We start from the raw sequence: 72,089 nt of genomic DNA, 5'->3' as shown, positions 1-72,089 counted from the left end.
CAACCACCATCAGTCTTTGAAAAATCTATACGGTACAGTGTGTGGCGGTTGATGGTGTCAGAATGTGATAATCTGGTGACTGTCTCTCCCTCAAAACAGACTTCGAACCTCCTAAAGACTAGGATGAGTGCCATACCATAAGGCAGGTGAGCCTTAGACCTATTTAGAGTCTCTCTCATAGCCTCAATCATCAAAGTAGGAAAATTCAAGGGGGTCTCGGTGATCACATGGTACATGATGCATATATCCCTACCAGATAAGAGGTCATACTTGCCACTCCTAGGGATAAAAAATTTGATCACCATGTGATACAAAAGTCTCATCTCTATTGAAAGTATCCTTGCTTCTAATTTATTTAAATTTTCAGTAAATGCTCTCCCTAAAATAACACTCAGTCCCTCTTCTTTGATTAGAAGCTCCATATGAGTATAACCTTCGCAAGGCAAGTGCAAGATTTGTCCCAAATGTAATGGATCAAGAACAATGTTAACACCTTTCACTAAAGACTTTACTGTTCCATTGTTGTAACTTAAATTTAAATAGAACTCCTGACCAAATCAACATAAGTATTTTCCTTCAATAGACAGTAAAACTCCCATCCTTGACTTTTAATTTTTGATTCAATTGAGAACCCCTCTTTTTCAAAAAATTTAAAATCTATATTCTTCTCAGATTCTACTTTTCGATTGGAGAGTGGTACCTTGCTTGGACTAAATGGGGGCTGTGAAGAAGCTGGGGTAGGACCTGGAACTGGGGTTGGAGCAGGAGAGGACTCGGCTGCCATTCTTTTTCTGTGCACTTCCTCCTCTAACCCATGAGCAAACATTCTTCTTTGTGGTAGCTTCATTTTGGGAGCTATTTCGGACAAGAGAGACTTGCAAACAGCTTAGGAGACCTAATGAGAGGTAGAGTGGAAAGGATTTTAGAGAAAAAATAAAGATTTTCGGGAGATAGACCGCCAGTTTGGAGAAGAGGGTTTTAGTTTCTAAAAAAATGATTTGAAGGGGGAAACCCAATAGGAAGAGGGATTTTAAGAGAATTTTTGCGGTTGAGAGAGTGGAGAGGGAGGAGAATTTTGTTCGATGGGATAAGGAAGATGAAAGGCAAAGGGTCGGCCTGCTTAACTAACGGAGATTTCTTAATAAAACAAAGCGTCCGATGGATTTTAATGAAAATTACAGGTTTATCCTAGGATTGACTCTGGGGCTAAAAAAATTAAAAAAAATGATGAAAAAATTTCAAAAAAATTTAAAATTGAGAGAATGGTGTCTATTTAATAGATTGATCATATGAAGGATAGTTTTGAGCTTTTAAGAATAGAGAAATGAGAATTGAGCTCAAAAATTTGATTCAATAAATTTTTGACAAAAAGAACTTGAAATCAGAAAGATACTTAGGCTAACGGATCAAGAATTTATAGTTCTCTCCTAATTTCACAAAATCTATCTTCACTTAAGGCCTTGATAAAGATGTCAGCCAATTATTTTTCAGTACATACATAATCAAGAATTATATCATTATTTTGGATATGTTCTCTTATGAAATGATGTCTAATTTTAATATATTTTGATCTAGAGTACTGAATTGAATTTTTAGTTAGATTAATAGTACTAGTGTTATCACATCTTATGGGAGTTTCATTGAGTTTGATGCCAAAGTCTTTAAGTTGTTGCTTAATCCATAAAATTTGAGCACAGCAACTTTCGGCTGCAATGTATTCAGCCTCGATCGTAAATATTGCCATCGAATTTTACTTCTTGCTAAACTAAGAGATTAAGTTAACTCTTAGAAATTGACAAGTTCCACTAGTACTTTTTCTATCTAATCTACATCTAACAAAATCAGTATCTGAATTTCTATTAAATCAATTGATGAGTCCTTAGAATATCATAATCCTAGAGTTTATGTACCTTTTAAATATTTAAAAAAAATTTAACTGTATTTAAATGTAATTCTTTTGGATTTGATTGAAAGCGAGTACATAGACAAACACTAAACATAATATCTATCTACTAGCAGTTAAATACAATAAGGAACCAATCATGCCTTTATAAAATTTTGAGTCTACATTTTTACCTCCTTCATCCTTGTCAAGCTTACATGATGGGCTCATGGGGGTACCAATTGCTTTGGAGCCCTCCATTCCAAATCTTTTGAGTAGTTCTCTTGTGTACTTACTTTGGGTGATGGAGATCCCTTCCTTTGTTTGATTGATTTGGAGTCCGAAGAAGAATGTAAGTTCTCCCATCATGCTCATCTCGAACTCTCCCTGCATGAGCTTAGCAAAATCTTGACAAAGAGTTTCATTAGTAGACCCAAATATAATGTCATCAACGTATATTTGTATAACTAAGATATCATCATGATTTTTTTTAATGAAAATGGTTGTATCTATATTTTCTCTTGAAAAATCATTATTAAGCAAAAATTTACTTAACCTTTCATACCAAGCCCTAGGTGCTTGTTTTAAATCATATAATACTTTGTTTAATTTGAAAATATGATTAGAAAATGCATGATTTTCAAAATTGAGGAGTTATTTTACATATACTTCTTCAGCAATATAATCATTTAGAAAAATACTTTTGACATTCATTTAGAATTACTTAAAATTCATAAAGCATGCATATGCAAGTAAAAGCCTAATTGCTTTTAATCTAGCAATAGGTGCAAAAGTCTCATCAAAATCAATTCTCTCTTCTTGATTATAACCCTTTACAACCAATCTTGCTTTATTCCTAATTATATTTTCATGTTCATCCAATTTATTCCTATATATCCATTTTGTGCCAATTACTGGATAATTTTTAGATCTTGATACTAAAGTTCATACATTATTTCTTTCGAATTGATTAAGTTCTTCTTGCATTGTATTTATCTAATTATAATCTTTTTCAGCTTTATCTATGGTTTTAGGTTCAAAATGAGAAATAAATGTAAAATGATTATATGCATCTCTAAGTGAAGAACGAGTTCTTACTCCATATGTAGGATCACCAATGATTAATTCTTTGAGATAATTGTGATCATACTTCCATTCTTTGGGTAGAACATTTACACCTTGAGGTCATTCTTGTTGTTCTTCACCTTCATCCTCTTATTTGTTTTCATGTTCTTCTTCATTTTGAATTATTGAGTCTTTTAGGGTGAGCTCCTTCATCCCTTCTATAAGAGGATCTGCATCATCAATACCTTCATTCTTCCTTGAAAGAAGATCATTAGTCTCATCAAAAATAACATGTATTGACTCTTCTACCACTAAAGTTCTTTTGTTGAAAACTCTAAAAGCTTTGCTAGAAGAGGAGTAACTAAGAAAAATAGCTTCATCAGATTTTGTATCAAATTTTTCTAATCTCTCTTTACCATTGTTCAAAATAAAACATCGGCAACCAAAAATATGAAAAAATATAATGTTTGGTTTTCTTCCTTTTCAAAGCTCATAAGATGTTTTCTTTAGAATTAGTCTAATTAAAGTACGATTTAAAATATAACATACCTTGTTAATTACTTCCGTCCAAAAGTATCTTGGGAGATTGCTTTCACATAGCATGGTACGGGCCATTTCTTCAAGGGTTCTATTTTTTCTTTCTACCACCCCATTTTGTTGGGGTATCCTAGGTACTAAAAAGTTGTGGTCAATGTCTTTTTCATCATAAAACTTTTCAAAATCTTGATTTTTAATTTCGGTTTCATGATCACTTCGAATATTTTGAATTAAAAAATCTTTTTCACTAGTAACTTTTTGATAAAATTTTAAGAACACATGAAAGTTTCATCCTTATGTGTCAAAAAAAAAATCCATGTAAAATGAGAGAAATCATCAAAATTATAAAGCCATATCATTTTCCATCTAAACTAGTAGTTCTAGTGGGTCCAAATAAATTCATGTGCAATAATTCTAATGGCCTAGAAGTTGAAACAATATTTTTAGATTTGAATGAGACTTTTGTTTGTTTATCTAGTTGGCATGCATCACAAATTCTATCCTTTTCAAAATTTAATTTAGATAAACCGATAACCAATTTCCTTTTAATAAGTTTTGAAAGTGAATGCATGCTAATATGTGCAAGCCTACGGTGCCAAAGCCAACTAGTCTCATTAATTTTGGCATTCAAGGTTACTAGGCATTACCATGTCTTGTATGTTTATCTTGAAAAATCATTCAAATCTACCATATAAACATTACCATGTCTATGCCTAACAAATTTAATACCTTCATCAATGGGACTAGTTACTATGTATAATAAAAATTCAAAAATAACTTTGTACTCTTTGTTACAAAATTAACTAATGCTTAATAGATTATATTTCAAACCATCTATTAATAAAATATTTTCAATATACTTGAAGGGAATGATACCAATGTTACCTATACTGATGATCTTTCCTTTGCTATTGTCTCTAAAGGTGACCATCCCTCCATCTTTTGCATCAAGTGTGATGAATTGAAATTCATCACCGGTCATGTATCTTAAGCACCCGCTATCAAGATATCATTTTCGATTTGTTCTTTGGGATGCAAGATACACCTACATACAAAAATCAAGTTTTGACTTTAAGTATCCAAGTTTTCTTGGATCCTTTTTGGTTAGTCACAATGGTTCCTTTTGGAACCCATATTTTCTTCACATTAGAATTTTCAGATTTGTTAGAGAAACATGTATAGGATTTGTGTCTTACGTTACCACATTTAAAACAAGTAATATTTGAAAACTTGTTGCTTGATAAGTTCACAAAGATATTTTTCAAAATTTTTTGTTTCTTTAAAGGGTTGTAGCCAAGACCGACTTTATCATAAACGGTCTTTTGATTATCAAGTATCATTTGAAGTTTATTTATACTTTGAGTGAACTTTTCTACCATAGGTTTTAACTTAGCAATTTCATTTTTCAAGTTCAGATTTTCTTGTGTTAAGATCAATTTTTTATTTATAATAATCTCATTTTCTTTTAGTAAAGATTGATTTTTTGATTTCAATTCTTTATTCTTTACCTCTAATTTCTTTTAATCATCAACTAGATCATAAAATACTTCTTGAAGTTCTTCAAAAGTAAAGTCATTAGGAGTTTCAGTGTTTACCTTATTTTCATGTGCCATAAGGCACAAGTTGGCTTGTTCATATGAATCTTCTTCTTCGAAGCTTGACTCATCACTATCACTCCATGTAGCCACCATAGCCTTTTTTTTGTACTTCTTGGGGCCCTTCTTAAGTTATGGACATTCGGACCTAAAGTGCCCCGGCTTCTTACATTCATAACAAATAAAGGACTGCTCCTTATCCTTCTTCTTGCTATGCTCTCCTTTTGTAGGTGGCCTCTTCCTCATCTTTTATTTTCTTTTCTTCAAAAATCTTTTAAACTTTCTAGTGATAAGGGCTATTTCTTCATCTTGCTCTTCATTTTTTATTTCATCGGATTCCTCATCGAGTTAAGCAATAGATTTGAGGGCGATTGTCCTCTTCTTCTTGACATCTTCTTCTTGATGTTGTTTCATGCTTAGCTCGTGTGTCATTAGCGATCCTAGAAGCTCCTCCAAGGGTAAAACATTCAGATCTTTGACTTCTTGGATTGTGGTCACTTTGGCCTCCTAAGTCCTTGATAAAGACCTAAGAATCTTTCTCACAAAATCGCTATTAGAATAAGACTAAGACTTTTTAGATCATTAATAATATTCATAAAATGAGTAAATATTTCAGTTATTGATTCATCATACTCCATTTTAAAGAGTTCATATTATGCACAAGCATGTTAATTTTTGATTCCTTAACTTGATTAGTGCCTTCATGTGTTACTTCTAACATATCTCATATTTTCTTAACCGACATGCATATTGAAATACGATTAAATTTATTAGCATCTAAAGTACAATATAAAATATTTATGGCTTTAGCATTGAGTTGAGCCATTTTTTTGTCAACCTCATCTCATTCTCTTTCGGATTTGGTTGATTCTACACCATCAATTATCTTAGTGGGTGTTTGTGGTCCATTAACTATGATACTCTACATATCATAGTCAAGTGCTTGAATAAAAATTTTCATTCAAACTTTTCAATAGGTATGGTTTGACCCATTAAAAAGTGGATGTTGGTTTGTAGACTGCCCCTCGGCTAGTGAAGCACCAACTTGAGTTACCATAGATCTTTAGCTCTTTGATGGTTAAATCAAAATAGGACTAGAGCACCAAGCTCTGATACCACTTGTTGCCCAGCTATGCAACCCAAGAGGGAGGGTGAATTGGGTTTTTAAAATTTTAAAGTTAATTTAGAACCACAAGGATTAAGTAATAATAAGTAAGTTATATGTAGTAAGTGATTTAAGCAAAGTGTAGAAATGAGATGCAAGAATGTAAGAAAATAAAAAAATTTAGATAGAGAGCAAGTAAGCACACCACAAACAATCAAGGTTTATAGTGGTTCGGTACCAATCTTGCACATACATCCACTCTCCAAGCTCGTACTTGAGAATTTAAATATACTAAAACATATTCAACAAGAATATAACATCGGTACCTCCGACTCTAGCTATCCCAAGCTAGAACACTTATTTTTCGAGTACAAGCCAATCCAATACAATCCGATTCAAGTTCGGATCAACCTATCCAAGTTTTGAAACCCTTCCAAAACTAAAGATCAAGACAGAAACAGAGTATAAGAGTTAATCACAAAGAAATACAAGTTTAGCTCCTTTAATGAGCAAATAAAACTTTAAGTACACTTTACATAATAAAGAAGAAGCTTTTCTGATTTTTTTCAAAGTTGTTGAAGACTTGAATGGGCTCTTAAGGGGTTGGTAAACTTAAAATAAAAGCTTCTTTTACTTGAAGAGGATTTTTTGCTTAGGGTTGAAATGAATGCTTGAATCTCTCATGTTTTTCCCTCCTTTAAGTGGCTTTATATCTTCAATAAATGCTAGAGAGAAATCTGAACAGGATTAAAGCCGTTGGAGAGCTTTAAATGAGCATCAAATATGATCAAAATGGACTGAAAACTAGTCGTTATGGAGATTTTTCATCACAGGGGTTGACCCTAGGATCGTCCCCTGCACAAGAGTCGACCTTAGGGGTCGACCTCTGTAGCGCAGAACAGAAAATGACTATTCTGTATCTTTAGCTTGCACAGACAATAGAGGTCGACCTCCTGTGCTCCTAGGATCATCCTCTTTGGATGTGCCATCCAAAAATAGCGTGCCGTTCAGCCCCTTTTGACAGGGATCGACCTAGGGGTCGATCATTTTCTTTAAACTTGATTTTTTCTCAAAATAAATATCCAAAAAATATGAAATTATCTCTAATAGATCACAAATCTTCTGTTCTTGCTCTTGAGGTTTTCGAATCAGAATTTGGTAAAATTATGATTTTGTCCCTGAAATACAATAAATCTTTTTTCAAGCCAAAATCATTAGTAATCCCTTCAAATATTTTGTAATCATTAAAATCAATTCATGGAGCAATATATGCAGACTAGCATATCATGTGATTTCAAAATTATCATGCCGCTTAATTGCTTGAAGTATCCATTGACATCCTGACTCCCTGTTCTCACATTTAATAACCCAAAGTTCTAGCTGCGACTTAACAATCGTGAATTCATGATGTGTATCAATTGAATATTATTTTACCACAGTTTATAATTCTATTTTATTCATAAAACAGAGCCCCTTGCATAACTCTTCACCTCTTTTCCATATATTACACTATGGTTGCAAAGCAGAACACACTGTTACATTAGCAGCAACCCAATCAAACTAACTAATTGTTCCGAAAGGAGGTTCAAACATAGAAAAATTTGGAACTCCTATTTCATGTGATCTTCCAATATCATATGGACTTCTGGGATGTGCCAGTTGGCTGAGCATCCTCTTCCATTTCATCTTTGCTTGGCAAATCATCTTCTTGAAAAAGTCGATTATCCGCATAAATTGTATCATCAATAATTGTATATAGTAATTCTTGTCTAATGATATTTTGTATCACATCACCGTCTACTATACCAACCTACTCCTTGGTATGTCTAGAACCTGCTGGGACATTATCTATAATGTACGGACTAGAGCAAACAATCTGCTCCTTGATCTGCATTGTCACTCCGAAATCTCGATCACCTATTCCAAAACTATCCTGATCACAAATATCTCTGGCATCTTCTATCGGTTGCATGTTTATGTATAGCTTTGCACTGGATAAACATGGATGGGAACTTATTGTCGAAAAGATTATCTTCAAATCATCGTTATTGATAATCGGAATAGCTTCATACTTGATCAGCGATGGTTGCATGATTCGTGGATATCTATATATTATTAATATTTTATGTTGTCTTCTATCAATATGAAAGATTTTGCAAAATTTATCCTCCAACTTCTCATATTTCATTCCAAATTTAATTCTAATGGTATTTTGAGGTCACTCAATGTACTCAATTCCATACGTTCCGTTAACTATTGAGCCATTAATGTAACAAAAGGTTGTGATAGTTTCCACCATGTTTCACTGTATATACAATAAAAAGGATAAATTTAGCAATGCTATCAAAAAAAAACACAAATAAACTTGCATCAACTTACATGTATATATACATACATACATATGAATTTAGTTGGAATATATCCGATAATAATCTAAATGTGATTATGAGCATTGTATTGATTTATGCAAGAAATTAAATAAATATATTAAGCATGTTTCTAAATTAACATAACACCAAAGAAAAAATCATTAGAAATTTTAAAATTTTATTTTAATACTTTAAGCATTAAAAGATAAATAAAATATTTAATAAATTTATCAAGTAGAGGAGATGGGTCGGAGAGCACTGGAAGAGGAGGGCCAGTCAAAGTGGGGGGACACTATTCGAGAGGAGGAGGGGGCCATGGTGGTTGGTCTTTTTGGTGGGAGGGTGTGGATGGTAGGACAAGAGGGAGAGGAATGGGGCCAATCAAGGAGGGGGAGCAAGCCGATCAAGGAGGGGAAGCAAGAGGGAGAGGAATGGAGCCAGTCGAGGAGGGGGAGCAGGCCGATCGGAGAGTAATGGGAGGGCCAGGGCAAGAGGGAGAGGATCCCGCTCGATCGGCAAGGGTGAGCAGCCTGATTAGGGAGAGGCGGAGCCCAAGCCGATCATTGGAGTAGGCCGGTCGGGGAGGGGGAGGGGGAGTAGGAAGGGCGAACGCCGATCATAGAAAGGGGATGGACGTCGATCGAGGGGGCAGACGTCGGTCGAGGGGGCGGCCGCTGGTCGCTTCAAGGTGGGATCAAAAAATGTCAGGTGGGAGGAGGTCGATCGTAGGGGGGACCACGAAAGGTGCCTATCGGGTGGGGTGATGCAGATCACAGAGGACCACGAGAAGGTTTGAAGAATCGAGGACGTAAATTACATATGGGGCATACAATTTCGTGTTTGAAATCGCATGTCAGACATGTGATTTCGATTTAAATTCAAACAGCTCTTAGCTGACATGGATGGCCACGTCAGCATGAAATTGCATGTTGGACATGCGATTTCAAATATAAACCGCATTTCCAACATGCGATTTCAACATGTGCCATCCTAGTCAACCAAACTAGGATAGATTGGAAAATAAGTTCGACCTAAGGGTAGATTGAAAAATAATTTTTTTAAAAAATATTTAATAAAAATTCCAACAAAAGATGAAACAAGATAAAAGTATTTTTTTTGGTAAAACAAAATAAAAGTATTAGCAGATAAAAGTATAACTATCCTTTTTTCTATTCTCCTTTCACATTGGTCAAATGCGTCCTTTTTTTTCTTCACTTTCTTGGCCTGATTGCCAGCATGTTGTTAGGTCTTGTTTTCAAAAATAATTTTTTTTCTATTCATTTACTAGTTTTTAAAAAATAAATATATTTTATAAAATCAATTATTCTTAAAACAAATTTGATAAAGATGGACAAAAACAATACTATAAGTAATAAGGATAGTGGAGATGGCAATAGTGACAAGGCTAACAGCAATATTGTGAAGGTGTATAATGATAGTGATGGTAGGGCTAACAAAATATGATTTGATCTATTAGTCTGGTTTATATTCATGTATAATAAGCAAGTTTGGATTTAAGCTAAATATATTCGGATCAACTTATTTAATCTATTTAATAATCAATTTGGATTTAGGTTACAACCTGTTGATCTATTTAACCTATTTAATAATTAGATTGGATTGGGTAAAACAAGTTGTATATTTACTAAACAGATTAATAAGTTAAGAAATTATACATATTAATATATTAAGCAGGTTACCTATTTATTAAACAAAGTAAGCAAATTGGGTTTAGTCCCTTGCTTATTAAACATGTCAAATTCAGGTTTGAAATCCTTATCTATTTAATAAATATATTAGGATCAAATTTAAAATTTTCTAATCTAACCTACATCTGATCTAACCTATATATAACCCAACTTGACCCAATTATCGTATCTATGCAGTGAAAGTGACAACAATGATGATAGTATTGATAATGAAAATGATAATGATGAGACACTAACGATATAACTAAAGAGACAACAATAATAATAATAGTTCGGAAAAAAAAAAGTGCTAATAGATGGTATTAATTATGGTGATAATGGAGGCACCGGCAATTAATATAACAAAAATAACTACCACAGGATGGTGGCATGGCGACAATCGAAGTGATAGTGAGGGTGACAACCGTGATAGAGTTGTTGTTGGCACTAGTAATAAAAAATAATAAATTTTTATTTTTAAAATATTAAAAATAAAAAATTATTGTATTTATTTTTAAAAATAAAAAGTAAAAAATAATCAAATATTTTTATATAAATTTTTATGATTTATAAAAATTATAAATCATAAAAATTTGTGAAATTTGTAACGTGTTCTACAGATTCATCATTAGTTTTACATAATGATAGACCAGAAATGCAAATGTTAGTTGCGGAACCGATCAAATATTGTGAGAACACATTATAACTATGAACGTAGGAGAAAAGCTAGGCTTGTTTCACACAATTTTGGATAGCATGCCATGAATGGATCAGGAGATTTTAGAGTTGGCAACCTCCAAAAGAAATGCTTCCTTAGCAGGCCTTCCATAGCTTTAAAGCGAGAGCTCACTGAGAGCTAGCTAGCTTCTGCTATATTATAATATGTTATCCTGGTGGCTACCCGGCCGACCCTATCTCTCTCCACCAGCCACTCCTAACCACACGTCAAAAGCACAAACAGGGATATATATACTACCATCCTGAAACGTAAGTACTGCTAGAAGATGAAACACATGGTAGGAAATGCCAACGTACCTAGCATTGCTCCACCATATCGGACACCAAACTGTTGTTCGGATACCGTATCCAAGGTATAAGTTCCCTGTCCACTAGCGGTTTTGTAGCCAATGCGTTAGGCAGATCTTATAAGAAATCAAAGAAGGCTGTGGATAAGATTAGCTTGATAAAGACATGAGAAGCCCAGACAAAAACTGTATAAAAATCAAAAGAATTTAACAAGAGAAATCATGTGCCCATACTAAAAAAAGGCGTGTAATCTGCATAGCAACCAGTGGATGTAGTGTACCAGAAGCAAAGATCTACTTCTTCTCTCTACAAAAAAAAAAAAAAGACTTTCTGCTCTACAAATCCATCTCTCTCTCTCTCTCTCATTCACTATTCCCCTCAGCTGCTCCTCCTTGCTCTTCTGTTGTTTTCTGTCAGGTTCTGAGCTCTCCGTACCTGCAACGGCTGCCATCTCCTACCCACCTGCATGTAAGGCCACACCTCTGTGTCTCTCTCTCCTCCTCTTCTCCTTCTGCTACTACTAATCTCGAGACCTTTTTTCTGTGGACTTATTGTAATGCAGGAGGGGAAAGGAGAGGAGAGGAGGACAAATTATCTCAGGAGCCGAGGGCTGTGCCTAGTCCCAGTGTCATGCACGGAACACGTGGCAAACAGCAACGGCGCTGATCTGCAGTCCCCAGCCATGGGATGCTCCAACTCTTCCTCTTCCTGTTCCTCTACCAGGCGTTAGGCCACTCTCGCTTTTCTCCCAAGCGTTTCTCCTTGGGTTCAGCGGCTGTTTCTTGTGTTCATGTCTTTCCTTTTCTGTGTTACCCATTTGGTTTCAACCCCCGGCCTTGGGATGCTGCTTCCTTTTTTTTTTGTGTCAGGGAACAGGTACAGAAGAAAAGAAAGTTCATCCACGAGGAAAGAGACAACAAAAAGAAGGAAAGAAAGCTTAAGAGGAGAATAGAACGGAATACGGAGGGCTGATGGCCAAAACTTCGAAGAAAAAATAGACAAGGTACAGTACCATCCCTGAACAATATATATATATATATATTATGATTCTGCTGTAAAGGACATGTTGGTACTCAGAAGAAGCGATGCATTACTGTTTTTGTGGGGTTTGCTCCATCGTCAGTGCATATACTTTAATGCACGCTTTGGAATTAAATGGATTTTGATTACAATAAGTACACGCATTATTGGCTCCCCTCTCTCCCCTCTCCTTTTGATCAAAGTTATAAAATAAGGCTGCTTGAGTTTATCAGCTCCTAGGGCTTGACTCTTGATTAATAGGTAAAGACACCGCACCATGTTTAATTGCATAACTTGTTAACACTTGGGCCCCACCCTGCCCCTATAAAAATCCTTGAATGGAAACTCGTGGGGTCAAGTGTAATCCTAGTCTTATATTGTCGTGACCCGGCCATCTGAGCTCCGGACCAAGTCCAAAACATCAAAAGCTCAATAAAAAATAAAAAATAAAAAAAAAATTTATTCTTCCGATCGGCTCCTAATCAGAATCGGAAAGCTCATCGGGGAGGAGTCAAACTCTTCCCCTCCGACTCTATTTAAGGGGAGACCCTTCTACCTTCCTCCCACCAAGAATCCTGAAGCCAAACGGCGGAGATCGTCGAAAAACCATCACGGAAGACCGACTCTGTGCCCTTCCAATTTTCTCACCGAAAAGCCTCGCCGACATCGAAGGTGAGCCTCCTCCCCTTCCTCTCTTCTCCTCCTTTTTTCCCGTACTGGTGTGCACGCTTGCCGACGATCGGAGTTACCGGATTTCTTTGAGAAAGGAATTTCGGTTTTGTTTGGATTTGAGCACTGGTGGTCGCCGCCGGCCACCAAATTCCTCCTGCCGATGGCCACCCCCATGCCGGCTGCGCCGTCGGTTGGCCAGCCAACGAAGGGATTTGAGATCCCCTGTTTTGGCCCAAGGCAAGACACGGGAAGAAGAAGGAAGAAAAAAAAAGAAAAAAAATAAAAAAAAAATATAGACTCTCTCTCTTCTCTCTCTCCCTCTTTTCTTCTCTCTAAAATTTTTCTTTCTCTCTCTAATCTCTCTCTACTTTTTCTCTCTAGATTATTTCTCTCCTAAGATTTCTAGAATTTTGAGAAGAATGATGATGAATTGAAATTGATCCTAATAATGAATTTTAATATGTGATCGTCGGACGGTAAACCGACACCCACTTTGATCAGATCAGATAATTTTAGATTTTATTTCTCATGATTTTATTGAATTATCCACATGATAATTTCAGCATGATTTGATCTGATCGATGAGATTTATTGAATCATATCGTCTGAAGAGTCCAAGATGAATTTCTCTCTAAAATTCTCTCTCTAAAATTTTTTCTCTCTAAATTTTTCTCTCTTTTGATTGATTTCTCTTTCTAAAAAGATTAATCAATGAAATTTTTTTTTTAATATTTTTGCTTTGATTCTAATGTAGAGTCCAAATCCATAATTGTCGGACAGCGTGCTGGCACTCATCTTGATCAGACCATAAACCATTAGATTTGTTCATCTATAATTTTATTTTGAATCATCTGAATACTGATTGAACCATGATTTGATTAGATCATTTTGATTTGGACCAATCACGATGTTGGATTGTGTCACCTGATCAATTTGGATTGTACCTTATAAATTCTCTCTGATTCTCTCTACTTGGTTGATGAATCCAATGAAGAAATCTCAATTCTATCACTCTAAAAATCTGATTTGACCCGATAGCCAAACTTTGAACCATCTATGTCCTAATTGAATTTTGATCATATGAAATTAGATGATCGAACCAATCTGGACGATGGGATACGGGTGTCCATCAATTCTTTCTTAATTATTCATGTCTTTCTAATTATTGAAATTAATCCTGTATAAGATTGTGGATGTTTGATCATGAGATATCACGATATGATCTATGAACAAAAAATTTTGGAAGAAAACTTCTAGAATTATGTAGATTTATTGGAATGCATTTGAGATAAGTAATGTTTTATATTTTTAGATTTATCGATAAATTATAAAATATTTTTCTCACATGATTTGTGAAACGATGCATGAATTGGATGAATAATATTTTATTATAAAAATATTATATTTTGATATATTATGATGAAGCATAATTGAACATATTTGTTGGTGCAGAATTTCATCGAAGTCGGAGAAGCTGGAGCTGGGATGACCGCGGCCGCCACCGGGACCTGCAAAGAAAGTCTAAACCAGAGTTGAGGTGTTCCGGCAAAATCCTCCGATGCTCAAGTCAGTACTCTGCTTCAACAGAAATGGAGTGCATGAGCAGAAATTTAGGCAGAGTTTCAAGATAGAGTTTTGAGCTTAGAGAAAAACGTATCTGGGAGTCCCCTTTTATAGGCGGAGAGCATAACTGATTGACAGCGATGTCTGTAACCGTCTGGTAGTGGGCCGTTCAGGGCTATGGAGAGTTTGTTACGGAGAGTAGAGGCGTCAGGGGCCGTTCAGAGCCACGTGGAGTCTGTTATAGAGAGTGGAGTGATGTCCATTGTCGTGACTTGCCAGAGAGTAGTGGAGCTGCGTAAAATCCGTTATAGGAAATAGAGCAGAGTTGTGGCCATCATCGTGGCCTGCCAGAGAGTTCGGGCCTGTCGGTTGAAGCTCGATCGGGGCTTCTGGTGGAGTGGGGTAGCTCTCTGTCTGAAAGGAGCTCGGATGTTTCTGAGGTTGCTGGCGAACTCATTGTCGTTGGGTGCCTTGGGTGCCAATGCTGCAGGCGGAGGTCATCTATCATAGGAGTTCGGATGGAGACTTTTCGTTGACGAAATTCAGCTTTATGAGGAATCCGGTAGGAGGTTGACTGACAGTGGACTCCGGATGGCGTCGGTGGGGTTCACCCGCTGGAGGAGTCTAGGGGATTCTATGAAAATTCGGTTGGCATTGTTGAAGTTCGACCGCTGGGGCCCGTCTGTTGTAGGAGTTCGTCCAAAATCTGTCCGCTACAGAAGTTCGGTCGAGTCTGGTTCTCGTAGAAGTCCAAATGGGGGGTCACTTTTTGAAGAAGCCCGACTGGAGTCTGTGGTAGAAGTTCGGTGCAGGCCGCTCGTAGTAGAAGTTTGAAGTAGACCACTTGTAGTAGGAGTTCGGAGTAGACAGTTTGTAGTAGAAGCTCGAAGTAGACCGTCTGTAGTGGAAGCTCGGAGTAGACCGTTTATAATGGAAGCTCGGAGTAGACCGTCTGTAGTGGAAGCTCAGAGTAGACCGTCTATAGTGGAAGCTCGGAGTAGAGATCCCACTAGCGGAGCCTGTTCGTTGTAGAAGTTCGGACGAAACCCATCTGCAATAAAAGTTTGGGGCAGAAACCCGACTCTCTCAGGAGCTCGGGCGAAATCCAGAAGGCGGTCGGCCGCTGTAGAAACGTAGATGAAGTTCGATCGCTGTAGGGATCTGCCATTGGGGAAGTTTGACCATTGACGAAGTCCGGAGGAAGTTCGGACTAGAGTCGATCGTGGTTGGAAGAAGTCTGAAGAGATTTGGAGATCAGTCGATCGCTGCGAGAGGTCGGATGATAATGGAGTTCGGAGGGCACTTGAAGCAGTCCGATGGATGGTCGACGGAGTTTGCCATTGGAGAAGTCTGGAAGGTTCAATAGGAGCTCGCCCGTTGGAGGAGTTCGGTCGACATTGTGGAAATTCGGCTGTCGGAGAAATCCGGAAAAGATGCCGCATAGAGTCGGAGGGATCTTGGGAGAGTTGGCCTTTATGAACTTCGGCTGGGGTTATTTTATACCCAACACCAGTCCCCCTACTTTCGAGTTCGAGTTTTGAATGAAAGAAGTATAGAGAAATTTTTACAGCCGAAGTTGCTCCCTCGATTTTCGTGCACGACCGTTCTCAGATATTTTGGCATTTTGCACGCGTGTGCTGGAGTCTTTTTGGATCGAAGTGATCCGAAGAGAATTTTCGAAATCCCCGTTGGCGCGTTGCCCTGGGCGTTCTGAAGACTTTTCGAAAACCTCCGTTGGAGCGCTGCCCTAGGCGATCCGAAGAGACTTTTCGAAATTCTCGCTGGAGGCTGCCCTATGTACCTCACAATAATGGCCCCGTCAGCAGTCAACCGCTCGCCATGGTGAGTGGGACACGTGGCGAGCGGTGGTCGGCCTGGGGACATCTGCCATCATTACTGCGTCGGGCCCTGTTGCCTATTTAAGCCCACTCCTCTCCTCCAGGGACTTCACTTCGCCTGAAAGTCCAGTTGGTGCTCTTCTTCTTCCTGAGAGCTCCGCTCCTCTCCATCATCCTTTTCGGTCTTAGGTGTTCTTTGAGTCAACTCCCACCGTCTTTGCCGCCTTCCTGCTTCCCTCGAGCCAATCCAGGTTGATTCCAAAACTTCATTGCTCTCTCATCATTTTGTTGTTCGTTCTTCTTCTTGCTCCGTCTGTGTAGCTTCCGAGAGTTTATCTGCAGTCTTCCCTCGATTTTTTGAGATTTTTCTTCTTCTTCTCTCTCTCTCTCCCCCCTTTTCTCTTTTTTTTTTTTTTGACCTCTCCCCCTTGTCTTTTTGTTGTAGGCATGGATGCGGAAGACGCGGAAGCCGTACAACTGCTGGCCAGGGGCCTCAAGGCCTACAAGAGAAAAGGCGCCGCAACCACCGGGCCGGCGAAGAAGATCAGAGTGGGAGAGGCGAGCTCAGCCATACCTGCCCAGACTGCCCTTGCTGCTGACATCCCTTTGGACGCCGAGCCTTCAGTTCCCCGAGTCTTTTCATGAATTCTCCCGCAGAGGTTCCCATTCTGGAAGTCCGTCCCGAGGGGGTGCCAGGGGTCGAAAGGAGGAGAAAGTTCAGCGGCCGTCGAGTTGCCATTGAAGACTCCTTCGGCTTCGAAGAGGACCCGAGGAAGAATTTCTTCAACAACAAGGATTTAATAAAGAAGCTGGTAGGCGTGCATCTCGCTCGAGGATCTTGAAGTAGCCGAACTGGGTGACACCGATCGAGGGAGCGGAGTTGTCGCCACGAGCAACGGCAGACTTCTTGACATCGTCGGGGATGAGGGGCCGGAGGCGGTCGACGTTGACGGTGAGACGGTAGAACTTGTTGCGGAGGTGGTGGAAGTAGCGCATGCCGACCTTACCAAAGTACTCGGGATGGTACTTGTCGGAGAGGATGCGGTGGTGGTGCATGCCTCCGGTGTTACCGCGGCCACCGGGGTGCTTCCGGTTCTTCTTGAAGCAGGTCGTCATCGCCGCCACTATCGTTCCTCGGGCTTTATCCTGCATTCTTCCTCTTAAGGTTAGGATTTTGGAAACGGAGCAGAACGGGGCGAAGAGCGAAAGTCGGCGGTTTCACTGGATGTACCGGGAGATGTTGCTAAGAAAGATGGAGCTAGAAGGGGAAGTCGAAGACTTGAAGCAGTCTCCAATAAGGACCTGCAACCGAGAGCTCGAAGTCGGAAGAAGCCGAGCTTCTTTAGAGCTCTTCTTAACTTTTGTCCTTCTATGTATTCTTTTTCCTTTCTTGTAGTTTTTCTTTTTTGGCCTCCGGGGCTTGATAATGTATACTTTGATAATGAAATGAAAAGGAGATTCTCCGTTACCTTGTTCATTTTTGTATTAAGTTGTCATTTACCAAATTCCTCTTGTCTTTTGTCTTATTCGATGCCGTCGTTGTTTAGTGGTTTCTGATTGTCGCCATGTCAATTTGCCCTTTTTGTTTGTCGCCTTAGGCTCGAGCTCGAAAGTCCAAACTTTCCGTTATCTCGAGGAGGCCGGTTTATCTTTGACTTGTGTTGATTTCCCTCTTAGAGACTGGGGGTTTTTGGTAGGAATCTCCTTCCTCGTTGGGACGAGGTTCCCTGTAGCTCGTTTTTCATTTATCGCTGGTGTAGTTCGTCGCTTTTTCTTTTCGCTTCCCCCTTTCTTCTATATTTGAGTGAGGGTCTTCCCTCTACTCTTGACGGAGTCGTGAGAGTGTAGAGGAGTCATTGGGGAAGCTTTCCTCCTTGTCGATCAACCAAATCTTTGCTTGCATCGGGACAAGGTCCTCCCCTTATTCTCGACAGTCGGTTTCAACTCGTGTTAGGATGAGGTTCTCCTCCTATTCCCAACAAGACTGTGGGGGCACATAAGGACTGTTGTAAGGGCCTCTCCCTCCATCCGATCTTTAAGAAATCGGGCCTTCGACTTTGCTCATGTTAGGACGAGATTCTCCTCCTGTTCCTAACAAGGCTGTGGGGGCACATAAGGGTCATTGTGAGGGCCTCTCCCTCCATCCGGTCTTTAAAAAATCAGGCCTTCGACTTTGCTCATGTTAGGACGAGGTTCTCCTCCTGTTCCTAACAAGGTTGTGGGGGCACATAAGGGCCGTTGTAAGGGCCTCTCCCCCCATCTGGTCTTTAAGAAATCGGGCCTTCGACTTTGCTCATGTTAGGACGAGGTTCTCCTCCTGTTCCTAACAAGACTGTGGAGGCACATAAGGACCGTTGTAAGGGCCTCTCCCCCTATCCAGTCTTTAAAAAATCGGGCCTTCGACTTTGCTCATATTAGGATGAGGTTCTTCTCCTGTTCCTAACGTGCTTAATTTCATTTGTATGGGAGAGTTATCTTCTGTCGTTATAAGCTCATACCAAAAGAAAAAATGCGTAAATATGAAAAAATTTTTATTCAGGGCAAAGTTGTTGGTAATACATTCGTAGATTTTTTGAACCCTATAGCTGCGGAAGGTCTGCTCCCCACGGGGTCCCCCCGAGATGGAGTTGACAATCCTAATTGGAGGCCGATCTTCTGGCTGCTCCTCCCTCCTTGGCGGTTCTGGTTGTGGCAGGGCCCTAGGTCGATCTTCTCTTCCTTCAGGTCGGCGTCGAATGAACCTGTCGAGCCGACCTCATCTGATGAGCTCCTCGATCTCATCTCGGAGCTGAATACATTCCTCTGTATCGTGGCCGTGGCCACGATGATAGAGGCAAAATTTGTTCGGGTTGTACTTTTCGGGGTGCGAGTGCATCCTCTCCGGCCTTGGGAGCTGCTCCTTAACCTCCATCAGTACTTGAGTTTTCGATGCGTTGAGAGGGGCGTAGCTGTGGAATCTTCCGGGAGGAGAGCCTCACCGAAATCGACGGTCTGGGCTTTTCTGTTTATGAGCTCGGGGAGGAGTCCGGACGTGCCTATATCCGGGAGGAGTTCGAAAATATGATCGAGCTTCACTCGGTCCTTTTTTGACTGCGGGCTTGCTCGAGTCTCCCGCCTGCCGCTCTCTCGCGGTCTCCTCGTCCTTCATCTTGAAGGCTTCTTCTGCTCGGGCATATCCTTCGGCCCGAGCCAGCAAATCGGCAAAATCCCTGGGGAACTTTTTTTTCAGGGAGAACAAAAGGTCGTTCTTTTGAAGGCCACCTTTCAGAGCGGCCATCACGATCGATTGGTCCAAGTTTCGGACCTCCAACACGGCGACATTGAAACGGTTGATGTAAGCCCAGATGGACTCCCCCTCCCTCTGCTTGATGTTGATGAGGGACTCTGAACCCCTCTGGAGATGCCGGCTGCTAACAAAATGAGCCGCAAAGTGGTGGCCCATCTGATCAAAGAAAAAGATGGTACCCAGCTTCAATGTTGAGTACCAGTTCCTTGCTGCTCCCTTCAGGGTGGATGGAAAAGCTCGACACAGGATGGCGTCTGACGCGCCATGGAGCAGCATCATTATCCGGAAGGCCTCCAGGTGGTCGATTGGGTCTGAGGTCCCATCATAGCTTTCGAATTGAGGGAGCTTGAAGTTTGGCGGGATTGGTTCCTGCATGATCATTTGAGAGAAGGGAGGGTCAGTATAGATGTCCTCACCATAAGCAGGGGGAGTGTGACGGAGTTCCTCGATCCGTCGGTTCATCTCCTGGAGCCTTCGATCTAGAAAGTCCTCTCGACTGTGGGTCTCGAGGGTCTTCAGGCAGACTGGAGGTAGAGATCCTTCAGGAGTAGAATCGTGATCGGACTGAGGGCTCTCCACCCTCGGATTTGTCTTTCCGAGAAAGACGGGGTGACTGGCCCAAGTGGCCTGCCCAACCATCGAATTTTGAAATTTCGACAACGTTCTCTCCAACCGCACCGACGCCTGCGGCTGTTGTTGCTGTTGCATGGCCTGCACTGCTTCAGCGAGGCCTCTGACCTACTGAACCAGCAGGTTGAATTATTCTGCACCGATCGCCATCGTCGAAGGAGGAGGAGGAGCTTGGAAAACTGGAGGTGAGGCCGGAGCCTGAGATCTGGCCACAGAGGCCATGGATCGCCTGGTGGATGCTTTGCGGGGAGGCATCGGGTGAAGATCTAGTAGAGGAAGGAGAAGAGGATGTCGGAGAAGATGATCGAAACCGATCCCGTTGAGCACTCCTTTAAGAACAAGGGTATCACAAAGACACTTGCCCTTCCTCTAGCGCCAATCCTGTTGGTGCAAAAATCCATCGGCGTCGGAGAAGCTGGAGCTGGGATGACCGCGGCCGCCATCGGGACCTGCAAAGAAAGTCTAAACCGAAGTTGGGGGTGCTCCGGCAAGACCCTCCGACGTTCAAGTCAGTTCTCTGCCTCAACAAGAATGGAGTGCTCGAATGGAAATTTTAGACAGAATTTCAAGATAGAGTTTTGAGCTTAGAGAAAAACATATCTGGGAGTCCCCTTTTATAGACAGAGAGCATAACTGATTGACAGCGATGTCTGTAACCGCCTGGTAGTGGGCCGTTCAGGACCACGGAGAGTTTGTTACGGAGAGTAGAGAAGTCAGGGGCCGTTTAGAGCCACGTGGAGTCTGTTATAGAGAGTGGAGTGATATCCATTGTCGTGACTTGCCAGAGAGTAGTGGAGCCACGTGGGATCCGTTACAGAAAATGGAGCAGAATCATGGCCATCATCATGGCTTGCCAGAGAGTTCGGGCCTGTCGGTTGAAGCTCGGTCGGGGCTTCTGGTGGAGCGGGGTAGCTCTCTATCTGAGAGGAGCTCGGATGTTTCTGAGGTTACTGGCGAACTCATTGTCGTTGGGTGCCTAAGGTGTTAATGCTGCAGGCGGAGGTCATCTATCGTAGGAGTTCGGACGGAGACTTTTCATTGATGAAGTTTGATTTTATGAGGAATCTGGTAGGAGGTCGACCGACAGTGGACTTCGGATGGCGTCGGTGGGGTTCACCCACTGGAGGAGTCTAGGAGATTCTGTGGAAATCTGGTTGACGTTGTTGAAGTTCGACCGCTGGGGCCCGTCTGTTGTAGGAGTTCGTCCGGAATCTGTCCGCTACAGAAGTTCGGTCGGAGTCTGGTTCTCGTAGAAGTCCAGATGGGGGGTCGCTTTTTGAAGAAGCCCGACTGGAGTCTGCGGTAGAAGTTCGGTGCGGGCTGCTCGTAGTAGAAGTTTGAAGTAGACCACTTGTAGTAGGAGTTCGGAGTAGACAGTTTGTAGTAGAAGCTCGAAGTAGATCATCTGTAGTGGAAGCTCGGAGTAGAGATCCCACTAGCGGAGCCTGTTCGTTGTAGAAGTTCGGACGAAACCCACCTGCAATAAAAGTTCGGGGCAGAAACCCAGCTCTCTCAGGAGCTCGGGCGAAATCTAGAAGGTGGTCGGCCGCTGTAGAAACGTAGATGAAGTTCGATCGCTGTAGGGATCTGCCATTGGGGAAGTTCGACCATTGACGAAGTCCGGAGGAAGTTCGGACTAGAGTCGATCGTGGTTGGAAGAAGTCTGAAGAGATTCGGAGATCAGTCGTTCGCTACGAGAGGTCGGCTGATAATGGAGTCCGGAGGGCACTTGAAGCAGTCCGATGGACAGTCGAAGGAGTTTGCCATTGGAGAAGTCCGAAAGGTTCAATAGGAGCTCACCCATTGGAGGAGTTCGATCGACATTGTGGAAATTCGGCTGCCGAAGAAATTCGGAAAAGATGCCGCACAGAGTCGGAGGGATCTCGAGAGATTTGGCCTCTTATGAACTTCAGCTGGGGGTATTTTATACCCAACAATTTTCATGGCTTTTATGGCATATATTGTGCACCCTTTGCTGATGGTCTATAGTAGAAAAAGAAAGAGGGGGCACCCATGAGTTGGGCACCCCTTGTCTTGCCCTGTTTGGATTTTCCTTGACTAGGTATTTGACCTAGATAAAGATTCCTCATATCTCTTTATTTAAGATGAATTTTTTCTTAAAATTTTTGTGGATTATAGAGCATTGAGAGTCCTTTGGAGCATGTGAAAATTAGAGAGAAAGAGTATTGGGGTGTGGGGATATAATAGACACAAAACTAGGTGTCTAGGTGAGAGCAAAGAGAAGAAGAAGAGGGTCTTCTTCTAGGGTTGCTGAGTTCACCTCTTCTCTTCCTTCATCTGTGAGTTTTTTGAGAGTGTTTCATATCTAAAACTCCTTCTCCTACTTCTCATCTTTGGAAGAATCCAAATCAAGAAGAAGGAGGCATCTGATCGACCATCGAAGAAGGATCAGCACAGTACTAGCATACTGTGTTGATTTCCTGGACCAAGATTTCTGATCGTAATTCGTGGGCTCGTGTGGATGACTCCTAGAGGTCGGATGCATGTGCGGCTCACAATATCATCAGCAAAACCCAGATTAGCAAAGTTAGAACATCTAACTTGTAAGGTAATAGATCTGATCTATTATATTTTACATACATTAGATGTAGTATAGAAACATGTTGATATGATCAACATGTATTTCTTGCTCTTTATATTTTAATTTTTTATTTAATGTCATGTAATAATCATGTAATAGGATCTTAGATCTAGGGATTCTTTGATTTTATAAGATAAATTTTGATTTATTTTAGTCTTCTGCTGCCTGATCTTGAAAAAATTTCAAGATCTAACCCTGAATCCCTAGATCTGGTTCCTTCACCTCTACAATCACATAGCTCCTTATAAGCATCAGATGCTGTAATGCATTCTGTCTTGCAAATTAAATTTGCAATATTATTCTACTTGGAACTTTTCTAGCGAATTGTTCCATTATTTAGGATAAGGATGTATTCTGATATGTTCTTGTTGTTATTATATTTAACTAAAAATTAGAGTCAAATTTCACAAGTTTTAAGTCAGATTCTCCATAACTGAGTCACCGGCCTTTAATATTTCTCAAATACTTAAGCACGACCTACTGGTGATTCTTATCCAGATCTTTCAGGTATCCACTCACTATCGTAGTGAGTATACCATATCCTGTCTTGTACATGGTGTTCATAATAAAATAAATTCTACTCATTAACACTCAATGTACATAGATTGGGATAATCCAAGCAACTTCTTAGATCTATCTCTATAGATCTTCATCCCTAGAATGAGGGATGCTTTCTCCAAGTCCTTTATGGAGAATAATGATAACAGTAAAACCTTTATTTTCTGTAATGTAAAGAATGTCATTCCCGATTAAGAGAATTTCATTCACATACAAAATATGAAATATACTCATAAAACTATTAACTCATTTGTATTTACAGGGTTCTTCTTCATTCTCAATGAAGTCAGCATTTTGATTATTTATCAAAATACATGTTCCAACTCTGAAATATTTAATATTGTCATAGGAGAAAATATCTCATTATGGCCAATACCATAATGTTGACAATATCCTTAGACAACCAGATGAGCTTTTTAGGTCTTCACCTTTTTGTCTGTGCCCTCTAATCCTATTGGAGATCCACTTACACCTTATAGATTTTACTCCTTTGAGTGGATCAATGAGTATCCATACACCATTGACCATCATGGACTCTATTTCGGACTTTACGATTTCAAGCCACTAATCAGAGTCAGACCTCTGCATGGCATCATGTAGATGATTAGATCCTTATTGTTCTCATCAAGTTCAACAGGATCATGTCCCAAAACTAAAAACTAAAATATCTATTCGATGGATGTGGTACTATACCAGATCTTCTTGACGGTGCCACTACACCGAGTTTCAGATTTGATCTAATCAAATCTAGTTCTATAGGTTTAATAGATTGTGTCAGTTTCTCTTCTTGTCAAATTTCATAAGTTCCACATTAAAAGACATCAGTTCCTTCACCAAGATACTCCTTTTCTAAAAGAAATGCCGAACAACTTTTGTTCTTTAGCAATTTAGAAGTAATATCTCTCAGATTCTTTGAGGTACCTTATAAAATAATATTTATAAGATCAGGATCCAAGCTAATCAGTCTGCAAATGCTTATCATAAAATAAAAACTCCCAAACCCTAAGGTAAGAGAATATCGGCTTACGCCTAGTCTAGAGCTCATATGGCCTCCGATTCCAAGGAGTTGATTCAGTAAGTTCCCTATTCTACCTGAGTCTTTGTGACTAATTAATTTAGAATCCAGTTGAGAACATGACAAGTAATCTCAAGAGCATGACCCTAAAAGGAGACTAGCAAACTTATAAACCCCATCATGGATCGAACTATGTCTAACAAAGTCGATTTCAATAAGAGAGAATCCTATTCTTTTCTAGATATATCAAAAATTCATCAAAAAAGCATTCTTCTCCTTGGTCTGATCGAAGAGTTTCAATGCTCTTCTAGTTTGTTTTTCTACCTTATTAAGATATTGTTTGAACATTTCAAATAATCTAAATTTATAGCAAACATATTCGTAGATTCAATACATCAATATGTATCAGACTCAGAATATCATTGGCTATTCACCTTTTCAGCAAAAAGTGACTTGGTCATCTTAGTAAGAAAATAGGATTTGATAGGTTGATAATAATTCACAATCATTGACTTCGAGAATTATCTCTTGTTGATTCTATTCTTATTTATATGACATAGTTTAAATTGTCAAAGGTAGGCTTCCATGACATTATCTACTCTAAAGAGTTTATTTGTTGTGTACTATATACTAATAGGCTATGACTATTTGTAAATTTCATTGTTCACATATGATTTTCTCATCATTCACAATGGAATCACAAAAATCATTCTATGTTGATAATGTAAATCCATCCTTGGTCAGAAGGCCTACAAAAATTACATTCGTCAAAATGGACAATTGTGACAATCACCTAAAATGACATTATTAGTGTTGGGTATAAAATACCCCCAGCTAAAGTTTATAAAAGGCCGACCCTTCCAGGGCTCTTCCGGCTTCTGACCTTGTATGGCATCTCTCTGAACCCCCTCGACTGTCCGAGCTTCCATAATACCATCCGGACTTCTCTGATAATGAGCTCCCCCATTCATCCACCAGACTGCTCCAAATGCTCCCTGGGCTTCATTATCAGCCGACTTTCTACAGTGATTGGCTACCCTCTGAATCTCTTCCAGACTTCTTCCGACCACGAACGACTTTACTCCAAATTTCTTCTAGACTTTGTTAATGTCTGAGCTTCTTCAATAGCAGGACTTCTACAGTAGCCAGACCCCATCCAGATTTCTACGGCGATCGATCGCCTTTCGAATTTTATCCGAGCTCCTACAAGAATCAGATTTCTACCCTGAACTTTTATTGCAAGCAGACTTCATCCGAGCTCCTACAAGAGTCGAACTCCATTCGAACTTCTACAGTGGATGGATCACAGATGAACTCCTACAACAGACGGGCTTCACCAGTCAGATCTCTACTCTGAACCTCTTTCGGACTTCATCAATGATCGAGCTTCTTTAGCAGTGGGACTTCTACAATAAGAAGTCTCCATCTGAGCTTCCATGACAACCGGTCTCCATCTGAGCTTCTACAATAAGCGGACTCCTTTCAGACTCCTACAAAAGTCAGAATATAACAGAATTGAATCTCGAACTCCTCCAACATTCGACCTTTCACAGTGTCCTCAAGACTCCTCCAGCAGACAAACCTCCACAGCGCCATCTGAACTCCACTGTCGGATGACCCCTCGCCAGATTCCGCATGAAATTGGACCTCTTCGGTGGATAATCTTCAAACGAGCTTCCACATCAGGCAAATCTCAAATGAATTTCTTTGGCAATCAGACTTCTATCGAACTTCACCAACAGAAAGTCCCTATTCGAGCTTCTACAGCAGATGACTCCCGCCTGTAGCATCAGCGCCCAAGGCATCCGACAATAGTAGACTCGTCAGCAACCTCGAAAACATCCGAGCTTCTTCTGGATTGCTAAGACAAAGAGACATTCCGCTCCATCAGATGTCCTAGCCGAGCTTCAGCCGTCAGGCCCGAACTCTCTGGCAAGTCGCGACAATGGCCACTACCCCATTCCACTCTCTGTAACAGATTCCAAGCAGCCCCACTACTCTCTGGCAAGTCGTGATAACGGATACCACTCCACTCTCCATAACAAACTCCACGTGGCCCTGAACGGCCCTCTGACGCCACTACTCTCCGTAACAAACTCCACGTGGCCCCAAACAACCCACTACCAGGCGGTTACAGACATCGCTGTCAATCAGTTACGCTCTCCATCTATAAAAAGGGACCTCCAGATACGTTCTTCTCTAAGCAAAAATATCTCGAAACTCTGCTAAAATTCTTTTTGAGTGCTCCATTTCTGTTAAAACAAAGTACTGACTTGAGCGTCGGAGGGTCTTGCCGGAGCACCCCCAACTCCGATTTAGACTTTCCTTGCAGGTCCCGACGGCGGACGTGATCTCCTTGACTCCAGCTTCTCTGGCGTCGGCAAAATTCTGTACTAACAGAATTGGCGCTAGAGGAAGGGCCTGTGTCTTCGCAGTACCCTTGTTCTTAAAGGAGTGCTCAACAGGACCATCTCCGATCATCTTCTCCGACATCTTCTTCTCCTTCTCTTGTCAGATCTCCACCTGATGCCTCTCCGAAGGGCATCCACCAGGCGATCCAGTTTTCTAGTGAGCCCCGCAAGCTCTGACCTCATCTCCAGTTTTCCAGGCTCCTCCTCCGGCAACGGCAGTCGGCATGGAGCAGTTTGACTTGCTGGTTCAGCAGGTCAAGGGCCTCATCGAAGCAGTGCAGCTTTGCAGCAGCAGCCGCAAGCATCAGTGCGACTGGAAAGAGCATCACCAAAGTTTCAGAATTCGACGATCGGGCCGGCCACTTGGGACAGTCGCCTTGTCTTCCCCGGAAAGGGGAAGCAGAAGGCGGAGAGCCCTCCATCCGATCATGATTCTAATCCCGGAGAGTCCCTACCTCCGTTCCATCAGAAGACCCTCGAGACTCGCAGTCGAGAGGACCTCCTGGATCAAAGATTTCGAAAGATGAACCAACGGATCGAAGAGCTCTGCCATGCTCCCACTGCTTACGGTGAGGACATCTGCACTGACCCTCCTTTCTCTCAAATGATCATGCAGGAACCAATCCCGTCGAACTTCAAGCTCCCCCAATTCGAGAGCTACGACGGAACCTCAGATTCGGTTGACCACCTGGAGGCCTTCCGGACAATGATGCTGCTCCATGGTGCACCAGACGCCATCCTGTGCTGAGCTTTCCCGTCTATCTTGAAGGGAGCAGCAAGAAATTGATACTCGACACTGAAGCCAGGTACTATCTTCTCCTTTGATCAGATGAGCCACCAGTTCGTTGCTTATTTCGTCAGCAGCCGGCATCCCCGAAGAGGTTCGGAGTCCCTCATCAACATCAAGCAAAAGGAGGGAGAATCCATCCAAACTTACGTCAACCGATTTAACGCCGCCGTGTTGGAGGTCTGAAACTTGGACCCATCGGTTGCAATGGCCACCCTGAAGAGCGGTCTTCAAAAGAACGATCTTCTGTTCTCTCTGGAAAAGAAGTATCTCAGGGACTTCGCTGATCTGCTGGCTCGGGTCGAAGGATATGCCCGAGCAGAGGAAGCCTTCAAGCTGAAGAACGAGGAGGCCGCGAAGGAGTGGCAAACGGGAGACTCCAGTAAGCTCGCAGTTGAAAAAGGGCCGAGTGAAGCTCGATCACATTCTCGAACTCCCTCTGGACACAAGTGTGTGCAGACTCCTCCCTGGGCTCGTAGGCAGAGAAGTCTGGACCATAGAGTTTGATGGGGCTCTCCTCTAGGAAGATTCCACAGCTACGCCCCTCTCAATGCAATGAAAACTCAAGTGCTGATGGAGGTCAGGGAGCAACTGCCAAAGTCGGAAAGGATGCGCACACACCTCGAAAAGTACAACCCTAAAAAGTTTTGCCTCTATCATCGTGACCACGGCCATGACACGAAGGAGTGCATTCAGCTCCGAGACGAGATCGAGGAGCTCATCAGATGGGGTCGGCTCGACAGATTCATTCGACGCTGGCCTGAAGGTAGGGAAGATCGGTCGAGGGCCCTGCCACAATCGGAGCTACCAAGGAAGGAGGAGCAGCCTGAAGATCGGCCTCCAATTGGGATCATCAACTCCATCTCTGGAGGACCCCGACGGGGAGCAAACCTTTCGCGACTATGGGATTCGAAAAATCTATAAATATATTACCAATAACTCTACCTTAAATAAAAATTTCTTTCATATTTGCATATCTTTTTTTTTGGCATAAGCTCGTAACGATAGGGAGTAGCTCCTTCCGACAATCAAAACTAAGCATGTTAGGAACAAGAGGAGAACCTCATCCTAACATAAGCAAAGTTGAAGGCCCGATTATTTAAAGATCGGATGGAGAGAGAGGCCCTTGCAACGGCCCTTATGTGCCCCCACAGCCATATTAGGAATAGTAGGAGAACCTCATCCTAACATGAGCAAAGTCGAAGGCCCGGTTATTTAAAGACCGGATGGGGGGAGAGGTCCTTGCAATGACCCTTATGTGCCCCCACAGTCATGTTAAGAACAGGAGGAGAACCTCGTCCTAACATGAGCAAAGTCAAAGGTCTGATTATTTAAAGATCGAATTGGAGGAGAGGCCCTTGCAATGGCCCTTATGTGCCCCCATAGTCATGTTAGGAATAGGAAGAGAACCTCATCCTAACATGAGCAAAGTCGAAGGCCCAGTTATTTAAAGATCGGAAGGGGGGAGAGGCCCTTGCAATGGCCCTTACGTGCCTCCACAACCCTGTTAGGAATAGGAGAAGAACCTCGTCCTAACATGAGCTGAAATTGACTGTGCCGGGAACAGGAGGAGAACCTCGTCCTAATACAAATGAAGATCCAATCGTTCAAGATCAGATGAGGGGGAAAGCCTCCTTAATGGCTCCTCTACACCCCTACAACCCCGTTAAGAGCAAAGGGACAACCCTCACTCGAACATAAAAAAAAAAGAGAGAGAGAAAAAGGGAAAGTGACGAGCCACGCCAGTGATAAGAAAAAAATAAACTACATCAAAGACATGAGGAACTTCATCTCAATGAGGAAGGAGACTCTTGTCAAAAATCCTTAGTCTCTAAGAGGGAACCCAGCACTGGTAGGAGAGAATCGACTTCCTCAAGGTAACGAGAAGTTTGGACCTCCAAGCTCGAGCATCGGGAGAAAGTATCAAACTTGAGTGGCCTCGAAAAGACCTTCGGTCAAGAACAAAAGGGATAAATCAACACGGCGACGGTTAGGAATCTTCAAACGACGTCGACATTGAACAAGACAAAAGACAAAAGAAGTTCGGTAAATGACAACTTAATGCAAGAATGGACAAGATAATGGAAAATTTTTTTTTCATTTCATTAGTAAAGTGTGCATTACAAAGCCTTTGAAGGCCAAAAAAAAAAAACGACAAGAAAAGAAAGGAATACATGGAAGAATAAAAGGTAAAAGAAGCTCTAAGGAAGCTCGACTTCTTCCGACTTCGAACTCTCGGTTCCAGTCATCGTCAGGGATTGCTTTAAATTTTTGGCTTCTTCTTCCAGTTCTTTCTTTCTTAACAGCATCTCCTGATACATTTGGTGGAACCATCGACTCTCGCCCTCCGACTCCCGAAGCCTCTTCCTCAGAACTTCAGACTCCGCCTCGGTATCTTTGACCGCCTGCTGCTCGTAGGCCAGCTGAATCTTCAGCCACTGTAGTTCGGCCTTCTGCTGCCTAAGGTCCACGGATAGTTCTTCCATGGTTCCCCTCAAGGAGCGAAGCTCATCGAAGCTTTGTACAGAGACGGTCTGGACTCTCTCAGACAACTGCCTCTGAAGGCGGGCAACCTCATCGGTCGCCGCCTTGAGCTTCCTTCGATAGTCGTCTATTTGCCCGCACCAGCCGACTCAGTAGGCATTGTAGTTCGCCTCGGCATCCTGTAGCTACTTCTGAAAGTTGGAGAATTTCTTCGATCAGTCTCGGTCGTGGTCGGCCTGAGTCGTGAGCCAGGACGAGCTCCCTTCCAACTGGTCGATCTTCTCCCGTGCAGCCGCCAACTCGACTTCAAGGGAGCTGATCTTGGAAGCCTGAGTCCAAGATCGGTCGCTGACATATTTTCGAAGTTTCTTAAGCTCTGTCACGAAGTCAGCCTTCCTCCGGGTGTAGTCCATGAAACCCTTTTTGTGGAGGTCCCGAAAGTGAGTAGCCTCCGCAGTGACTTTCGAATAGCTCTTCCTCAGTTGGTGAAGTTCGTCATCTAGTTTTTTTGATTTTTTCATCAAGTGACGAACTTTTCTTCTGAGATCTCGGATCATCGACTTCAGAGAAATCCCTTGTGGTAGGGGAAGAACTTCGGCAGGGCACTGTCGTTGGAAGACAAGAGCGCCGCAACGCAAATTAGTGCCAGAAAATAAAAGAGAAGAAAAAAATGCAGAGTAAAAAAGAGGAGTCCTCTATAAAGAAGAGTCCGATTTCATTGATTAAATAGTTCTTAAGTATAAGAGAACGATAAAAAATTACAACAAAAAAAAAAGAGAATACAAAGTTAGAGGTTTCGGACCTCTGGGGCAGAAGTGGAGGGGCTCGGTGCCCTCGGAAGGTCGGCCGTGGCAGCCGCGGTAGTCGAGGAAGTCTCGGCTGGAGGAAGACTGGTAGCAGCCTCAGAAGGCCTGGCTTCATCGTCAGATACCTCATCTAGGAAGCCGAGGTCCAGCTCGAAAAACTTTCCGACCACTTTCTCTTGGCAGAGCTCAAAGCCCTTGTTGAAGGCGGCCTGGCCGAACTTGACCTTCAGATCCCTCATCTCGGAGGAGGTTTTGAACTCCTCCACTGCCTGGACCATTGCCTCCAAGATCAGGGTCGGGATCTGCGCCTTCAACTCGGAGACCTCGGCCTCTGCTTTCTTTCTTTCCTCCTCCAAGGTGGCCCTCAAGTCTGTCGAGGTCTGCTCCTCCTTCTGCAGCGCCTCTTGGAGACTCACGACTTCAACGATCTTCTCCTCGAGGTGGGTGGCCTCGGCCAGGCGACCTTCCTCCGCCTGGGCGGCCTCCTTCCTAGCATTGTTCATCGCCTCGATGTTAGCGATGAGCTGGTGCCCAATCTACAGGAGCGGCCAGGGAGTCAATATAAAAATTGAGGAATAAGCTAAGCAAAGAGGCAAGAAGAAGAAAGGAGTAAATTGACCTACCTCGAGAAAGGACCCCAGAGAGTCCCAGATCCGCTGCTCAGGATCGGCGTGAACGGTCCTGCGAATGACCTCGGGCAGGATGCACCCGTCGACCAATCTCTTTATTATATCCCTATTGTTGAAGGGATTTTTCTCCGGATCTTCTTCGAAGCCATCGGCCTCCTCGATGGCAGCCCTGCTACTACGGCTCTTGTAGGCCAATGTCTTCTTTCTCCTTCTCCGTTCAGCCCCCGATGCCTCCTCGGACCAGGCCTCTGGAGCAGGAACCTCGGTCGGGGGCCTCCTTAAAGAGGCCCGAGGGACTGTGAGCTCGACGTTGGAGGGAGAGTCGATGACAATGGCCGCCTGGGTAGGTGTGGCCGAGCTGGTCTCTTCTGCCCTTGCCCTCTTCGCTGCCCCCGAGGATGCTGCGCCTTTCCTTTTGTGGGTCTGGAGACCCTGGACTAGCATTCGAGCTATGTCGGCGTCCATATCTGTAGTGAACGAAGATCGACACAGCTTAACAAAGGAACAAGAAGAAAGGGAAAGCAAAAAAAAATATATATATACCGGTAGGGTTGAGAGGGCTTAGGCCAATGTTAAACAAGAGTTGTTCTTTCAGGAGGTTGGAGAGAAGAGGGGCTGGATAAGCCTCGAGTTTATTGGAGGCTTCAAGATCGTCCTATCCCAGACTGGAGGCCCGACGGATGGAATCCCTCAGGGAGCCCCAGGGGGCAACCCGAGCTCCAAGGATGGGCATCGGACGTAGAAGAACCTCTCCTTCCAGTTGTGAATAGAAGAGGGGGCACCTTTCAGCAACCCCTTTCTATCGAACTGAGGGGAGAAGTACCACCAGTCCTTTGCCGAGGAATGACGCTTGAAGGTATAGAAATTTTTAAACAAAAAAAGAGCCAGCCGAACTTCAGCTAAACTACAGAGGGAAAGAAATTCTATCAAAAACCTAAAGGAGTTCAGCGCTATAGAAACTAAAGAAATATTTAAGAAGCGAAAGAGAGTAATAACAAAATGTGGAAGCAAAAGTCGAAGCCCGATGCAAAAAGCTTCTTGGTATAAAGAGAAGCAGCCGGGCGGAGGAGCGCTAGCCCGGCCAATCGGCCCAGGAATCTCCAACTCGTACTCTAGAGGAACTCCGTACTGAATCCTAATCAGTGAGAGTTTCTTCGAAGTCAGAGAGCTGGGGATGCTGTCTGGTACAAAGATCGGATGAGGTTCATCCACAGAACTAAAGTTTTGGAGAGCTGGAATGGACGAACTCCTAGAACTGCTAGAGGAGGAAGTGCTGGAGGACATTTTGAATCGAGTAAAAACCTTAAAGATCCCAAAAAAATTGAAAAAAATAAGAAATAGGATGTTTGTGGAAAATCGAATAGGTGGAATGTAAAGGAAGAAAAATGAAAGAAGAATAGCAAGAGAAAAAAAGAAAAAAAAGAGAAGTTCTGGAACTAACCTAGGCTGATCCGAAGGATGTAGAGATGTGGAGATGGGGACGACTCGAAGAACGCCTAAGGCCGAAAAGGATGTCGAGGAAGAACGAAACTCTCAGAAAGAAGGAGGGACCGAAGAAACTTTCAGGCAAAGTAAAGCCCCTGAAGGAGGAGGGTGGGTTTAAATAGGCGATGAGGTCCGGTGGAATAATGATCGCGGATCTCCTCTGGTCGATCTACAACCGTCACATGTCCCACTCATCATGGCAGGTGACTGAAAGTGACCGACAACTGATAGAACCATTATTACACCGTATCCAGAGCCATGCTCTAGCAGAAATCTTGAAAAAATCTTTTCGAATCGTCTCGATTCGAAAAGACTCCAGCACCAGCATGCCAAACACCAAAATATCTGAAAACAACCAAGTATGAAAATTGAGGGAGGCAACTTCGACTGTGAAAATTTTTCTGTACTTCCTTCATTTGAAACCCGAACTCGAAAGTAGGGGGACTGGTGTTGAGTATAAAATACCCCCAGTCGAAGTTTGTAAAAGGCCGACCCTTCCAAGGCTCTTTCGGCTTCTGACCTTGTGTGGCGTCTCTCTGAACCCCCTCGACCGTTCGAGCTTCCATAATACCATCCAGACTTCTTCGATAATGAGCTCCCCCATTCATCCATCGGACTGCTCTAAATGCTCCCTGGGCTTCATTATCAGCCGACTTTCTATAGTGATTGGCTATCCTCTGAATCTCTTCCAGACTTCTTCCGACCACGAATGACTTTACTCTGAATTTCTTTCGAACTTCATCAATGTCCGAACTTCTCCAACAGCAGGACTTCTACAGTAGCTAGACCCCATCCAGATTTCTACATTGATCGACTGCCTTCCGAATTTCATTCGAACTCCTACAAGAATCGAATTTCTACCCCGAACATCTATTGCAAGCGGACTTCGTTCGAGCTCCTACAAGAGTCAAACTCCATCCGAACTTCTACAGTGGATGGATCACAGACAAACTCCTATAACGGACGGGCTTCACCAGTCGGATCTCTACTCTGAACCTCTTCTAGACTTCGTCAATGACCGAGCTTCTCCAGCAGCAGGACTTCTACAATAAGAAGTCTCCATCTGAGCTTCCACGACAACCGATCTCCGTCCGAGCTTCTACAATAAGCGGACTCCTTTCAGACTCCTACAAAAGATGGAATACAGCAGAATTGAATTCCGGACTCCTCCAACGTTCGACCTTCCATAGTGTCCTCAAGACTCCTCCAACAGATAAACCTCCACAGTGCCATCCGAACTCCACTATCGGATGACCCCTTGTCGGATTCCGCATGAAACTGGACTTCTCTGGCGTTCAATCTTCAGACGAGCTTCCACATCAGGCAAATCCCAGACGGACTTCTCTGGCAATCAGACTTCTACCGAACTTCACCAACAGAAAGTCCCCATCCGAGCTTCTACAGCAGATGACTCCCACCTGTAGCATCAGTGCCCAAGGCATCTGACAACAGTAGACTCGTCAGCAACCTTGGAAACATCCGAGCTTCTTCTGGATTGCTGAGACAGAGAGCCATTCCGCTCCATCAGACGTCCCAGCCGAGCTTCAACCATTAGGTCCGAACTCTCTGGCAAGTCGCGACAATGGCCACTACCCCACTCCACTCTCTGTAACAGATTTCACGCGGTTCCACTACTCTCTGGCAAGTCGCGACAACAGACATCACTCCACTCTCCATAATAAACTCCACGTGGTCCTGAATGGCCCCCTGACGCCACTACTCTCCATAACAAACTCCGCGTGGCCCCGAACGACCCACTACCAGGCGGTTACAGACGTCGCTGTCAATCAGTTACGCTCTCCATCTATAAAAAGGGACCCCCAGATATGTTCTTCTCTAAGCAAAAACTCTATCTCGAAACTCTGCTAAATTTTTTTTTGAGTGCTCCATTTCTGTTGAGGCAGAGTACTGACTTGAGCGTCGAAGGGTCTTGCCGGAGCACCCCCAACTTCGGTTTAGACTTTCCTTGCAGATCTCGATGGCGGACGCGATCTCCTCGACTCCAGCTTCTCCAGTGTCGACGGAATTCTGCACCAACAATTAGAATCAAAAACTTGCTTGAAAATTTCTAAAGCCAGATCTGAAATATGACTTTTAGCTCCAACATTTAGAAATCTTTTGTTGTTTCCAATCTTTCTACTAACTTGAAGTCATTGCAATAATTTGCATGAACTTTCGATATTCAATATCCAGATAGTAGTATCACAGATAAAAAAATTATAACGTATTATCATATAAGTACCTTATCCAGTAACCCTTTGCTGATTTTTCTTCCTTAGTCTGTTCGGATTAAGGGACTCTACCAGAGTAGGTTAATCTTATACTCTTCTGTTAATTCAGACTCCTCAGCCCAAGCATGACTCTTTTGCACCTTCTTTTTCTTTTTTTTTTCAAAAGATTATCGCCCTACTGAAGACACATCTTCAGAGGTGCAAAAGAACTCCTTCAATATTTGAAGGATTTTCTTCCACTGAGCATCATCGAATTTATAACTAAATTCATATTCTTTGCTGCTCTCAAAAATACCATATGGTGATATGATCATTTGGCCACTTCTAGTAAGAGCCTTTGATCGCATCATGTGTGCTGGACATAGAAACATCAGGTGCTGGATCCATAATCATATATAGGATCTATTTGTGCTCTAAAAATATTTGTAACTTTCGATACCATCTATCGTTGATCTTTATGGACTTCATTTTAGACTCTATGGCTCCAAGCCATTAATCAGAGTCAAACCTCTACATGACATCCATATAGGTGATCAAATCTTTATTGTTTTCATCGAGTTCAACAAGATCACATCCTAGAACTAAATACCAAAGTATCTATCCGACGGATGTGGTACTCTACTAGATCTCTTTAATGGTGCCTCTACAATGGGTTCTGAATTTGATCTAATTCAATCTGATTCTATGAATTTACTAAATTGTGTCAGTTCTTCTACCTGTCAAACTTCATAAGTTCCATATTAAAAGCATCAGTACCTTTACCAAGGTACTCTTTTTTTAAAAAAAATATCGAACAACTCTTGTTCTTTAGCATGGTAGAAGTTATATCTCCTAGATTCTTTGGTTACCCTACAAAATAATATATATAGGATCAAGATCCAAGCTAATCGATCTGCAAATGCTCGACATAAATGAAACACTCCCAAACCCTAAGGTAAGAAAGTATTGGCTTACGCCTAGTCTGTATCTCATATGGAGTCTTTGCGACTAATTAATTCAAAATCCAATTTAGAACATAACAAGAGTCTTAAGAGCATAACCCTAAAAGGAGACTAACAGACTTTTAAACCCCATCATGGATCGAATTATATCAAACAAAGTCGATTCCAATAAGAGAGAATCCTTATTCTCTTTTAGATATGTCAAAAAACTCACCAGAAAGGCATTATCCTCTTTAGTTTGACCGAAGAGTTTCAATGCTCTTTCAAGTTTGTTTCTCTATCTTATTATAAAATTATTTAAATATTTTAAATAATCTAAATTTATGGTAAACATGTTCGTAGATCCAATACATCAATATGTATCAGACTTAAAACATCATTGGCTCGTTCACCTTTTTTAGCAAAAAATAATTTGGTCATCTTACTAAAGAGATAGAATTAACAGGTTGACAATGATTCACAATCACTGACTTCGAGAATTATCTCTTGTTGATCCTATTTTTATTTAATGATCGAGCCTAAATTATCAAAGATAGATATTTGTGATATTATCTACTTTAAGATTTATTTGTTATGTACATTACACTAACAGACTATGACTATTCATAAATATCATTTTTTAGTTGTCCACATGATTTTGACATCATTCATAATGAAATCATAAAATCATTAGACAATAGTGACAATCACTGAAATGATATTGTTGAAATTAAAAATAAGCTCGATGATTCCTAAAATTATGATTGGAATATGACTTCCAACTTCAATATTCAAAAATCTCTTGTAGTTTTCAATCTTTCTACTAATTTGAAGTCGTTGCAATAATTTGCATAGACTTTCGATATCCAATATCTAGGTAGTAGTATCACAAATAGAGAAATCAAAAGGTGTTATCATATAAGTACCTTATTCAGTAATCCTTTGCTGATTTTACTTTCTTTGTCTGTTCGGATCAAGAGACTCTGCCAGACTAGATTAATCTTAGACTCTTTTATCAGTTCGGACTCATTAGCCCAAGCATGACTCTTTTGCACCTTCTTTTTCTTTTTCTTTCTCAAAGAATTATTACCATACTAAAGATACATCTTCAGAGGTGCAAAAGAACTCCTTCAATATTTGAAAAATTTTCTCCCACTGAGCATTATCGAATTTACAACAAAATTTATATTCTTTGCTGCTATTTATAACACCACACGATGATATAATCATTTGTCCACTTCTGATAAGTACCTTTAATCGCATCACATGTGTTGGATGTGAAAACTTCAGGTGCTAAATCCATAATCATATTTAGGATCTATTCATGCTCTAGAACTATTTACAACTTTCGATACCATCTATCGAAGTTGGATCTTATAAGTCATTATCAAACAGTGAATGGAGCAATATACATCTAGTCATAACTAAAAAAAATACAAGACCTCTATGTTTATGAATTGATTAAGCCTAAAGATTTAGACTTTAGTCTAAAGATTTTCTCACTATTTTAGTCGAATTGGTAGCCTCTACCTCCAATCCGAAGAATTACCTTAATTCTTTAGTGGGTACTAAAATCCACACAGACTGCATACAAGTCCGAGGATGGCTCGGTCAATCCATATGCATCTATGGGTAGGTTCTCAACTAATTATTTTTTTAAATAATTTTTAGTAATTAATTTTATCTCAAATTTTATTTCAATAGGCGATGGGCCTCCATTGAAAGTTTCAGTTAGGTCAAACCATTAACATGAACCCACTCAGTATTTCTAACTAATGAATGATCAGGTCCAAAGATGGCTTGATCAACCCAACCATCATCAGATAGTACAACAGAGTCATCATATGATGAATGATGATTTCATCATTCAGAGAGAACACCAAACGGATGGTGCCTGCAATATCAATCAAAAATAATATACCCATTATCATTTACCTTAATAGGAGGCTATGATCTAGTTATCCCTATAACTAGCTCATTTTATGGATCTAATAATTTAGAAGATTTAAGAATCAATTTAGAGAAGAGATGAGAAGAGATCAACCAGTAAACCATAATCCTCCCACTGACTTCACTAAGTCATTGAATTAGATCAGGATCATACTAGTTGAACTGGTACCAAGATCAGTCATACTGATCAACCTTAATTGCATAGGTCAACTCGAATCACTTAGCAGTCTAATCAAGACATAACTCACCAAATTGGCCAGGTAAGTGAGATCGGTGGGAGGGTCTGCTAAGCTTGCCTTAGACACCATCGAAATGGTCAGGTAAGTCACTTCCAATTAAAAATCATCGATCAAAATGCCAAACTTACCTTAGACATCAATTGATTAATTAGTTTTGATTTGACCAGCCTAATGATTCAGGTTCAACCACTGAGCTACAATCAAGGTCCATTTAGTCTAATCAAAGACATGAACTTGACCATCTACAACTATTGTATTAGTTCTAGAGAAACTCTAATTTAATCTAATTCAATATTTGGTTAGATTTAATCAATTTTTTTAGTTAGTTCGTTAACTTTTTGATTCTAACCTTAGGTCTAATCCAATTAAGAGGACCTGATTTGAGCTAACCCATACCCCATATTTTATGCAATGTCATTAGATCTTAAATCATAATTCTAGATCTAATCAACTCAACACTTAATTCTCAATTAAGTTTTGCATCAACATGGTTAAGATTTTGAAAATAATTTTCATATGTAAATCATAAAATCTTTTAGATCAAATCTAAATTTTTTATGATTTTAAATCAAAATAATTTTGATTAAACAAGATTAGATATAACTAACTTCTTCGCAACTTGCATCACATACAACAACACTTAGGATTTCAAGATCTAGGCTTTTGCAAGAAAGTAAGTTTTCTCTTTTTGCATTCTTCTTTATGGATCTAATCACATGACACCCTGATACATCATAAGAGCAGCCTATCAAATGAGAAGAGAAGACCTTTAAACCCTTCTTGCTCCTATGACCGGATGGCCTGGTGATCAACCCAATTCAAGTACTTGCTAATCAGATCATTTAATCTAATCACATATCATATATGCTTAAATTTAGATCTAATCTAAATTATATTAGATCTAGTTACAATCTTAGATCACATCTAAATCAGATCATAAATATCACATGCATGATATAAAATTAGATTTTATCAACGATCAGCACAAACTACGATAACTTTTTCACTATAAGGGGTAAACCCTATAGTAGGACAACCTTATGTCAGTTTGTGCGATCAATCATTAATTAAATTTAGATCAAAATATCACATATCAAATCTAAATTAAATTAAATTTTAAATTTAATATGCACATAAATCATGTCATATAGAACCTGGCTCTGATACCACTATTGGGATGCGTAGGCGATTTCATACATATATTTCAAAACTTTTTCGAAAAAATTACAGTGAAAGATAACAAGAATAATCAAATTAATCTAATATATATATGATTTAATCATCAAATTAACCTACTCTAAGATCTATGACATGTTATGTTGCATATAAAATCTGAAATAATCTGAAGATAAAATCAGCATGCATGCATATGAGCAGTAAATCACATCTACTTCTAATCTGAGTTCAGAACTCCATACTTGATCACGGATCGATGATCTCCACTATTAAGAGACATGGTGGAGAGGATCCTTGCTAATTTCTCACAGCCGCATACATGTTCGATCTTTACAAAAAATTCACTCAAAGCTCTGATCTGATCAGTCTTCTCGAAGTGCTAGTTCGCATGAAGACCTTCTTCTTGGATGATCTGGATCTTTTTTTTAAATCTTTAAAATTTTTTTAAAGGTTGAAGATAGACTTCTGGAAGAGATGAAGAGGTAGAAGAAAGATAAAGAAAAAAATATTTTTTTTCTAATTTATTCTCTCTTTCCAAAATCAAAAGATCAAAAATCTGAAATTCAGATTTTGCACATACCCTAAGAGAGAGGACCCTCCTCTCTATTTTTCATGCCATGAACCATATCCAAACTTCTAGTATCTTACACATATAAAAGAAACCATAAAATTTCTTTTTATAGGCATGTAAGGAGGTAGAGTGAAAAGTCCTAAGGATCCTTGACTCTTACAGGATTCTGCCTCCTTTTATAATTCTACATCCCAAAATATGTCAAAAAAAATATGGGACACCCCTTCTCATATTTTTTAGTGATAAATCAATTCTCCAACTAATCTCTCATAAAAAGTTTTCTCAATATATCACATATATAAAGAGAAAAAAATTTGTTGGCATGGAGAGGTTGATCTGGATGAGAACAGATTCTCCTGATAAGAAATATTTTGAAATCTAATTTTAGAATCTTTCTTTTATCAAAACCAAATTAGATTTGGATGTGAGATAGATAAGGAAAAGAAATCTTTGATGTAAAAAAATCTCATAAAAAAATCTCATACAAACTAAGTTGGCGCAGGGGAGAAGAGTCCTATTCCAATAAGGACTCTTAATTTTCTTATTTGAATCCAAACCAAATTACATCTGGTTTAGCTCAAATAAAATATATAAAATTTAATCTAATTAAGTTTATAAATTTTTTATCAAATTTTAATCAAATTAAGAATTGATTAAATCAAAGTTCTGATCAAATCAGGGACAATTTTTTCTTAGCAATTACATCATCTCATAACCTAATCGGGTGAAACCTAATTGAATCCAATTCAATTAGATTTTATTTAATCCTTTTTTCTTAATCAAATTGAGATAATCAATAATTTAATTATTAATTAATCTTTCATTAATTCACTAACACTTGATGAATTAATTTATTATAATTTTTGCATAAGGTTAATCATCAATCGAATTGATGATTAAGCCCTTGAGCGATTCTCAATCATTGATCAGCCACATGATCAGTCAAAAATTTTTTTTGAGTATTGCCCCATAGATTCGAACCTAAGCCGGTAGCATAGGAATAACTTTCTGAACCAATCGATGTAACCATCTAGCAATGATGATCTGACATTCAGATAGGTCGAATGATGGCAAAGTAACATTCAAAAACTTATTGGCGTATGGTTATCGTATAATTTATCCCTTTGACTCTAATGCTCGAAGATGACTTAGGATTTAACTGTCAATCCTAGATAAGTCATTCATATTGTATTTCAATCTTTTTTAAATCCATCACATGGATTATCTGGGTCCAGATTTTGCTAAATTGAAAAACACTGATGCATATCTCCTACTAATTTGGAGGAGTCAATCCCATCTTAACTCACACACTGACTTGACAAGTACTTGACTGTACTTAAAAATCTTTCATCACTGAATTAAAAACTCAATTAGTTTGGCACTAAAGTATAGTGAGTTGCTTGCAAGTCACCGTGGTGATCTCAGGTCGGAGGGACACTTATACCCATACCCTTCACGAGCTATCCTTGACAGCAGAGTGCTCTGTAGTTAGTCACGTTCAGTGACGATGTACTCTTACATCTCTCCTATATACCATACCAATATCTCCATAATATTTGGTTACAAGGATAACCAACGCATATGGCATACAACGACCTACACTTGATATCGCTATCATCCTAGTAATAGTATATTATTTGGTTTTAAACCAGTTTAAGAACTACATGATAAATCCTCCTTTATCGATCAAAATAGTCTTAAGGACTTCATCATAATATAGGAGTTCATTAGAAGATGTATCTTTATGATGAAAAATATCAAATAATTTTTATCATTTATCAATTTATATACATTTATAATTAGCACAATCGTCAAATGATTGACTTTAGGATACAATTTCCAACAGTAGAGATAAGAGAGAAAAATGTTGAAAATTATATGAAGTACAATTGATAAAGAGTTACCTACTCTTGAACTCATGAATGCTTGTTGTGCTATCCACAAGATGTTTGTGAGGAATAGAGATCTTAACCCCACTAAGAAATATAAGGATGTTTCTCATTTTTCATACTTAAGAACTATGAAGTTCGTTAAAATAGTAAGAGACACAATTAGACAAAAGTCCTAATCTAGTTGTGCATGTTATCATGAGTTGTCCGCTTATATTGTGTTCTTGTTATTGTAGATTAACTACACATATGATATCCTCACTATCACTTAGAGGTATACTAGATGCAAATAAATTGATTAGACCGAACTATATAGACTGGTTGAGAAATTTGAGAATAGTTCTTACTCAGGAGAAAGTCTCCTATGTACTGGATACACCTACACCCAATTCGATCGGGGAAGATGCTTTCGAGGAGAAAAGAACCACATATATGATGTGGAAAGATGACAGTGTGACTGTCAAATGCATCATGCTTGCATCGATGAGCAATAAGCTTCAGAGATAGCATGAGGACATAGATGTTCCCTCTATACTCCTTAATCTTAAGTAGTTATATGGAGAACAAAGTTGAACTACTAGATATGAGATATCTAAGCAGTTGTTCTGTGTCTGCATAACTAAAAGCACCTTCATGCAAATATATGTTCTGAAGATGATTGATTTGATCACTCATCTGGAACAATTGGGTTTTCCAATGGATAGTGAATTTAGTCAGAATTTGATCCTGTAGTCTCTCTCCAACTCCTTCTCTTAGTTTGTTATAAATTATCATATGAATAAATTGAACATCAGCCTGCCTGAACTGCTAAATATACTGAAAATAGCAGAGAGCTATTTCAAAGACAAAAAGGCTCTGATTCTTCTTGTCGATAAGATCAACAAGAAGAAAGATAAGAAGGATTCTAAGAAAAAATTGAATCCTAAGACTGGTATTTTCAAAAAAAGGTGAAGAAAGTCTTCGTCAAAGATACTTGCTATCACTGTGGTAAGGAGGGCACTGGAAAAGAAATTGCAAGAAATACCTTACAACTGTGAAACCAGCAAATATTGTCAAAAGTTTATATATGATACAAACTAATCTATCATTAAGTACTTTAATTTCAGATTCTTGGGTATTGGATACCGCCTGTGGCTCACACCTTTGCAAATCATTGCAGGATCTGCAAAAAATAAAGAGTCTGAATAAATGTGACTTCGAGCTATTCGACGCAAGTGGAGAGTCTATTCAGACTGAAGCCATGGGAACCAAGATTTTGAAGTTGCTTTTAGATAAAATTTTAAAATTGAAGATCTGTTATTATATTCTTAATGTCGTTAGAAATATTATTTCTATACCATTGTTATTGGAACAAGATTTTGAAATAAAAGCAAAGAATAATGGTTGTTCTATATATTCTTCTAATAAATTTATAAAATTACTTATATTGATAATAGTCTTTTATTTCTATCACTTAATGATAATGTACTTCATGTTGATAATATAAAGAAAAAAAAAAGAGAGGATGTGAATGTCACATACATCTGGCACTGCCGACTTGGTCATATAAATGAGTCAAGAATTAATAAGTTATACAAAGATAAATTCTTTGATCCTTATGATTTTGAATCATATGAAACTTGTGAATCTTATCTTATGGGTAAAATAATCAAGATCAAGACTCCATTTACTGGACATGAAGAAAGGGCGAGTGACATTTTGGACCTTTTACATACTGATGTTTGTGGTCTAATATTGACTCAAGCTAGAGATAGATACTCTTACTTTATCATATTTACTAATGATAAGTCTAGATTTGGATATGTGTATTTAATGAAATACAAATCTGAAGTCTTTGATAAATTTAAAGAGTATCAAAAAATGGTTGAGAAACAAACTGGTAAAAGTATTAAAGCTCTTCGATCTAATCGAGGAAGAGAGTACTTGTTTAGTGAGTTTCTTGATCATTTGAAATAAAATAATATACTCTCTTAATGGATACCTCCTTACACTTCATAATTAAATGAAATTATGAAAAGGAAGAATCACACCTTGTTAGATATGGTGTGGTCCATGATGTATTTCACGAATCTTCCGATATCTTTTTGGGGATATGCTCTCAAGGCTGCAGCATATGTTTTAGACAAAGTATCTTCTAAATCTATTTCTAGCACTTCATATGAGATATAAAAAGAGAAAAGATCTAATCTTAAGAATCTTAAGATTTGAGGTTGCCCGGCTTATATGAAAAATATTGATGGACATAAGTTGAAAGCTAGATCAGAAAAATATAGATTTGTGGATTATCTCAAGGAGAGTATAGGATACTACTTCTACCATCATACTCAATAAAAAGTATTTGTTGGTAGGCATACTATTTTTTTAGAGAAAGAGTTTATCCAAAAAAAGGACAGTGGGAGGTCTGTTGAACTTGAAAAAATTTAAAACTTACAACCCATCTAGGATTCACAAAATGATTCTCAACCAGATATGCCCATTGTTGAGACACAGCCACTGCACACACCTCCTCTTCGAAGATTAAGTAGAGTATGTAATGTACCACTCAGGTATGGGTTTATCATTGAGAATGACAACACATCCCACATCATTGAGAATAATAATCTCACGACCTATTCGAAAGCTGTTATGAGTAGTAACTCTGACAAATAGCTCAATGGCATGAAATCTGAAATAGACTCTATGTATACCAACCAAGTTTGGACTTTGGTTGATGCACCTGAGGGTGTGACCCCAATAGGCTACAAATAGATCATGAAAAAGAAGATTGGAGCAGATGGCCAGATAGAGACCTATAAGGCCAGACTAGTGGCAAAAGGTTTCAAACATAAATAAAATATTGATTATGAAGAAATCTTTTTGTCGGTAGCCATGCTCAAGTCTATTCGGATAATACTTGCTATTGCTGCATACCATGACTATGAGATCTGGTAGATGGATGTCAAAACTATCTTCCTCAATAGAAATCTTGAGGAAGAAGTCTATATGACTCAGCCAGAGAGATTTATCTCTAGTAGGAGAGCAAATCAGGTATGCAAGCTGAATAGATCCATTTATGGATTGAAACAAGCATCGAAGAGTTGGAACATCTATTTTGATGAGACAGTTAAATTATTTGGCTTTATCAAAAATATGGATGAATCTTGTATGTACAAAAAGACTAATAGGAGTGCTATTATTTTCTTGATCTTGTATGTGGATGACATACTGCTCATTGAGAATGATATCCTAATGTTGCAATCGGTCAAGACATGGCTATTATAAAAATTTTTATGAAAGACTTGGGTAAAGCATCCTATATATTAGGTATAAAGATCTATAGGAATAGATCAAAAAGGATGCTTGGCTTGTCCCAGTCTAGGTACATAAATCTTGTATTGAAGAGGTTCAACATGGAGGAAAGTAAAAGAGATTACTTGCCTGTAGGTTATGGCATACAACTCTCTAAAAAGATATCTCCTAAAGACACCTGAAGAGAAAAATAGAATGAGTTCTATTCCTCATGCTTCGACTGTAGGATCAATTATGTATGCTATGTTATGTACCAGACCTGATGTAGCTTATGTCTTGGATATTGTAAGTAGATTTCAGGCTGATCTTAGGGAGGATTATTGAAAAGTTATGAAAAACATACTCAAGTATTTGAGAAGAACTAGAGATATTTTTTTAATATATAATAGATCTAATTTAAAATTGAAAGGTTATACTGATTCTAGTTTTTAATCTGATCTAGATAATAAAAAATTCATATCTGGATATGTGTTCACCCTGTATGATGGGGCAGTAAGTTGGAAGAGTTTCAAATAACAAATTATTGCTGACTCGATCACTGAGGCTGAGTATATTGCTGCTAGTGAGGCTGCTAAGAAGGCCGTCTGAATGAAGAAATACATCTCAAAATTGAGTGTGGTTCCAGAGATTGAACAACCAGTGCCTTTTTACTGTGATAATACTGGGACAGTTGCTCAAGCCAAAGAATCGAGGTCTCATCATAAATTCAAGCACATCCTAAGATGGTTTCACCTCGTTCGGAAGATAGTCGAAAGATGTGATATGATCATAGAGCGAGTTAATACCAAGAACAATATAGCGGATCTGTTCACTAAGGTCTTGTCAATACAGAGTTTGATCGTCACTTTGATTGCATGCAGATCAAGTATAGGGGCGATTGACTTTAGTGCAAGTGGAAGAATGAAAGAATAATATCCTACAAACCAATCGCATATGGGATACGATAGGATATTTTCTGTAATTTATCTTCCAAACTCATGTAATTGACATTAATATTATTAATAAAATTAATATTTTTTATTCATTATATGCTGCATCTTATTATTTTTAAGATTGTAATGAACTCCATAGGTCTGGATAATGGTTTTAGGACCGTGATGAGATCATGCCAGTGAGACCTAAAATCTTGATAGCTATGACCTAGAATTTTTTTAGTTGTTGGTTCATTGAGTCGAGGATCAATGATATGGATAGGACTGGCATGTCCTATATATGCTCAGAAATGAGGATGGTTGATCTTACAACTACTTGTGTGGTGACACTTATATAAAGATATGGGTGCTCATTAGAGAATGAGTTCACTGAATAAACCTATGAGAGAATATCTGATGGAGTCTTATTTATATGTCAGCTGATGATTCTCTAGTGGAAATTGTGTAAGTGATCCTTTGACTTGAGATCGATATAGTACCTTATGTATATAAATCCATATTTTGGTTCACTTCCTAACTTAGTTCTATGATCCTTATATGGGGTGTTCTGAATGTGGTGAAGTATGCATGGAGGTTGTGAGTGATCAATAAGGGATAAGTCACTCCTAATAAGGAGAGAGAATATTCTATGTGATCTCATAAGTCGGTGATTCTGGAAGTCTTTGGCCAAAGTAGGATGATAATTAGAAAGAAATTTCTAATATATCATCAACGGAATCATCACCTTCTGATCAAGATACATATAGATAAGCAATTGGGTTTGATATATTTCTATACCCATAGCTCATCTAGGATATTGTTTGACTGAAGGATTGAATTACATGGTAACTTGCCACTAAAGAGTATTTTGATAATTTTTCATCAAAATTTTAAATCTTTCAGATAGTCATGATACATTGCTAGATATCAATCTTGACTTATGGACTCATTAGAATTAAAAAAATTTAATTTAAAAATTAATTAGGAAGAGTCATAGTTGATTGAGACTCTTCGACTAACCTAATCTGATCGGATTAGGGTAACATCAAGAGTTTGGATCCACTGCTGGCTAAATTTGAAATCCAATGGGTCACATACTTTAGAATTTGATCTTGATCTGATTTAATTAAGATTTAATATAAATTTTAAGGATTAATTTGATATGCTAGCACATTGTATTAACTCAAGTTCCTAAATTGGTTCAGTTCAAAGTGTTTGAGCTAAACTAGATCAGTTGTCTTTGACCTAATGGGATTGGATCTATTTTAATTGGATTCTCATCCAACTTGGAATAGTTTTAAGTGTGGAAGGACTCCTCTATGCCCACCAAGTTTTCGGCCAAAATAAAAGTGCCGCCCCCTCTTAATTAATGTGGGAAGATGAAGAGTCCTTCTTAATGAAGGCTCTTATCTTATCCTATCACCTTGTGTTCTCATCCAGATCCTTTATGATTTCATGCCATTTTTTCTTGAGAAATTTATGAGGCATAGAAGAGCAGAGGTCCTTCTATGTGAAAGATCTCCTATACCAAAAATAATACACAATGATTTAATTCACTACATGAGAAAGTGGAGCACCAAAGGTTGGCACCCCTTGGTCCTTCCTCACATCCCATGGTCACCTATTTATATGGGGCATCTCATATGGACCTGATGCTTGATTTTGGATGAAAATCAAAGATATGTGGTGTATAAAAGAGAGAGAAAATTCTAGAAAAAATCTAAGAAAAAGATAAAAAAAATTGAGAGGCAAGAGTTGTAAAAAGGGTGGTGAGAGAATTAGCAAGTGTTGCTAATGTGCCTTAGGATTTGATTTTTTCTTATGTTGGAGCCTAAAATAAAATCTTAGATTATGAGACATCTGAAGAGTATCTTCTTAGCATAATTTTGGTGGCAAGATCGAAGGCTACTGGGCTTTGGTTTGATCGTACTTCGAGTTCGAAGTCGGTAGCATTCTTGAGAAGACAAGGCTGCTGCAGCACACTGATTAAAAAGGACCTTGGCCAACTTCCATGTAGAACACTATTGGAGGGCTTTTACTTTGGAGTCTCATAGAGATCACCATCATGCTATATTATTTTTGATGAAAGTATAAAATTCTATCCCTTTGCATGCTTGTTTTTGTTTTGATCGATATCGACAAGATGATTCTAGGGTTTAGGTTTCGGCTCGATAGTTTTAACTGTTAAAGTTATTGATTTGTTCATTTTAAAAATTTTATAATTCAATTTTCACTGTGTGATTGGAATCCAACAATAAGAATACTTAGCATAATCAATCACGAGTAGTCACTAAGATATCTACCTACTCATAAGTGACTAACTCGATACTGCGGTAATGTGACTAGTTCTTTGACTTACGATGTCTCGACTGTTCACAATGAGATTACTGTAGTTTGACTACATCATAACTCGATCTTCTAGACATATGGAGTCTTGAGGTATAATTGACTGCTGTAGACTCATTGTAGAAATAGGATGCACATCAAGATGGGATCTATTGACTTTGGTAGACGAAGAGTAATCCTATGTAGACCATGAGACTGAGTCCTAAAGCCCATAGCCATGGTAGTGTGAAAAATAGAAAGATATTTCTATGGAGTTTCTTATCGGACTTGAGCCAATTGATTCTAGTACATGATAAGAATCAGATTTGATGAGTTATCCTTAACCTATATCTTGTCTGGACTCACGATAGAGGAATCGAATCATATGGTAACTGTACTTAGAGATTCATCATTCAATTCTACTGAATTACCACCACATACTATTAGGTATCACTACTGGATTGTTGGATCAATTAGAATTATGTTGATGATCAATAATTTTAATTGATTGAATTGAAAAGAGTTTCGATCCATCGAAAAGAATTTCAACGATGTTACTGATAGAAATCATAATATATCTCACTGATAGAAATCATAATATATCTCACTACCATATAGAATGAGACTTATGGGGTCACATAAACAAGGATTTTGGTCTAGGATTACATAATTGGGCTAAGTGTAGTCTGATTGAATTAGGATTAATTAAGTCCTAGCTTTGAGTTTAAGGAAGCCATGCTAGCACATGGTTAAATCCATTCTCTCCTACTTGATTTGGGTTCTCTATTGGATAGGGCTTAACCAAATTGAAGCAAGCTTATTTTGGACACCAAGAGTTGGAGTCCTTGAAGTAAGTCTTCCATGTAAGAATTAAATGATAGGGGGAGGCACCAATAGTTGGTGCCCCACATTTTTCATCATGAATTTCTTTCATAGAAAGGGTGGGACGTCCCATATGGATAAGATCCAAGGGCGTGCACCACTTTGAGATAAGGGAGGGAGAGAGAAGAGGATATACCCAATCCTCTTGATGATAAGGATAAGAATGAGATGGTTATATCTGAATTCAAATTCAGATTTGAATTCAAATTCAAACTCAGATTTGAATTCGAATTCGAATTCGAAGCATTTGAATTTGAATCGAGGGAGGATTTGCTTAGGCAACAATAACCCTTATCCCTTGCACTCATCACATCTAAATTTTTTGATGATTTTGTGCGATAAAATAAGGAGAGAAATCAAATGGGACAATACCTGTCATAGCCCAAAACCTAGCCCAACCAAGCCCAATCCAGCAGACCCAAGCCCAAAAAAAAAAAAAAATATAGAAAAAATCGGGAAGAAGACTCCCAATAGGAGTCTTCTTCTCCGGTGAGACCCGGACAAATTGGGAGTCCTAGGACCTCTCGAAGTCCTAGGGTCCTCTATAAGAAGACCTCCCCTTTCCCTAGAAGCTGATCATCGGTCTTCTTTCCCTCTTTTGCTCTCTGATTTTCCCGAATTAGAGCCGTGAATCTTTGCTTCGTTCTCACCGTGATTGCCCGCCGGTGGGATCACCGGAGGTCGAGGTGAGTCTTCCTCTCTTCCTTCCCCTTCCTCCCGTGCCCTTGTGCGTGGCTGCCGGTGACGAGAGTCGCTGATTTTCGATCGAAAAAAGGGACCTCTATTTTGGTCTCTTTTTTCCATGAATTTTTCGGCGCCGGCGATCGCAATCGATGGCTGGCCATGCTCCTCCGTGACCGGGGGAGTGGCCCCCCTCTACCGCCGGCATCCACCGCGGCGGCCGTGGCATGAACGGCCTGGCATAAGGAGGGGACTGCCGTCCCTTGTTCGGCCTGGAAGGAGCTCGAAGAAAAAGAAGAAAAAAGAAAAAGAAAAAGAAAAAGGAAAGAAAAAGAAGAAAAAGAGAAAAAGAAAAGAAAAGAAAAAGGAAAGAAAAAGAAGAAAAAGAAGAAAAAGAAGAAAAAGAGAAAAAGAAAAGAAAAGAGAAAGAAGTAAAAAATAATAATAATAATAATAATAAAAATAATAATAATAATAACAATATATATATATATACTTATATATATATAAATAAATGAATAAATAAATAAATAATAAAAATAATTAAAAAAATGATGAGAGAGAGAGTTTTCTCTCTTCTTTTAGTCTAAACCCTGACTTTCTCTCTCTGAAATTGAACTTTCTCTCTCTACTTTCTCTCTCTAGAATTTTCTCTCTCTAGATTATTTTTCTCTCTTGATGGATTTTTCTCTCTCTAAAGTTATTCTTCTAGGATTAGCGTAGTGGAAGGCTTCATCTGATGATTTTGATCGAGTTTAAGAAAGAGTCTGATTTTAAGTGAGATTTTGATTTGGGATCTATTTAGATTGAATTTTGAATTAAAATTAATGTAAAAAATATAATTTTGGATAATAGGCATGGAAGAATCTCCTAGAAGTTAGTCGATCTGTTCATTCAGTGCTCCGTGAAAGGTAAGTAATGAATCATCTTCTCGAGATATTCTATATTTATTCTGAAAATAAATAATTATTCTCTGAAATTATGCATAATTTATGAAATTATGTTTTGAAGGAAAAGTGCGTTTGAAGTATTATGGTACGTCGATTATGCACACATTCAGTGAGAAAAATTATGATATATTATGGTACAAAGTATTTTGATACAGATCGAATTTATGCTCTCAGCCTAACTATGTTTCAGTGGGCCCCACCAATGGGGATTATACGTTGGTACTCAGTGGACCCTGCCAGTGGGGGTTGTACGCTGGTGTTTGTGGACCCTGCCAGTGGGGGTTGTGCGCTGGTATTTGTGGACCCTGCCAGTGGGGGTTGTGTGCTGGTATTCTGTGGACCCCGTCAATGGAGGTTAAACGTTGGTCATAGTCGAGGCTGTTGAGTTACGAGTATTTTGAATCGAATCGGATTTATGATTATATTATATGTGAATATTTAAAAATATTAGATTTATATTAAATCAGCATGAAATATATTTTTATATTTATTTGTAATATTGTTCTTAGAAATTATATAATATCTGAAATATCTAGTTGAGATATTTGTTACTTACTGGGCTGTCTAGCTCATTACCTTTCTTTCTATTTTTCAGATTCAGATAATTAATTTCGAGCGTGGGAAGAAATATTGGGACAGAGCTTTTAGAGGCGAGACTCAGCATTGTCAACTTCATTGAACTTAGATCTATTATTTTATTTTTAGTAAAAAAAATTTATTGGATGTAAGATATTTATTTTAATTACTTGAATTAAAGTTGAATAATAATTATTTGAATTTATTCCGCTGTGATGCATTGATATCGTGATGAGATACCTTGCATGCTTATGGAGAGAGTTCTTCATGAGTATGCGGCGGTTGCCGCGATCCTCGATTCACAATCTCGGGTCAGGGGTGTGACAATTAATATGGTATCAGAGCATAAGTGGATAAATTATAACACATAGAATTAGACATAGTATGAGTGTAGGTGGGTAAACATTAAAAATATTGGGACGATAAAGTTGAGCATCATAATAAGTCTATCCTAACAAATAGATAAATGAATCTAATAAGGTTTTACTACTATAAGGTTACCATGCCTCCCCGTAGAATGACAAGAACTACTCAAGGAATTGCAAGAGAGACATCACAACTACGAGATGGTAGCACTCCCCATCTGATCAGTGGCACTCCTCAGGAGGAGGGAGTTGTAGATCCTAATGGGAGTACTTCGAGAGCACGTCAGGAACCAGATATGGCTCAGTTAATGCAGACCCTAATCAGGATGGTACAAGCGCAACAATAAATACAGCAGCAAATATTTGAACAACAGCAGATACAACGAGATACACAACAACATCAGCATCCACCACCATAATATGGAGAGCAACCAGTACAACGGAACAACATTTCAGAATTTAAAAAGCTTGCCCCTCCAGCTTTCAAGGGGACTACTGAACCTTTGGAGGCTGACAACTGGATAATGGAGATGGAGAAGGCCTTCGCTGTCCAAGAGTATCTTGATGAAGAAAAGATTCGATATGCAGCTTATTTACTATAAGGAGAAGCATACAACTGGTGTCAGTGACTACAGCGCAAGTATGAACAAGACGGCGAAATACCTACCTGGGAAAGATTTCGGGTTGCATTCTACGATCAATATTTTTTTCGGAGTATAAGGATCCAGAAAGAGCAAGAGTTTATTTATTTGAAGCAAAAGGGTATGAGTGTGACTGAATATGAAGCAAAATTTACAGAGTTAGCAAAATTTGCTCCGAGATTAGTGGATGGTGAGCAAGAATGTATTCACAAGTTTGAGATGGGATTGAGAACTGAGATTCGAAAACAAGTGGTTCCATATGAATTGACATCTTATGCCGATGTGGTAAACAAAGCACTGATAATTGAAAGGGAAGTCAATGAAGAACGTATGGAAAAGGAAAGAAAGCAAAGAAAGAGAGCAAAATCAAATGATACACAAGGGCAAAATAATAAAAACATCAAAAGATCAGCTAAGGGAGCAGTAGACAATAAGACTCAACAGATTGATGGTAAGCCATGCTCCAGATGTGGCAAAAATCATGCAGACAAGGATTGCTATTGGAATACAGGTGCTTGTTTCAAATGTGGTCAGATGGATCATAAAATTGCTAGCTGCCCGCTAAATACTGAAAATCAAGTTGGCCAAAGAACTCATGAAGGACAACATAAGGGTGGTGGACAGATTTCTAAAACCCAGGGAAGAGTTATGCGCTTACTCAACAGAATCCACAGGCTTCCAATACAATGGTGACAGGTATGAAAAATTTTGAGGATAAAATTTCTTTTTAGGAGTGAAGAATGTCATAGCCCAAAACCTAGCCCAACCAAGCCCAATCCAACAGACCCAAGCCCAAAAAAAAAAAAAAAAAGAGAAAAAACTGGGAAGAAGACTCCCGATAGGAGTCTTCTTCTCTGGCGAGACCCGGACAAATTGAGAGTCCTAGGACCTCTCGAAGTCCTAGGGTCCTCTATAAGAAGACCTCCCCTTTCTCTTGAAGCCGATCATCGGTCTTCTTTCCCTCTTTTCTTCTCCGATTTTTCTGAATTAGAGCCGCGGATCTTTGCTTCGTTCTCACCGTGATTGCCCGCCGGTGGGGTCATCGGAGGCTGAGGTGAGTCTTCCTCTCTTCCTTCTCCTTCCTCCTGTGTCCTTGTGCGCGGCTGCCGGCGACGAGAGTCGCCGATTTTCGATCGGAAAAAGGGACCTCTGTTTTGGTCTCTTTTTTTCGTGAATTTTTCGACGCCGGCGATCGCAATCGATCGCCGGCCATGCTCCTCCGCGACCGGGGGAGTGGCCCCCCTCTGCCGTCGGCCTCCGCCGCGGCGGTCGTGGCCTGAACGGCCTGGCACAAGGAGGGGACTGCCGTCCCCTATTCGGCCTGAAAGGAGCTCGAAGAAAAAGAAGAGAAAAAAAAGAAAAAAGAAAGAAAAAGAAGAAAAAGAGAAAAAGAAAAGAAAAGAAAAAGGAAAGAAAAAGAAGAAAAAGAAGAAAAAGAAGAAAAAAGAGAAAAAGAAAAGAAAAGAGAAAGAAGAAAAAAAGAAATAATAATAATAATAATAATAATAACAAAAAATATATATATACTTATATATATATAAATAAATGAATAAATAAATAAATAAATAAATAAAAAATAATAATAAAAATGATGAGAGAGAGAGTTTCTCTCTCTTCTTTCAGTCTGAACCCTGACTTTCTCTTTCTGGAATTAAACTTTCTTTCTCTACTTTCTCTCTCTAAAATTTTCTCTCTCTACATTATTTTTCTCTCTTGATGGATTTCTCTCTCTCTAAAGTTATTCCTCTAGGATTAGCGTAGTGGAAGGCTTCATCTGATGATTTTGATCGAGTTTAGGAAAGAGTCTGATTTTAAGTGAGATTTTGATTTGGGATCTGTTTAGATTGAATTTTGAATTAAAATTAATGTAAAAAATATAATTTTGGATAATAGGCATGGAAGAATCTCTTAGAAGTTAGTCGATCTGTTCATTCAGTGCTCCGTGAAAGGTAAGTAATGAATCATCTTCTCGAGATATTCTATATTTATTCTGAAAATAAATAATTATTCTCTGAAATTATGCATGATTTATGAAATTATGTTTTGAAGGAAAAGTGCGTTTGAAGTATTATGGTACGTCGATTATGCACACGTTCAGTGAGAAAAATTATGATATATTATGGTACAAAGTGTTTTGATACAGATTGGATTTATGCTCTCAGCCTAACTATGTTTCAGTGGGCCCCGCCAATGGAGATTATACGTTAGTACTCAGTGGACCCTGCCAGTGGAGGTTGTGCGCTGGTGTTTGTGGACCCTGCCAGTGGAGGTTGTGCGCTGGTATTTGTGGACCCTACCAGTGGGGGTTGTGCGCTGGTATTTTGTGGACCCCGCCAATGGGGGTTAAACGTTGGTCATAGTCGAGGCTGTTGAGTTACGAGTGTTTTGAATCGAATCGAATTTATGATTATATTATATGTGAATATTTAAAAATATTGGATTTATATTAAATCAGCATGAAATATATTTTTATATTTATTTATAATATTATTCTTAGAAATAATATAATATCTGAAATATCTAGTTGAGATATTTGTTACTTACTGGGCTGTCTAGCTCATTACCTTTCTTTCTATTTTTCAGATTCAGATAATTAATTTCGAGCGTGAGAAGAAATATTGGGATAGAGCTTTTAGAGGCGAGACTTAGCATTGTCAACTTCATTGAACTTAGATCTATTATTTTATTTTTAGCAAAAAAAAATTTATTGGATGTAAGATATTTATTTTAATTACTTGAATTAAAGTTGAATAATAATTATTTGAATTTATTCTGCTGTGATGCATTGATATCGTGATAAGATGCCTTGCATGCTTATGGAGAGAGTTCTTCATGAGTATGCGACGGTTGCCGCGACCCTCGATTCACAATCTCGGGTCGGGAGCATGATAATTAATATGGTATCAGAGCATAAGTGGATAAATTATGACACATAGAATTAGACATAGTATGAGTGTAGGTGGGTAAACATTAGAAATATTGGGACGATAAAGTATGAGCATCATAATAAATCTATCCTAACAAATAGATAAATGAATCTAATAAGGTTTTACTACTATAAGGTTACCATGCCTCCCCGTAGAATGACAAGAACTATTCAAGGAATTGCAAGAGAGACATCACAACTACGGGATGGTAGCACTCCCCATCTGATCAGTGGCACCCCTCAGGAGGAGGGAGTTGTAGATCCTAATGGGAGTACTTCGAGAGCATGCCAGGAACCAGATATGGCTCAGTTAATGCAGACTCTAATCAGGATGGTACAAGCACAACAATAAATACAGCAGCAAATGTTTGAACAACAACAGATACAACGAGATACACAACAACATCAGCATCCACCACCACAATATGGAGAGCAATCAGTACAACGGAACAACATTTTAGAATTTAAAAAGCTTGCCCCTCCAACTTTCAAGGGGACTACTGAACCTTTGGAGGCTGACAACTGGATAATGGAGATGGAGAAGGCCTTCGCTGTCCAAGAGTATCTTGATGAAGAAAAGATTCGATATGCAGCTTATTTACTACAAGGAGAAGCATACAACTGGTGTCAGCGACTACAGCGCAAGTATGAACAAGACGGCGAAATACTTACCTGGAAAAGATTTCGGGTTGCATTCTACGATCAATATTTTTCTCAGAGTATAAGGATCCAAAAAGAGCAAGAGTTTATTTATTTGAAGCAAAAGGGTATGAGTGTGACTGAATATGAAGCAAAATTTACAGAGTTAGCAAAATTTGCTCCGAGATTAGTGGATGGTGAGCAAGAACGTATTCACAAGTTTGAGATGGGATTGAGAACTGAGATTCGAAAACAAGTGGTTCCATATGAATTGACAACTTATGCCGATGTGGTAAACAAAGCACTGATAATTGAAAGGGAAGTCAATGAAGAACGCATGGAAAAGGAAAGAAAGCAAAAAAAGAGAGCAAAATCAAATGATACACAAGGGTAGAATAATAAAAACATCAAAAGATCAGTTAAGGGAGCAGTAGACAATAAGACTCAACAGATTGATGGTGAGTCATGCTCCAGGTGTGGCAAAAATCATGCAGACAAGGATTGCTATTGGAATACAGGTGCTTGTTTCAAATGTGGTCAGATGGATCATAAAATTGCTAGCTGCCCGCTAAATACTGAAAATCAAGTTGGCCAAAGAACTCATGAAGGACAACATAAGGGTGGTGGACAGATTTCTAAAATCCAGAGAAGAGTTTATGCGCTTACTCAACAGAATCCACAGGCTTCTAATACAATGGTGACAGGTATGAAAAATTTTGAGGATGAAATTTTTTTTTAGGGGTGAAGAATGTCATAGCCCAAAACCTAGCCCAACCAAGCCTAATCCAGCAGACCCAAGCCCAAAAAAAAAAAAAAAATAGAGAAAAAATCGAGAAGAAGACTCCCGATAGGAGTCTTCTTCTCCGGTGAGATCCGGACAAATTGGGAGTCCTAGGACCTCTCGAAGTCCTAGGGTCCTCTATAAGAAGACCTCTCCTTTCCCTTGAAGCCGATCATCGGTCTTCTTTCCCTCTTTTCCTCTCCGATTTTTCCGAATTAGAACCACGGATCTTTGCTTCGTTCTCACTGTGATTGCTCGCCGGTGGGGTCACCAGAGGTCGAGGTGAGTCTTCCTCTTCTTCCTCTCTTCCTTCCCCTTCCTCCCTTGCCCTTGTGCGCGGCTGCCGGCGACGAGAGTCGCCAATTTCCGATCGGAAAAAGGGACCTCTGTTTTGGTCTCTTTTTCCCGTGAATTTTTCGGTGCCGGCGATCGCAATCGATCGCCGGCCATGCTCCTCCGTGATCGGGGGAGTGGCCCCCCTCTGTCGTCGGCCTCCGCCGCAGCGGCCGTGGCCTGCATGGCCCGGCACAAGGAGGGTACTGTCGTCCCCTGTTCGGCCTGGAAGGAGCTCGAAGAAAAAGAAGAAAAAAAAAAGAAAAAGGAAAGAAAAAGAAGAAAAAGAGAAAAAGAAAAGAAAAGAAAAAGGAAAGAAAAAGAAGAAAAAGAAGAAAAAGAAGAAAAAAGAGAAAAAGAAAAGAAAAGAGAAAGAAGAAAAAAAAAAATAATAATAATAATAATAATAATAATAATAAAATATATATATATATAAATAAATGAATAAATAAATAAATAAATAATAAAAATAATAAAAAAAATGATGAGAGAGAGAGTTTCTCTCTCTTCTTTCAGTCTGAACTCTGACTTTCTCTCTCTGAAATTGAACTTTCTCTCTCTACTTTCTCTCTCTAAAATTTTCTCTCTCTAAGTTATTTTTCTCTCTTGATGGATTTCTCTCTCTCTAAAGTTATTTCTCTAGGATTAGCGTAGTGGAAGGCTTCATCTGATGATTTTGATCGAGTTTAGGGAAGAGTCTGATTTTAAGTGAGGTTTTGATTTGGGATCTGTTTAGATTGAATTTTGAATTAAAATTAATGTAAAAAATATAATTTTGGATAATAGGCACGGAAGAATCTCCTAGAAGTTAGTCGATCTGTTCATTCAGTGCTCCATGAAAGGTAAGTAATGAATCATCTTCTCAAGATATTCTATATTTATTCTGAAAATAAATAATTATTCTCTGAAATTATGCATGATTTATGAAATTATATTTTGAAGGAAAAGTGCATTTGAAGTATTATGGTACGTCGATTATGCACACGTTCAGTGAGAAAAATTATGATATATTATGGTACAAAGTGTTTTGATACAGATCGAATTTATTCTCTCAGTCTAACTATATTTCAGTGGGCCCCGCCAATGGAGATTATTCGTTGGTACTCAGTGGACCCTACCAGTGGGGGTTGTGCGCTGGTGTTTGTGGACCTTGCCAGTGGGGGTTGTGCGCTGGTATTTGTGGACCCTGCCAGTGGGGGTTGTGCACTGGTATTCTGTGGACCCCATCAATGGGGGTTAAACGTTGGTCATAGTCGAGGTTGTTGAGTTACGAGTGTTTTGAATCGAATCGGATTTATGATTATATTATATGTAAATATTTGAAAATATTGGATTTATATTAAATCAGCATGAAATATATTTTTATATTTATTTGTAATATTGTTCTTAGAAATTATATAATATCTGAAATATCTAGTTGAGATATTTGTTACTTACTGGGCTGTCTAGCTCATTACCTTTCTTTCTATTTTTCAGATTCAGATAATTAATTTCGAGCGTGGGAAGAAATATTGGGACAGAGCTTTTAGAGGCGAGACTTAGCATTGTCAACTTCATTGAACTTAGATCTATTGTTTTATTTTTAGCAAAAAAAATTTTATTGGATGTAAGATATTTATTTTAATTACTTGAATTAAAGTTGAATAATAATTATTTGAATTTATTCCGCTGTGATGCATTGATATCGTGATGAGATGCCTTGCATGCTTATGGAGAGAGTTCTTCATGAGTATGCGGCGGTTGCCGCGACCCTCGATTCACAATTTCGGGTCGGGGGCATGACAGTACCTTAGCAGAGTCTTTCTACTTTAAGGCATTTGATCCGATCAAATGTCTATAAAAAGGCCCCTATCAAATGGTTTGACATAATTAATCATCGGAAGAATATCTCCATGCCTCCTCTCCTCTTTTCCATGCCATCTCCCCTCTCCTCTCTAATCTCTGATCCTCTCCCACATCCAAAGGTGTTGGGCAACCCATCTGGTGGTCTCAAGATATCGAGTTCTATCAAATCTATGCAAAAGAATAAGAAGACTGCAATAGAGTACTGATCAGAATCCTATCGGAGATCAGATTCAAAGCTGATCTAGGAGCTTACAGATCCATATAGGAGTAGATGGATCGAAGATGGAGAAAATATCTTAATTCAAGTCTAAGTGGATACCTATAGAGATTGGGCATGTATGTAGCTCAACAGTGAACTTCGAAATTCTATGATCATCGGACTGTGGAGTTCATCTAGCCACGCAAGATGATGTGATCATCTTATAACCTGATTTAAATTGTTTAAATCTATTTTTTCTCTTAATCTAAATGCATGATCGATCTGACCACGATCGAGATTAGATCTCGATCGGATCGCACGTCGGATGGAAAATTTTTTTTGAAATTCTGCTGCATCCTGATCTGATCGAGCAGGCGTGCGATTTTCCTTCAAGTTCAGCTCATTGCTGAATTAGGTATGGGTATAACGTTCACACTTTCTTTTATTTTTTGTGATCTAAATGGATCATCAGACTCGATATGGACCGCTGCCACTATGGATATTTAGACAGATCACCAAATTCGATGCGAACTATTTTGATTATTATAAATATCCAGAAGGATCACCAAACTCAATGTAGATTATAGTTGTCACTATAAATATCCATAAGGACCATCAGATGTGATGAGAATCACTTTGATTACTACAAATATGACTTGATGCAGATCATGTTGGTCACTATGGATAAGAGATGGATAGAATCTAGGAGAGGTCTGCTAAATCAAAAAATCGAATCTTGTACTAAACTTTGGAGGACATAATTTGATCACATGATGTCTGATTGAGATGATCTGTTTTTAAAAATTATGTATCTTTTTGTGCTTTACAACTTTAGGATAATCGGACTAAAATTTCATCATTTAGACACCAAAAAAAGCTGTCAAATCGAAACTTTTTTTTTCAAAAAAGATATTGGTCGGACATTATCTCTCAATCTATGAAAAATTAGAAAAAGTGACAAAAGATAAAGTTGATGTAGGAATCAAGATCTACCACTTGTAGGATTTTAATTTTTTATTTATTTATATTATTCATTATTGAGATCTAATGCTACTTGAGTTAAACGGGTGAGGGAATCTTTCTTCCCCTTGATTGGATCATTTTAAGTAAAGCTTGGTCAACCAACAAGCATGGAAGGTGATGTTGAGAAGTCTGGATAATAACTAGAAATGTTGGCTAGTACAGAGGGTGAAGAAGGGAATGGCTTACACTCGGTATGTCAGAGAATTATGAATGGCCAGTCATCAAAGACTGTCGTGACTATATTCTGAAAACCAATAAGGAAGAAGGTTAAGCACATTGAGCCCTTGTACATCAATGTTCATATATTTGGCAAATAACAAGACAAATGTTGGTGGACAATGAAGCTATTGTTAGTATCATGCCAACATCTGTCGTTAGAAAGTTTGGCAGAGGCGAAGAAGATTTATTGGAGCTAATCGGGTGGTAACTTATTTCATGAGTGATACATGCAAGTCTTAGAGAGTGTTACCGGTTTACATTCAAATAAAGACCCAGGTCTCATGGACCCAGGACTCAGTGACCACTTTCTTCGTCATCCATAAAGCCTTCATGTACAAAACAATATTAACTAGGTAGTGATTGGATTCATGTGAGTTACCATGTACCTTCATCCTTACATCAGATACTAGTATTATAGAATTTGGATGCCAAGAAGGACAAAGATAAGGTAGAATTGATTACTGCTAACAATAAATCCTTCCTAACAAATACAAATATACCAGATATACAGCTATATGATCCTAATATTGGCCTCATTAGACTCTTGGACCAAGGTAAGCTTGGGATGCCAAAGACTTTCATGGCCTCAAATTCTCTGAGGACCAACCCTTCAAGGTTAGCTTGCATTTTAAAAATATTGTGGTTGATGGGCATCGAAATATTGTTTGTTGAAAAAGCTATCAATGATTAAAATATTTAAAAAGATAAAGACGATGAAAGGTACTTTTGTGAGGATAGCGATTTATGCGAAATCAAAAAATATTTAAATTTTAATTTATATGATCAAATATATATATATATATATAATATAATTTTAAAAAATATAAATAAAAGAATTTGATCATACTGCATTAAAATTAGTAAACATTAAGGCCGTGGTGCAAGATCTTTTAGTGCAAATGAATCTGGGCACTAACTCCCAGGCCAAACCAACATTATTCATTGGTGACACATGCAAGTCCAGGGAGGCATTACCAATTTACATTCAAGTACGGACCCAGGTTTCAGTGACCAGTGTCTCCGTCATCAAAGCAGCCTTTATGTAACTGTACCCAAAAAAACAAAAAAGCAGCCTTTATGTACAATGCAATATTCGTTGGAAAGGGATTGGATTCATATAAATTACTGTGTACCTTCGTTGTTACATCTACTACTGGTATTATAGAATTTGCATGTCAAGGAGGATAGACCAGGTGAAAGTGATTACTGCTAACAACATACACTTCCTGATAAACGCTAATATACTAGACATATGGCTATATGATCATTGTAATCTGGGCCTCATCAGATGCTTGGGCTAGGACAAGCAGGGGTTACCAAAGATTCATACTATGGTTATTTTTTTTAGTTATACTTCAATTATCATGCATTTGTGAAATATTGGAATTATACTCTATACGAAGGACTTCTTTAAAAATCAATTTAATCAATTTATTTTTATTTTTATTTTTATCTTAGTTATTTTTTCTAAGAATAAGCATAATTTGAATTATCTACCACAGCATAGTACTATTCTCTTACTGTGGGCAGATACTACATCTTTATTATAGCTCAACATTATATTCTTCTATCATAATCCTATACTACACCCTTATCAGATGCCAATTTTTTTAAATGGTGGTGCAAATTTAGCAAAAATTTCTAAAGTACTTGAATTCATGTTACTTTCTATCTTCCAGTCGATCCGTATCTTTCTGGCTAGTGTAATGCCAATGGCATGCCCACGCACATATCCAAATCTCGCATGGGTAAGCTTGGCGGTGCGCCCTCTGTCTGCACCAACCGAGTTCTTTAGGGATCCCTAGTTTTCCTAGAGACCTAGAGTTTCCTAACTTGCTTGGAATAGGACAGAAATTAAAGGGCGGCAATGTACTCCAAGCAGAACAATTCATGAGCTTCTGTATAATCTGATGCCAAGTTCTATTGATTTTGGTGTTATTGATTGTTTATTAGAAACATGACTACAAATTCTACCGAACATTTAGTACTACAAATATTAGCACGTGTAATATGTGGGAGAAGTGGTACAACTGATGGTCGTGTTTCTTAAAAGCTGGATTGGTTTCCCATCCCTTTTGTCAAAATGTAGAAAGAAAAGAGGAAAAAATCCCTAACCACATTACCATTGTTTAACCACCTCCACGTACAGTGCACGGAGGTCCTTACCTACCTCTAATGCTCCATAAGTAATTCTCCTTGGTCGCTAGATTAACGATTAGGAATCATCCCTAGCATTTGGTTTACCTTGTCAATGATCATATTTTGCTATTACCCTACAAGTACCATTCTAAATATTCCCTAGGATATATATTGCACGCATATATCTCATGGATTCATTAGCTATTCTCCATGATAGTATTTCTATATTAGGATCTCCATTATGGTATTTCTCCATGTCATATTCTCTTTATATCACCTTACACTCAAACCTATTAGTCTGGTTGCTTAAAGTGCTAATTCCATCAAACATGGAAGTAATGATGAGAGCAAATCCTTTTATTTTAATCGGAGCTACACTCTTTGATCCACGGGAAAGTACGCTACCATCTATTGACATATCATTTAATTAGTAAGTTTAATTATGATTTCCTATTTAAAGTAAAAAAAAAATTAGTTCAAATGATTGCTATTGCGTTTATTGTATTCAGTTTATGAGTGAATTACTATAGGTTCAGTAGTTATTTTATTGTGTTTGAAAAAATTATCTATATGTTTTTCGATTGATCTGCAATTATTTTTAAATTTTTAAACTTTTCAGATTCTATAAAAAGTCCTTGAATTATTAAGGAGTTATTTCTAGATTCCTGCTGTCCACACAGATTGGTTACACAGATCTATATTTAGATCACACAAATTAATATTCAAGTTACACAAGTTTATATTCAGATTATCTGCGAAACCTGCGTAATCTGAAAATGAACCTGTGTAACTTAAACATAAATCTATGTAACCTGAACATGGACCTGTGTAACCAATCTGTGTAGACGGTAGAAACCTAAAAATAACTCCTTAGCAGTTCAAGAGCTTTTTACGAAGTCTAAAAAGTCTAGGGATTTAAAAGTTTAAAGATCTATAGATAATTTTTTCATTGTATTTTTTCTTTTCCTCTCTAATTTGAGGTGGCCAACTGCTTTTTTTTTTTTTTTAAAAAAAAAGATATTCGCTACAAAGGCATTGCCTCGAAGGATGTCGCTAGCCACCGCAAAGGTAACGATGAACTCATTGCCTCAACCAGTAATGGCTACATTTGTAACTTTGAATATCATCATTATCTCGGTGCATAATCCAATGCCAAATTCTATTGGTTTTGATATTGTTGTTTGACAATTAGAGACATGGCCACAAATTCTATCAAACACTTTTTTTTTTTTTTTGTTCTATAAATATTAATGGAACATATGGATACTCTTATTGGGATAGCTCATGGTCGTGAGTTGTAACGGCTGGATTGGTTTCCCGTCCTTTTGTCCAAACATAGAAGAAAAAAAAGAACAAAAAGTACAGAAGGGAAGTAAAATCCCCAGCCATATCATCATTTTTAACCACCTCCACGTAGTTACCAAAAAACAGGAAAATACCTCCATGTTTAGCTTGCCTGCGTCCTCCCCTCTTCCCTTCCTTATCTATCTCTAATCCTCCATGAATAGTTCTCCTCGGTCGCTAGATTAATGATCAAGAGCAATCCGTAGGTTTCGGTTTAATTACATGATCAATGATGATTAGTTTGCTATTTCCATATCATTAGCTATTCTCCAATTATAGAATTTCCATATGCATGCCGTATTCTCTTTATATCTCGCTCCACTCAAACTTATTTATTTGGTGGTTTAAAGTAAGTGCTAATGAGAGCAAATATCTTTACGTGATATAAAGAATCTCTTTTCGTTTTCTGGTAAATTTATCAAGAATATCTTTATATGCCTCAACGTGCTGTGCTGGCAATTTCCTTCTATCTACGGATTCGTCGTGCATGAATCCTTACGAATGACCGCAGTGATGCATTCGTATCTGCTCTCTATATAACACAGCACCTGCAGGAACTGGTCTTCATGGTGGGAACAACACAAACTCCAGACATGGCAGTAGAACTCCTCTCTTACCGTTCTTCTTTGTTTTCTTTTCTTTTCTTTTTTTTTTCATGAAAACTTGCAACATAGTCTTTACATTCTTATTCATGGGTGTCAGGCCATTGCAGCAGTTGTTGCGTTATGGTTTTTAGCTCTTCAGTTTGTTGCTGGGAATCCGATTTATAACGTGCTTAGCTACGGGGCTGTTGGAGATGGCACATCAAATGATGTACAAGTAAGAAGTAGCTATTCCTTAGGCTGCATGTGGTTGCAAAATTAAATGGGAGAAGTATGGGATAAATTTTCATCATAGTCATTCCTGTATACTCTCTTATATTTTTCTGTCCTAAAATCAAAAGCAGTTGATGTAGACTGATTTTTAGCATTATCTTCTGTTATGAGAAATGATAGCAAGCGTTCTTACTTGGATCGGGAAATTACATTTCCTATCATAGTTGCTTGTTTGTTATGGTACAATAGAGATGATTGAGTGATCTTTACATAATATTGAGCAACATATTGTCTCTTATGCTATATGGGTCCCATTCATAATATACACACAGTACCGCATTCAAACTATATATGGCGCCTCTTGTAGTGCTTGATATAGTTAGGGCTCGCTTCATTTTTCAGAAATATTTGATGATGCTTCAACTATTGTTGCTGATTTTGTTTTTGTCTTAAATATCAAAAGCTTGAATTCTATATACTATTCAAATAGTATATAGCTTCCCATATTTTTCTTCAGTAGTCAGATATCAACATGCTATATATATATATATAACACCTATATTTATATGTATGTATGTATGTATGTGTATATCATTTGACTATCACCCAAGCGTTACTCACGATCTTGCAATGATTTTCAAGGCATTCTCGAAAGCTTGGAGAGCAGCTTGTGCTGATGCTAATTATCCAATTATTCTCATCCCAGCAAGCAAGACCTTTTTATTGACCGAAGTAACCTTTCGAGGCCCATGCAAGTCTTGGATGTACGTCCAGGTAATATATACATCAATCTGATGCATCCCTTCAAGTTGTTTTGAGAGAGCAGGTTGGAGAGTGAGAGATGGAGAAAAAGTTCAGATATCACAAGGAACCGAAAAGGTTAGATGATGTTTCAAACGTATGCAGCTTGATGGAAATATTGTAGCACCAAACAAAGTGTGGTCGAACCAAGCAAAAAACTTGATTGCATTTCAAGATGTTAATAACGTTACGGTGGCTGGCCATGGCGAGATTGATGGCAATGGTGCCATTTGGTGGGATTGCGTAAAACATAAGGTATCAAAATACAAATATATATGTTACATCCTTGTAGAATTGTCTCTTTGACTTTCAATTCATTATTCTGCTTGCATGCCCTTCACTTGACCAATTTGTCTTCTTTGGCTTCATCTTCCATCCTCTTCTACACTCTACATATAGGGATGCAACAACCGCCCTAATGTAAGTATATATACAAATCTTTTGCTTTCTGTTTCATTCCTTTTTCTTAGTAAAAGCTTGTAAGGTTATTAATTTGTTCATTAGATAATATATATTGATGGAATTTAAGTGTTATTTTGTTGTCACCAACCTTAAACCAGCTACTAGTATTCATGTGGTGCAACAATGTTTGGGTGAGTGGAATAAGAATGAAGAACGGCCCAACTAAACATCTGAAGATAATCAATTGTGCTGGGGTACACGTGAAGGGGGTCGAAGTATGGGCTCCGGGTGACAGCCCCAACACCGATGCCCTCCACATCGCCGGGTCTCAATTTGTGGAGTTCACCAATTGCACAGTCGGAATTGGTACTTAATGTAGATGTACAATATTTTTTTTCCCCATGTTATTTCGAAGAATTCATGGATGGACTTAGTCTACCAAAAGGTATTACGGGCGAAACCAATAAAAAAAATGCCACATCAGCATGTTGAACGAAAAAATTCTGCAACTACTTACAGCAGTATGTTAAGGTAGGTGGTTGCAGAATTTCTTGGCTCTAAATCCCAATGTAGCATCTTCTCATTGGCTTTGCCTGTAGCACTTTTGGTAGATAAGTTTACTTGTGAATTTCTTGTTTCGGTAGCTTAGAATTTTTACCATTTGATCGTAGTTTATTTTTGTTCCCACCAATGAGGAATATGAGCTTCGGCCTTTTTAATATCTGGAGGACTTTTCAATATCTCTTAGCAACATATGCAGATTGTAGATGTGGATATTTACCTAGTTGATTGGTTACTCTATCTTCCTGTTTGTATGATATGGCTGCAGGAGATGATTGTGTAGCTATTGGTCCAGGCTCCTCAGACATTAATATTACCCACATCATATGCGGGCCTGGTCATGGTCTCAGGTTTGTCTTTGTCACTTTGATATCCATATCAAACTTATGAAAAAGAATTTGTTCGAGTTTGGGATCTCTTTAGATTATGTTACAGAGGGTTTCATTTGATCATGGTGCACCAAAAGTCATCAATCGATAAAAGATGGTTGAATAGTGATGGACAAGTATTTTATGAAGGCCATTCCATTTGCATGCAACGAGTATTCCTTATTGTGCGATGCATTGATATATAATTGAACTATATAACCTTCAAATAAATCTCATCCGGCTACGATTTAGGCACATATGTAGCCCATATGTTTAATAATTAGTCTAGCCTAACATACTGATGTTATCATTGATACTTTCTTCAACTACATTATAGTCTGTTGCAGTCAAGAGCTTATGGCTCGGTTTGTGAGGTATTGTCCACTCTGGTTCATGGACATCATATTTTTATTCTTCAAAAAGTATTTTCTATAAGAAGGATGATCTCTTTCTATATAAATCAGAGTCTTTTTTGATTCATAATTAATGTGGAACTAATGATGCTCTTCCATCTATACCATAATATGATCAATATAATTTTTCACTCTAAACTCAAAGCTAATCTGCTGCTCCTTCAGCAACTATATCCGAAGCACTAGGATAATTTCTTCTGTCCTTGGCAGCATTGGTAGCTTGGGACCCAACTCCAAGGTTGAACGAGTTCATATTTCTGACAGTCATGTTTCAGGCGCCTCATCAGGCGTGAAGATCAAGACATGGCAGGTACATTGCGTTATCCCAATCTTGACAAGCTCAAGTCAAACACCATTACATATGCCATTCCATGTACATGTATTTGTTTGTCATAAAAGATATATATATATATATATATTGTTTATGGCCCATATCTGGACTCCATTTCAATATATATATATGCAAATTACCACATATTTTGTGCTACAACTTTGTACTAGAACTCCAATTAATTTTGCATAGAGTATATTAGAAACATATATATTTCCATGCTTCTTCTCATGTGAACCTTTGAAGCTTTCACTAATGACTTGCTTATGCTCTTTGATGGGACAATCATCTAGTTTTAGCTTGTAACCACAACAATTGCTAGGTTGAGATCTAGAATGTATCTTAAACATGAAATGACAAGTTATCGATCAATAACAGAAGATACTGTATTATGGCTAATAAAAAGTTAATTTAGGTTCTAAAGGATTTCCTAGTATGATAGTTCTCTATGTGTTGTGTCACACATATGAGAAATTTATTTGTATCAAAACATCACAAATTTTCACATTTCATTTTACAGGGAGGATCTGGGTATGCAAAAGAGATCTATTTTGAGCGTGTAAACTTTACCTCAGTGCAGATTCCTATAGTTATTGATCAATACTATTGTCCCAGCCATCAATGCCATCCTACGGTATGGGATCCTTACCAATACACATTCGTCAAAGCACATGCATGAACGCATGCACACACAGGCTATCCATTATTTATGCTTGTGCTAGGATGAACAACATCTTCCACTTTCTTGAAGACCTAAACTGAACTTGGAAAATATGCATGCATAGTCGAAGCACATCCATGTTCCAATGTTCCACCACCATCAATTGGAAAGCAAAAACCAACTCTGAAATTTAGCAGATGCTGCTAAGTTCTATTTTATATTCTCAAAATGTTTCCTTATCTTAAAGAGAAGCCTAACATTTTGGTCCTTTGGCTATCATTTTTGTAACCTACAATTAGACATTGTATACAATATTTAGGCTAGTAGTATTTGCATAATTATATACAGAACATAATTTATGCATTTCGTATACAACAATTCTTCAAATTGCTAATTGTTTTGCATCAATTTTTGTCTATAATTGCGGGGAGGGAAAAACAGAATACCTCGAATGTGGCAATAAGTGACATCCAGTTTGTTGATCTATATGGGACTTCTTCCCAAAAAGAGGCTGTCAGCATCCAATGCAGCAAACAAGTCCCATGCAACAACATTTTAATGAAGAATATTAACATATACCATGAGGATGGAAGTTCGGCAACATCCAATTGCAGCAATGCCTATGGCAAGACAGAGGGAGTAGTCATCCCAAATGTTTCTTTCTTACATTAGCTGGAATGGCACCAATAACGTCCCTCATTATCTTTTTTTTTTTTAATGTTGTATCACTGATTTGAATAACGGTAGCGTACTAGTTTTCAGCTTGATAATATTCTTTGGTGGCTAAAATAATAAATAAAGTTGCACCTTTTTAATTTCTTGTGAGGAAATGTGTGAAGCTCTCTCTCTCTCTCTCTCTCTCAGTCCATTAACCTGTGATCTTTATCATGTGAAATGTGGAGAAAATTGGGGGCAAGAGACTTTCTACATTCTCAAAAGATTTTCTTTTTAAGACAACACGAGGTCTCTATTAAGATCTATTACGCTATGATATTATGGGAAATATAAAGAAAAATGGATGACATGGTAACCTCCCGGTTGCATTTTCTCAGAGACATGAGGTCAATGGGAGAAGGTCCTCCTAATTTGTTGAGATAATCAATTTTAAAAAAGTATAGACATCATAATTTTTCTAAGCTACTTAATCTTACAAAACATTGAGCTATATTCAATAACTTTGGATAATGAAGCTATAAAGTGCGAGTTCAAAGACCATAACCACGAACTCAAATTTCCGGTAAATCTTTATAGTCAACTACACATCACAAATGCTTTAAGCATGTTCCACATATGGCAAGTTCATCTATTGTCATACCTTTCAAGGATGTGAACCTTTTAAGTATTCAATTATCCTTCTCCTCTAGAGTGGTGCGAAATAAATACCAATTAAATCAAGCAACAGTAGGACAAGTAGAAATTACAAGTGAAAAATAAATTTATTTAAAATAATAAAGATAAAAATTATAAGCTTGATTATCCTCTCACAAAGTCTAATGTAGCTCGAGGACATCTCTCTTAATCTCTATATGACATCTTAAAAAATTGTCCCCACACTTTCACACGTAACTTTCTCTACCACCTAATAAAATCATATACTCTTTCTCCCACTACAAGACAAAAATGACACAATCTCCTACTAAAAAATAAAAATATTATCATTCTAGTTCTATTAAAAAACAAATTCAAATATATTCAACCTAAATCTCGACCTAACAAAAAAAGACTAACATTAAAACAAACATCAATTTAACAATCAAAAATATTTAACTGGATGGAATTTGTACCTCCAGCATTCTCCTTCGTTGCTAAATTAATGCTAACAATATTGAATTTATTCGATATGATGACAATATGAAATTTATCGATATAATGATCATATTGAATTTATCGATACAATGAAACACTAAAGTAGTCCTTACCATTATAATCACAGTAACGACGACATGCAATGACTTGATGAGCAAACAAATAAGTACTAGAGTTTTTTTATTGGCTTGAACAATAAACACCTTCATTAGCTTATCCTATTTGAGTATCTAACTTATCAAGTTGTTAGTTGCAATCATTGCTCACCAGAAGATATAATTGCTCAGAGATGAAATCTGCCAAGGCAATCTGATATGACTCAAAGATAAGAAGCCAATTCATAGGTAGGGCATTCAAGAAATATAAATGCAGACAAAGTGTTAGATCAGGCCGAACCAGCGAGTGAAGAAGTAGGGGAATATTTTTGAATGGAGCACTTATTTTTTCCTGAATCATCAATTATTGAGCCAATATAAAGATCTTTGGGATCTAAGAAGAGTCTTATAGCTTTAGTCATAGCTGAGAATATATCGACCTCAGGGAATATCAACCAGGAGGCTTTAGGAGTGAAAGAAAGGAAATATAAGGTTAATACCTCTATAAGAAAGCCTTCTAAAAAGAAATAAAAGTATTCTAAAAAGGAAAGGAGGGGGCCCTCTAAATTAATGAATCAATGAACAAAAGGAACAATGTCAGCCTTCTCAGGTGCTGATTGATAAATTTATGAAAATTAAGAAAACACCAAATCTAGAGCATCCATAGAAAAAACCTCTAATCCCCATTGTTTGAATGTGATTTTTCTATCCTTGATAGATATAGGATAAAATAAAGGGAACCATATCATGCCCCCGATCTGAGATCATGAGCCGAGAGTCATGGCAACCACTGCATACTTATAAAGAACTCTCTCCATAAGCGTGCCAGGCATCTCATCACGATATTAATGCATCACAACAGAATAAAATTCAAATAACTATTATTCAATTTGAATTCAAATAACTAAATCAATTATCTTACATCTAATAAAGTTTCATTAAGAATAAAATAATAGATCTAAGTTCAATGAAGTTGACAATGCTAAATCTCGCCTCTAAAAGCTCTATTCTAACATTATTACCCATGCTCGTAATTAATTATCTGAATCTGAAAAAAATAAAAAGAGAAGTAATGAGATAGACAGTCCAGTAAGTAATAAATATCTCAACTAAATATTTCAGATATTATATAATATTCAAGAACAATACTGTGAATAAACATAAAAATATATTTCATGCTAATTCAATGCAAATCCAATCTTTTCAAATATTTATATACAATATAGTCATAAATCTGATTCAAATCAAAATACTCATAACTCAACAGCCACGACTATGACCAATGTTTAACCCCCATTAACAGGATCTACCGAATACTAGCGTACAACCCCTACTGGCAGGGTCCACTAAATACCAGTGCACGAACTCCACTGACAGGATCCACCAAGTACCAGCACACAACCCCCACTGGCAGGATCTACTGAGTATCAATATATAATTTTCATTGATAGGGCCCACTAAAATATAGTGATACTAGAAGCATAAATCCGATCTGTATCAAAACACTTTTGTATCATAACATATCATAATTTTCACTAAAAATATGCATAATCAATAAATCATAGTATATCAGAATCACTTTTCGTTCAAACACAATTTCATAGATCATGCATAATTTTAAAAAATAATTATTTATTTTTAAAATAAATATAAAATATTTCAAAAAGATGATTCATTACTAATCTTTTACAGACAACTGAACGAACAGATCGATTAACCTTTAAGAGAATCTTCAGAACC

General features: G+C 38.6%; 1 protein-coding gene across 2 annotated transcripts; it reads left to right on the top strand.

The window, feature by feature from the left end:
* The first annotated feature begins 11,993 nt into the window (after positions 1–11,993).
* LOC109505082 (probable polygalacturonase At1g80170) lies at positions 11,994–69,263 on the top strand. 2 transcript variants are annotated; one of them, XM_073248970.1, is made up of 10 exons: positions 11,994–12,270; positions 64,799–64,915; positions 65,554–65,685; positions 65,818–65,967; positions 66,112–66,132; positions 66,273–66,480; positions 66,944–67,025; positions 67,667–67,766; positions 68,308–68,421; positions 68,890–69,263. In XM_073248970.1, the coding sequence occupies exons 3-10, from the start codon at positions 65,674–65,676 to the stop codon at positions 69,118–69,120; spliced, it is 918 nt and encodes a 305-aa protein (XP_073105071.1). In that variant the 5' UTR covers positions 11,994–12,270; positions 64,799–64,915; positions 65,554–65,673; the 3' UTR covers positions 69,121–69,263. The 2 variants fall into 2 exon arrangements, with proteins under 2 accessions (XP_073105071.1, XP_073105072.1); XM_073248971.1 differs by lacking the exon at positions 64,799–64,915.
* Positions 69,264–72,089: the final 2,826 nt, after the last annotated feature.

The sequence above is a fragment of the Elaeis guineensis genome, chromosome 15 (genome assembly GCF_000442705.2).
Source record: "Elaeis guineensis isolate ETL-2024a chromosome 15, EG11, whole genome shotgun sequence".
Taxonomy (NCBI): domain Eukaryota; kingdom Viridiplantae; phylum Streptophyta; class Magnoliopsida; order Arecales; family Arecaceae; genus Elaeis; species Elaeis guineensis.
Note: the sequence above shows the minus strand (reverse complement) of the source record. Positions and strands in the feature narration are given on the sequence as shown.

Coding starts and splice junctions, on each gene's coding strand:
- LOC109505082 (XM_073248971.1), top strand. Junction 66,481..66,943: donor CAATTGCACAGTCGGAATTG/GTACTTAATGTA, acceptor ATATGGCTGCAG/GAGATGATTGTGTAGCTATT. Junction 67,767..68,307: donor TGAAGATCAAGACATGGCAG/GTACATTGCGTT, acceptor TTCATTTTACAG/GGAGGATCTGGGTATGCAAA.